The sequence below is a fragment of the Apium graveolens genome, chromosome 8 (genome assembly GCF_009905375.1).
Source record: "Apium graveolens cultivar Ventura chromosome 8, ASM990537v1, whole genome shotgun sequence".
In the NCBI taxonomy this organism is placed as follows: domain Eukaryota; kingdom Viridiplantae; phylum Streptophyta; class Magnoliopsida; order Apiales; family Apiaceae; genus Apium; species Apium graveolens.
Window position 1 is genome coordinate 2,920,186 of NC_133654.1, and position 70,424 is coordinate 2,990,609.

General features: G+C 34.6%; 9 protein-coding genes and 1 pseudogene across 13 annotated transcripts in view; 4 read left to right on the plus strand and 6 right to left on the minus strand.

Moving 5' to 3' along the window:
* The window catches only part of LOC141678586 (uncharacterized), a 5,536-nt gene extending 3,105 nt beyond the window's left edge, over positions 1-2,431 (plus strand). Inside the window, exons 10-14 of one of the 3 annotated variants that reach the window (XR_012557803.1) lie at positions 453-583; positions 672-757; positions 1,272-1,489; positions 1,846-2,061; positions 2,144-2,431. Coding sequence is in view for 1 of the 3 variants with exons in the window: in XM_074484929.1 (XP_074341030.1) it covers positions 453-583; positions 672-757; positions 1,272-1,487 (433 nt within the window). In the remaining 2 variants the exon portion in view is untranslated. Of the gene's footprint in view, positions 1-452; positions 584-671; positions 758-1,271; positions 1,490-1,845 lie in introns of all 3 variants that reach the window. The other 2 variants (XR_012557805.1, XM_074484929.1) reach the window with 2 other exon arrangements.
* Positions 2,432-3,312: 881 nt separating this feature from the next.
* Positions 3,313-8,132, plus strand: LOC141678849 (OVARIAN TUMOR DOMAIN-containing deubiquitinating enzyme 3). 2 transcript variants are annotated; one of them, XM_074485257.1, is made up of 8 exons: positions 3,313-3,466; positions 3,592-3,742; positions 4,113-4,203; positions 4,632-4,695; positions 4,984-5,089; positions 5,223-5,277; positions 6,781-6,834; positions 7,776-8,132. In XM_074485257.1, the coding sequence occupies exons 1-8, from the start codon at positions 3,445-3,447 to the stop codon at positions 7,917-7,919; spliced, it is 687 nt and encodes a 228-aa protein (XP_074341358.1). In that variant the 5' UTR covers positions 3,313-3,444; the 3' UTR covers positions 7,920-8,132. The 2 variants fall into 2 exon arrangements, with proteins under 2 accessions (XP_074341358.1, XP_074341359.1); XM_074485258.1 differs by lacking the exon at positions 5,223-5,277.
* A 1,028-nt stretch (positions 8,133-9,160) lies between these two features.
* Positions 9,161-13,294, plus strand: LOC141677482 (ataxin-3 homolog). The gene is made up of 2 exons (XM_074483434.1): positions 9,161-9,507; positions 12,491-13,294. Exons 1-2 carry the CDS (start codon positions 9,268-9,270, stop codon positions 13,085-13,087), a joined length of 837 nt encoding a protein of 278 aa, XP_074339535.1. The 5' UTR covers positions 9,161-9,267; the 3' UTR covers positions 13,088-13,294.
* Positions 13,295-13,605: 311 nt separating this feature from the next.
* On the plus strand, positions 13,606-15,645 carry LOC141677483 (reticulon-like protein B12). 2 transcript variants are annotated; one of them, XM_074483437.1, is made up of 5 exons: positions 13,606-13,688; positions 13,778-13,911; positions 14,215-14,395; positions 14,715-14,926; positions 15,133-15,645. In XM_074483437.1, exons 2-5 carry the CDS (start codon positions 13,845-13,847, stop codon positions 15,300-15,302), a joined length of 630 nt encoding a protein of 209 aa, XP_074339538.1. In that variant the 5' UTR covers positions 13,606-13,688; positions 13,778-13,844; the 3' UTR covers positions 15,303-15,645. The 2 variants fall into 2 exon arrangements, with proteins under 2 accessions (XP_074339538.1, XP_074339536.1); XM_074483435.1 differs by lacking the exon at positions 13,606-13,688 and having other exon boundaries at positions 13,697-13,911.
* An 843-nt stretch (positions 15,646-16,488) lies between these two features.
* On the minus strand, positions 16,489-18,773 carry LOC141678427 (uncharacterized). Its single transcript, XM_074484745.1, has 3 exons — positions 17,844-18,773; positions 17,062-17,646; positions 16,489-16,839 (listed from the first exon to the last, which is right to left on the minus strand). The coding sequence occupies exons 1-3, from the start codon at positions 18,468-18,470 to the stop codon at positions 16,768-16,770; spliced, it is 1,284 nt and encodes a 427-aa protein (XP_074340846.1). The 5' UTR covers positions 18,471-18,773; the 3' UTR covers positions 16,489-16,767.
* Positions 18,774-25,224: 6,451 nt separating this feature from the next.
* LOC141677701 (uncharacterized) lies at positions 25,225-25,752 on the minus strand. The gene has a single exon (XM_074483740.1). It carries the CDS (start codon positions 25,750-25,752, stop codon positions 25,225-25,227), a length of 528 nt encoding a protein of 175 aa, XP_074339841.1.
* A 1,348-nt stretch (positions 25,753-27,100) lies between these two features.
* On the minus strand, positions 27,101-30,079 carry LOC141677703 (cysteine-rich receptor-like protein kinase 2; annotated as a pseudogene).
* Positions 30,080-31,131: 1,052 nt separating this feature from the next.
* On the minus strand, positions 31,132-34,041 carry LOC141677705 (cysteine-rich receptor-like protein kinase 2). The gene is made up of 8 exons (XM_074483742.1): positions 33,677-34,041; positions 33,116-33,522; positions 32,746-32,865; positions 32,497-32,624; positions 32,213-32,423; positions 31,882-32,116; positions 31,651-31,801; positions 31,132-31,569 (listed from the first exon to the last, which is right to left on the minus strand). The coding sequence occupies exons 1-8, from the start codon at positions 34,036-34,038 to the stop codon at positions 31,366-31,368; spliced, it is 1,818 nt and encodes a 605-aa protein (XP_074339843.1). The 5' UTR covers positions 34,039-34,041; the 3' UTR covers positions 31,132-31,365.
* A 1,043-nt stretch (positions 34,042-35,084) lies between these two features.
* Positions 35,085-36,717, minus strand: LOC141676774 (uncharacterized). The gene is made up of 2 exons (XM_074482487.1): positions 35,394-36,717; positions 35,085-35,323 (listed from the first exon to the last, which is right to left on the minus strand). The coding sequence occupies exons 1-2, from the start codon at positions 35,949-35,951 to the stop codon at positions 35,249-35,251; spliced, it is 633 nt and encodes a 210-aa protein (XP_074338588.1). The 5' UTR covers positions 35,952-36,717; the 3' UTR covers positions 35,085-35,248.
* LOC141677706 (uncharacterized) lies at positions 36,098-36,881 on the minus strand. Its single transcript, XM_074483743.1, has 2 exons — positions 36,267-36,881; positions 36,098-36,163 (listed from the first exon to the last, which is right to left on the minus strand). The coding sequence occupies exons 1-2, from the start codon at positions 36,879-36,881 to the stop codon at positions 36,098-36,100; spliced, it is 681 nt and encodes a 226-aa protein (XP_074339844.1).
* Between the last annotated feature and the right edge of the window lie 33,543 nt (positions 36,882-70,424).

The window sequence follows — 70,424 nt, forward strand, 5'->3', positions numbered from 1 at the left end:
TTGTAGAAGGAAGAGAAGAAGAATTAGAGAAGAAGAAGATTTCTTACCCGTTAAAGAAGTAACTGGTGTTGGAATAGAGAGAGGAGGTTGTGGCTGGTGGGTAATAGGGTTTTATTAGACCCGTTTCTTTTTTTATTAAAGATTGACCTGGTTTTGACCGGGTTTGGACCATTTTTAGTTCGGGTTTGGACCGGGTTATAAACCAGTCGGTGATCCGAACGACTTAGCAGCCTGACTAGTCGACCGCTTAGTCGACTAGGCGACCAAAATATCAACATTCACCGAGTCGAGATGTTGAGTCGATAACTATTCACCGTTTGGTCGACTAGTCGACGACTAGTCGACCGACATCACAACAATGCTTCCGAGAACAACCGATTATCCACTCTAAATTAGTTGGTCATTCCTTCCATATGATGGTTTGTGAGAACTAAAATATTGGCTTTCATCAGGTACATGGGAAGGACAAAGGTGTTTGAGGAGCTTAATAAGATATTGGAATTTAATGCTTTGTTAATCGCACTGAAGGAACATCGTGATACCAGAAGCTTTGCAGGAGATCTTCAAACAGTTTCCTCTTTAGGTTTGAATGTTGACGTATTGTTGTTATACCTATCTAGTTAAATTGTTCATGGAACTTTGATAAATTAATTTTAAATTTTGATCAAAAGGTAACATAAAGAAGGACGACTTAAAGCTTTTGTACACAAGATATGTAACAGATTCCTTGTCACTTGGCCGAATGGAAGAAGATAAGGTTACAAAGTCGATATCCCCCACTTTAATGATTTGTTTTTCATTTATTGTATTAATTTTTGCCTGATATTATTTTATGATCATATTTTTATCTTCGTTTCCTTAATTCGTTCTTCTTGATATCTTTCTATGCTTGAATTTCCTCCCTTTACTATAAATTTGGTCTACTAATCTAAGGAAATGCATCACAAGACTTGCTAATCACAAACCAATGTCTATATTATTCTGGATTTTATATTATCTTCTTTGGTAGTAATGATTAGTAAATTCTTTTGTCTTATGCTCATTATCTTATATTTGCAAGATGAGAAATAAACTTTGTAACCTATCAACGATCAAGTGACTTTAAGATGACCAGATAACCTAATCTGCATTGTGAGAGTCCAGTGTTAGGGATTGGGGTTCAGTTATGTTGATAAAAGATTAACCAACAATAGATTTATATTAAATGTGCAATGAGGTTTAACATTTGTACTATCTGTCTAAGTTTACGTTTTCTGTTTCATCAATTGCAGCTGGCTGCTTTGGAACAGCTGAAAATCATATTTTGTTTAAGTGAAGAAGAGGTAGATTCCATCAGGCCGACCATCACCTCTTACGTATATCATGAACTATTTGCTCGGCATATATCTGCTGATCGTTTAAATGCTGCTCAAAGCGAAAAAGTCTTCCTTGAAAACCTCTCCCAAGGATTGTACTTTGATGCTCAGAAGGATGTTAAAAATCCATAAAGGTATTTATGTTCAAAAATAAGCGTCAGGGCTAGAAATTCTAAGTGTGTTGCTTCTTATTTTTCTAAGATACAATGCTCTTAATATTTTTGCCAGTAGGTTTTTTAGGGCCTCTGTCTATCTTAAACAAAACAAGAAAAAATTCATGACCAGAAAAATTAGTTAAGTGGCAAATTAGTTGATGCAAACTATCAAAGGTTGAGGCACTGAGCTGAGCGACATGTATGAGACAAACATTTGGAAGAAAAAAAACCAAAATATTTTATAACTTGATATCTTTTTAGAACGTTTTCATGATTATTCCCTGTTTCCTATTAAGATCTAGACGAGTCTGACATTGTCGCTTCAATATTTTTAGAAATGTACCAACAAAAAAACTAGAGCAGACTACATGTAATGGAAAGCGGTCAGACAAGGATGCCGAGTCATTGAAGAAATCTCATATTATGCTATGTATTCCTGAACAAACGGTGAAGTTAAGGTTTTCCGGAGAAGTATTTCAAGATGGCAGAAGAAGGTTCCATAAAATAATTAAGGCAAACTCAAGGAGGTATGGAAAAATATATTCAAGAAGGTAGAGGAAGATTTCAAAAAATAATTAAGTTCATTGGAAGTATTGTTCATCTTCATGAGTTGATCTAACATGGCATATTCAGGAACCTTGTATCAAGCAAATAAACTACATTATATCAGGCAGAGGTTTTGAAGAAATTTTAAGCGTAAATGTAGGTGTTGAGTACAAATTCAGCTGACAAGTGATTGAAAGGAGGTGCGTAATGACCGGAGACGAAACAAGAAAAATAAATTGGGGTGAAATTTTGAACAAAATTTTTTTAAAACAGGAATGAATTTGGCATTCAAGAGTTTCAAGAACAATATCATGAATTGATTTGTATAAAATAACAAAAATCAAGTGATTTATGAATATGTTTAGGGCACCATCAATAATTACTACTCCTCCGTCCCATTATACATTTTCTATTTTGACTTTTGACACTATTTATGATAAACGATTGACTATTAATTTACGTTTAATCTATAAGATCAAATATAGTCATGAGTGATTTTGTTGAATTCAGCTTATTAGCTTATAAGTTGTAAATTTAACTTATAAGTTGGGTCGACAAACAGTCTCAATAAGCTGTTACGAACTTATAAGTCATAAGCCGAAGCTGACTCGTCAGCCAAACAGACCCTACATTTGCATTAGTATAATTGTTACATAACTGGAACAAGAAAAATGCTAGAATTTACAAACTTGTTCTCAAATAACACTTTGACAAATTCTCAACGGAGAACTGAATCAGATCGATAATACTATCTTGCTTATTGTGTAATCAAAAACTTATCTCATCCATGTATCACCGTTATAAAAATCAGACGATTTTTAAAAAATTATCGATAAATTGTTCAAAATGGATAAAAATATTTGTCCGATTTAATCGATTTCCAATAACTCTCTGATAAATTATCCGACTTTTTAAAAATAAATCGCAAATCAGTATATCAACCGAATAATTTTGATTTTCGAAATATGTAACCATGACCACAACTAAGAAGGCATCTTCTTTTTTCTCATTATCGATAATAGATTATCGACAAGATTTCTTGTTTTTGCAAAAATATTTTTAGTTTTGAGTATTTTTCAAAAAATCCCTAAAAATACGTGGTTTGTACCCACAAGATTTGTACTAAAAATTTAATATGTAAAAATAAACCTTTAACTATAAGGCAACAATATTTATGTTACTACTACAACAGTGCAACTTTAAAAACAAGAAAAAAAAAATCAGACCTCTTTTACATGCAAACGTTTGACGACGTCGTTTGCTGCACTATTATTGCTTATCCATTTGCAAATTTTCAATTTCAAGAACACTCTGTTTCACATAAAGCTTGAAACTTTACATGAAAAACAACACTTTTAAGTCATAAATTATACCAAACCATTATATCCATGGAGGGAAATTCATCTAAAGGTAACTTTAAAACACCATCTTATTTAAATTTCAATTTATTTATCTGTACATTTATGTATTGTGTATGTAAAATATTCAATTTGAGCTCTATATTTTTGTTTAATTCATGTATGTTTATGTTACAGAGAGTGTATTAGAGCAGCTGAGAAATGGGTTTGCTAAGTTTGAGCTGGTTTCTTCTCCTGTTCCTTCAATTTCAAGCTATAGCCCTAGGCCTAATAGAACAATCAGTAGTTACAGTAATTATAGGAACAATTTGTTTTTTGCAAGAATTGGGTAAGGCCCTTTTGATCCCTAGCCGTGAATGTTCCGTTTTTTCGGGTTTTCGTATATGATTGATAGGTTTCTTGAATTTTCTTGAATTTTAGGGTTGATGAATGTGTGATTTGAATTTGATTAAAGTTTGAATCTTTTTAGGATGGTGTGAGTTAATTTTAATTTTTCTTTGTTTGTTCGATGACGGGTTTGATTTTTTTAAAAGTGGTGAATTTTTCATATATGATTTCTCGATTTCTTGAATTTTCTTGAATATTATGGTTTATGAATGTATGATTTGAATTTGGTGAAAGTTTGAATCTTTTTTGGATGGTGTGAGCTTATTTTTTTTTTCCGGTTTGTTTGTTGATGGGTTTGATTGTTTTGATAGTGGTGATGGAGTTTCACCAGCAATGAAGAAAGTTGAACGTTATTCGGTTAAGAAAGTTACTGGTGATGGGCGGTGTTTGTTTCGTGCTCTGGTACATTTTCTTTCTGTTTCTTTGTTGTTACATTATTTAGACTATGAACCACCATGGTACATTGTTTACAATGAAATGTAGGGCGGTAGGATTAACATTCAGAGTATTAATCACCATGGTGGTAATAGTAGTTGAGTTGTTTTTGTGATTCTTCAACCAAAGAAAAAGTTGTCTTGGATATAGCTTTAACCAATTATACTAAATAAGTCACATCAGTAGATACTAAATACTATGATCTTTTTGGAGATACTTAAGATTCTATAATTTTCTTGCCAACTATGCGGTGTATATGTGTGTTACAGTAGTTTGGTCCGCAGCTTCACTGTTCTATTCTATTATGTGGCATCCAACTTGGTAGCCAATTTTTAATGTACTATTAAGTTACCACACTGCTCTCAGATCATGATGTATATTGAAACTGAAACTAGGTTAAAGGCATGGCAATCCACAAGGGTGTCCCGCTTAATTCACGTGAAGAGACTGAGAATGCAGGTACATACATATTAGTTCTTTCACGGTGATAGTATTTGCTCCTTAATTTTGTTTATAACATGTTACCTCGTATAATATATCTGCTGCAAATTTCAATTTTTGTTGAGATACTATGCCAATTTTTGGGATTTTTAGGTTACGTTTTACGTAAATCTTTATTTGGACTTTGACTTTTTCACCTCTTTATTGAACCCCTCTTACTCAGTAGCCTGTATTCAGCAGTGAATATTTTTAAACTATTCTTCTTCTCTCTTCGATGATCTCTCATCAAGCATAGATACAATGCAGATGAATTGCGCACAGCTGTGAAGGAGGTAATATGTGTTAAGGATAACGAACGCACCGAGTATGCAGAGGCGTTGATGGCCATTACTGTTGACGAGTCATTAAAACGGTTAGCCCTTTACTTCAAGTCAATTTCTTTATGTATTTTATTGTGCTAGTTTAGTTTTCTGTTTTATAGTTGTTCATGGTATTGGAAATTGGAATGCATTTTTTATTACTAAAAGCCTTTCATCTTATTGTAGCTATTGTCAACGCATTGGAAGATCAGATTTTTGGGGTGGAGAGTCAGAGCTACTGGTTAGTGCGGACTCTAATGATACATACTTGTTTATTTTCTCCCAGAGAACTCTAATTTGTGATTACTAATTACTATAACTCTGTTTGGTTGGGAGTAAAGGAATAGGGTAGGAATGGAATGTATTGAAAATTTGTATGCTAAGTTAAAGGTGGACTAAAGAAAGGAGAGAAAAAGTGTGCAAATAAAATGGAAGAGTGTAAATTCTCTATGGTGAAGATTGTGAAGAAAGTGAGTAAGAAAAAGAATATAGCATTTTTTGTTTACAAAATGGTGGCCTTGAGCTCTAGTTTAAGTTGGTAACTGGAACAGAGGAATGAATAAAAACTAGATAATTCTCCACAATATAGAATAAATTTCCATCCCATTCCATCCAATATTATTCGTTCTAACTAAACGGAGCACTAGGCACTTCAAGGTCTCTTTCTTATGTTACGGTCGCAATATATGTATGCTTCTGTAAGTGACAGGCCAACAATAATGATGTAGAAAAATCACAGAACTTAAGTACATTGGTAATGATCTGTTATATAATGTTCATTAGGATGGTTTATTGTAACACCTTGGTGCCACATCATAACATGTGGGATGCCAATCATGATCTGGGCCTGCATTTCTGGGCCGGCTATAGTGGTAGGAGAAGGTGGACAAACAATGATTACTGCCATATCCATTTCACATTTTACAAACAGTCTGGTGGATTTGGTTGGGTGTTGGTGGTGGTGGGGGGGGGGGGGGAGGGAGTGTGGCCCTTTAATCTCACAGTGTTAGATTATATAGGGGAGACTAGTCATTACACTTTGGTTTTTTCTTATATAATGAACTAGCCTGTTTTATTGATGACTATAAGACTCATTCTGTCCCCTTATATCGGTTACACAAGAAAAAAGGTACAGTTAATTTAATGTTCAATTTCAAATTGGAAGTGAGAGATATGTATCCTTTGATGCTTGTAACCATTATATAAGATGATAAAGTGAATAGATAAAATCAGGTAGAAGAAAATAGAAGTGCTTTTATGCCCATAATCTATAGGAATTGCTATATAGCTGCACTCTTGGTTGCACATTGAGGAGCGCGGAGCGCGACAGTGAGAAGATAATTAGAATGATCGTGTCACACTGTCTGTAAATTCTAGAGTACTCTAAGAAATTAGGGGACAATAGGCTTTGTCCATGAGGTGTTTTCAAAGTTCCAATAGCTAACCGACCAGTAATACTTCTTACTTACAGCTGCTGGCACAGCTGTGGCCTAGACAGCTTTGGAAATTTGTAAATAAGGAGAAAAAAATTAGCTAAGTAAACCAAAAATGCAAACTGCTTTTGGTACAATGTTAATTGACTAGAGGCTGTTAGGCGTGAAATATTCATTCTTTGAAGTGAGTGGTCATTTTAGTGTTTGCCACAATGACTGTATTACCAAATTTATTAGAGATTCATAGGCATATATTATAATTTTTAATTAAATTTCATGTGCTGATTCTAGATTGTATATTCTTCACACAGGTGCTGTCAAAGTTGTGTCACCAGCCGATCGTTGTGTACATACCTGAACGTGAGGTATGTCTCAACAACAAACTGATGTCAAATGGAACCTACAAAAACAACCAATATGAAAGTTGATTTTGTTGCGCTTCAGTATTAAAACAATGGTTTTGCTTGATAATTTTGTCTGTTAATCAGTTTGATGATGTATAAACCCCTCCTTTCTTTACGTTCTTACTTTACCACTAAACCAAGGGCCGTGGGCTAATATTTCCAGTTCATTCGCTTTGTGATTTGCCGTCTATGCTTGAACAGTGCCTCAAAAAGTAACTAAGCTACATATGAAGTCATCGAACTTAAATAAAAATAAATAAATAATATGCGAAGAATAACATTCAGATAAAACTTGATCTCTCTTAGCCATGTACTAAATGCATGGTGGCCCTAAAGTCTAGTAATTTAGCACTTGGATTTTGATTCACCTTTTTCATTTCTTTCATTTTATAGAAACTAGGAAGCCTTTGGTGTAATGAACTGCAAGCCCGTTAAAGCAACGTTATTGCTGGAGTGGTATATATTTCAATACGCCGTTCACTCAGCTTCACAGCCTTTACTTGTCTCTTTGGGACTTCAATTATGAAAAACTTAGACTTTTCATTTTTCAGTAATCAAGTGCACTTTTATCTATTGGACGAAAAGATCACAATTCACTCTTTCTCTGAGAGAGATAATTGAGCAATTCTAGGATTAGAATTCCATAGGATAAAGTTGATGAGCATATTAAATGTAAAACCTTGATTCAACTGACTGATAAGTCAACTGGGCTATCAAGCAGTTGACACTGCAATTTCTGAAACATTCATAACTTCGTGCACCTTTCTTGGTTTCTGTTTAATTCATATATGCAGGTTGTCTGTTCAGTTGACAGTCCTGATAATTAATCATCAGCGTTTCTGAATCTGCATCATTACATTGTCATAATCATATGCATGTTTGTAAATTGTGATAAACTGCAGCACGCGAAGGGAGGTCAAGGATCGGGTTTCATTCCAATTGCAGAGTATGGAGCTGACTACGGCAAGACTTCATGGACAGGCAAAACTAAGAAGGCTGTGAGGCTTCTGTACAGTGGCAAAAACCATTATGATCTTCTTGTGTAAAATTTGTTGCCAGTCAATTTTGTTCTTACAATGCCGAGGCCACAATTTCAATTGTTTAAAATTCGGAACCATTTCATATATTGTAGGACGAATATAGTAATTTTTCGAGTGTAAACATAAAATTTGTTTTCTTGTAGTACTTCTGTATGATGTGCAATAAATAATGTATAAACATTCATTCATGTTAGTTTTACAACCTTTACTATCCTATTACTGATTCTCCAACCTCTTCTATTAAAGTTCTCTCTTTATTCATAGTGCTCCTTTCTTGGGCCTTCAGCTTGGGCCTCCTTTCTCTAATTGGGCCTGGGTCAGGTCCATCTTCACTTTAGACTTCGGCCCAACAGTTCATTTTTCTTTTCTTGCAATTTATATATTCACAGGTTAATTCAATTCAGTAATAACTATTAACCCCTCCCTTTTTCAAACCTGTCATAAGAAGTTTCAGTTCACACATAACAGCCATTGCAAATTGTTTTGATCTCGATAAATAAATAAACTTATCTGTTATAATCTCAACAAGCATGTTTGGGATAAAAATAACAAAAGTAACTCTATTTTTTTTAAAAAAAACAACAAAAATTATCATTGTGAAAAATTGATCAATTTTAGCTTATGTCCAATTTATATAACATACTTTATTGATAATTGATGAAGGATCCTTAACTAAATAATCTAATTGGTGGAGAACTTTTAACTAAATAATGCAAGTGTGTAGGTGACACTTTTAGAAAATATGTAAAAAAAATGTGTCCTTGTCAAAAAATATAGATAATTATTTTTGTTGGCCATATTTGTGTAATCAATAAACCCTCAGCTATAATTTACAAAATTATAATTATAGATAATATCATTGAATTATATATCAAATCTCTTAAATAAAGTTTTACATAATAATGATATCCAACCATTAAAACTAATCATTTAACATTTTATCATTTGAGATGTTCTTAATTATTTATTTCATATATATCGTTGATTATCTCATATACAGTTTAATCACCCCTTAAAAAAGTAAAAATATTTTAAAAAATCAATCCTCGTACTACATAATTTAAAAAAATCTTTATAATTTTCTTTCTGATCTAGTTTTTTTCAAAAAAAAATGTAAAAATTCATATTATGTTGCACCATGTTCAAAAATATTCCAAAAAAATGCAAAAAACTTAATTTAACTAATTTAATATATAATAATATCACAAAATATTTTTCTATCTAAAACAGAAAACATAACAGAACTCAACGTCCAAGCCCCCTTATAACAACCAACATATACACACACCTATACACACACATATTCTAGGGTTTTGCAATTAAAAATCCCCAAATTGCAATTCAAATTGAGCAAATGGACGGTCCAATAAACGGCGGCATGTTGTATCATGAAGTGCAAGAATCGAAGCTTTGTGCTGTACATTGTGTGAACACAGTTTTACAAGGCCCGTTCTTCTCTGAATTCGATTTGGCGGCTCTCGCTTCCGATCTCGATCGTACGGAGCGGCAGGTGATGCTTGGTGGAGCTCAGAGTGAGGCGTTTGTGTCGGAGGAGTCGCATAATGTGTCGCTTGATGGGGATTTTAGTATTCAGGTTAGAAAGATTTGATTTTGTTGAGTTTTGTGATTAAGTTGTGTGGTTTAGTTGTTTTGGTGATTGATGTTTTCGAAAGTTTTAATTTTTATCGAAAGTTTAGTTGTTTGTTGAATTTTGTGTGTTTTTTATTGAGTTGTGTGGTGTAAGTGTTTATGTGTTCGGAAGAGTTGCATAATGTGTCACTTGATGGTGATTTTAGTATTCAGGTTAGAAAGATTTGGTTTTTATGAATTTTGTGATTTAGTTGTGTGGTTTTAGTTGTTTTGATGATTGATTTTCTAGAAAGATTTAATTTTTATTGAATTTTGTGATTAAGTGTGGTTTTAGTTGTTTTGGTGATTGATTTTCTCGAAAGATTTGTTTTTTATTTAATTTTGTGTGTTTTTGTTTAATTTGTGTGGTTTTGGTGATTGGGCTTTTCGTAAGTTTTGATTTTTATTGGAAGTTTTAGTTGCGGTTAGGTCGGATAAGTTAGTTAATTTAGTATTCAGGTGAGAAAGATTGGTGTTTTATTGTATTTAATGTGTTTGTGATTGAGTTGTGGTTTTAGTGGTTTTGGTGATTGATTTTTATGAAAGGTTTGATCTTTATTGGAAGGTTTTTAGTTGAGGTTAGTTGTGTGATATGTTTTGAAGGTGAGAAAGATTGGAATATTATGTGTTTGTGGTGCTTTTGGTGATTGATGTTTTCGAAAGTTTTGATTTTTATCGGGAGTTTGTTAGTTGCAGTTAGTTGTGTGATAAGTTTTGACTTTATTGTTCAGGTGAGAAGGACTGGATTTTTGTTGAATTTTGTGTGTTTGTAATTTGTATGGTTTGACTGGTTTTGGGATTGATTTTATGAAAGGTTTGATTTTTATCGGAAGTTAGGTTGCAGCGGTTAGGTTGGAAAGTTAATGATTTTAGTAGTGTAATGATGCAAATGTATTGCTTAAAGTTAGTTTTGTTGATTAGGTTGTCAAAAGTTTTGATTTTGATCCGAAGTTTTTTAATTTGCGGTTAGGTTGGATAGTTGGATGTGAAGTTAATGATTTTAGTGGTGTAATGATGCTAATGAGTTGCATAAAGTTAGTTTGGTGATTGAGTTGTTGAAAGTTTTGGATTTTATTGAAAGTTTGTTAATTGGTGTTAGGTTGGATATTTGGATATGAAGTTAACGATTTTAGTAGTGTGAGTATATAAATGTATTGATTGAAGTTAATAATAAGCAGCGAAATTAGGCTGATTGGATGCTTAAAGGTTTGATGTTCCGATAAAATGTTTTTTTGTTGTTCGAGAATGATGAAAGTTATCATTTTGAAGGATTTTTGTTTTTTCATTTATTAGACTTTTTGTTTTGTTTTTGTAAGGATCGGTAAGCAGTTGATTGTAGTTTGTCTGAATATGAAAAGCACAGAAGCCCTATGTCCGTATTGTTTTTCTTTGCTGACATGTCTTAATAACTGTCTAGTGATAGCTGTTATTGTGACGAGATAATTTAGTCAAAACCCGTTAGGAAAGATAATAATGGGCAAGATATGAGCACTCTCTCAATCATAAATGCCTCAATATTGAAACAGCCGGATACAGCAGAGGCCCCTATACTTGTGCAGTTCCCTTGGTCCAATTTAATTTCAAAATGCGTGTATTGGCCTTCCAGGAGAATATTACTCCCTATGCTCCTGTTTAAAAATATTTGATGTTTTGTTGGATTATGGTGTTCATGATTTTTTTTTAATTTTAGTGTTGAGTAGTTCGAGGCTATAAGCCTACTTCATCAATTCCTACCTTTTAAGTCCTTTGTTCTATATGATATAATGTCGTCGGTGCATCATGGATAGAAATGATAAAAACCTTTTATGTCCAAATGTCTATGCAAAATTGATAGTTGTCTTCTTTCCTGCTATTGCATACCGAAGCGAATGCATAAATTATGATGCACATTTTCAAGTAATATTAAATGTCAACTGCTTTGTTATCATAAAGTTGTGTTGTTATTGGTGTCTCAGTCTATAATCATATTATCAAATGTGATCAGTTAACCGGAGACAAGAGGTACATACAAACCATTTGACAATTCAGTAGTTCTTGCTTTAAAATAACTAAAATTGTTCAGAAGAAGGATTTGGGATGTTCTTAAAAAAAGAGAACTATAACTTGTTTATCATTAATTATGCTGTCAAATTTTGACTGGTTTGTTTGAGCATTGTTATCTTTCTTGGATGCTTCTTGTAAATTTGTGTATGCTTAATTTACGTTTCTTCGAAGTTTAGGTAGTTGAGTTGGTTTAAAGCTCTGTTTTTTATGAAGTGGCCTCGCTCAAACTATGCTGCTAAGAATCAGCAAATCAATGTTTTTGGATTACTCTGAAATAATAGGCTACCTCCTCCAACTGTAGCAAAGAGATTTTTTCTAAACATCCGAGAAAAGACAGGAAATCTACTACTCTCCATCACTTTTTTTAGTCCACGTAGAATTCCACATTTTATTTAATTAAATTTAATAAATTGATGGTTACCGAAGAAATGTATTGCTTTTCAAGTAAATTAAAATAATAAAATAGAAATATGACCAATATAAATGGGACGGAGGGATTAGTAGTCATACATATAATTTTGTTATCTTTGAATTCAAGTATTTAAGTTATGTTTATAGATGTTGTGGATGTACAAGAAAAGAACCCTTGCTGCTGGATGCTCTCTCTTTTTCCCCACTGACCTGAGGATATGCTTTAGGCAGTAATGCCAATAAACCAAAATAAATTTAGATGCTTTAACCAAAATGTGATCAAGTCAGTTGAGTCGTTTGTTTGTTGTTAGTTAAGAAGACATTATACATTGATACCTGGGTGCTTTTGAATCGCTATTTTGACTGTACTGAGCTGAACAAAAGTTTTTAGACGCATTGAATACATTAGACACTCTATTCATTCTATAGTTATCTTGTGGCATCATATTAATAACGAGGTCACTGAATTACTGGATTTTATATTTCTTTTGCAGGTTTTGCAAAAGGCTTTGGAAGTGTGGGATCTGCAAGTTATTCCTCTCAACAGCCCTGTGGCCGAACCTGCTCAGATTGATCCAGAGCTTGAAAAGGCTTTTATTTGTCATCTACAAGACCATTGGTTTTGTATCAGGAAAGTGAATGGGGAGTGGTACAATTTTGATAGTCTCTATGCAGCACCAGAGCACCTGTCCAAGTTTTATCTTTCAGCCTATCTTGATTCTTTAAAAGGCTTTGGCTGGAGTATATTTATAGTGAGGGGAAATTTCCCAAAGGAGTGTCCCATCTCATCCTCAGAGGCTTCTAATGTTTTTGGGCAATGGCTATTACCTGAAGATGCAGAAAGAATAATAAAATCCTGCAACACTGTACAAAAAACACCTGACAGAACCACTCAAGCCCAACAGCAGCAGGATCCGTTTTGTCAATTTCGTGGAGAACAATCACTCTCAGATGCAGAGGATGAAGATCTAAAAGCTGCAATAGCTGCCAGCTTGATGGACTCCTTACCTGCAACAGTTGCTCCAAAAGCCGAAACTAGTACCTCGGAAAAGGAAGATAAGGACACAGTGGAGAAAAAGCATGATGTCTAAGTTATAAATCGAAGTTCGATTATAGATACAGAGGTTTAATCAAGGAATTGTCACTAGTCATTAATTCATCATCTATTAAATTTGGTTTGATCCCTTGATTTCGTCTTGTGAAATCTTTCACTTGGTTTTGACATTTGCTGAAAACTGCTAGTATTGTAAACTTGAATGCATGAATATCAAAGTTTTGATATTTCCTTTCGGTTACAAGTTGGCCAGATTCATAAATTTACAGTGCTTTTAAGAAACTGTAGTATGGAGACTTTAGTTTACCAATTAGTTCTATGAAGTTTAAATCTTAAACCCTACAAACAAGACTTATAGTACACAACTTTGTGATATTCCAGGTTTATCAATTGTTAAAAATAAGTAAATAAATATTCAAATGATGCACTAAAAGAAAGAAAAAAATAGTAAAAGCAGCCAGTTGTCCCCAGTGTCCCACATGATGACTAATGGAGTGGCAGTCAGCATCCATGGGTGGCAATGTCTTTATCCTACTTTTTTAGAATACATTACATACTGTGTGTGGGTGTGTGTGTTTGTGATACAATACACTTACAATTGACAATTGTATAGTATTTTTGATGAGCCTAGACAAAAGGTGGGCATATAAGTTTACTGGAAAGAATTGTTCTTTACTTATGATTCAAATGACATAAAAACTAAAGAAGATTCTACTTTTATCTGCAAATCATAACAATTATAGTCATTAAATCTACAGCTACATTGAAGTTTATGGGCTTTGGATATTGCAGATATGAGTTCATCGGATCGATTGTTTAACAGGGAAAGAGATGTTCATGAGATTTTTGGAGGAGGATTAGGTAAATTATTTGACATACAGTCGTTTAAATATTTGTATACCTGTGTGTGTTTGTATCATGGATTGGTCTGCATATATGATGAAAATTTTAAGTCACATTTGGCTGTTATGGAGTCTGAATAAATAGGAACTGAATTCATTTTAACTTTGTATCCGTAATCTTGATCTGAACTCTGTCAGAAAATCGTTAAATTTTGAAACCAGGATGATCATATTTATAAGCCTGCACTTTTATTGATCTAGTATAAATGATGTGCAATTTCGAGAAGGAACAGACTAGTAATATGATTGTCTTCTGTAACAGTTGCTGATTTGATGCTATGGAAGCATAAAAATCTGAATCAGGGAATACTAATAGTTGCTTTTGCTGCTTGGGTGGTATTTGAGAGATCTGGATATACACTAGTAACATTTGTTTCTGCTGTTCTTTTGCTCTTGTTTTCCATTCTTTTTCTTTGGGCCAAATCTGCTGCAATTGTAAACCGGTAAGTGGACATGTTTGTGTGCTTCTTGGCCTAAGTTGAGAGTTTATTTTCCGAGAAAATGATCAGCTATATTTGCATATCTAGTGTATGCAACAAAAAAGTGTCTTGCATAATGTAAATTACAGTCTGCAGATTTGGCAACATTCTGCAGTTTCATCGTTTCCCTTTTGATTCAAATACTTAACAGCGATATGTTGTGAAATATATATGCATAATGAAAATGTTTGATGTTATTAGACGGTATAGTTACATGATTATATGCTGTCACAAATGATTTGAGCTGCAATCTTATTATCCTCCTGTAAATGGTTATGAACAGACCTGCTCCACCTTTGCCAGATTTTTACCTATCTGAAGAAACAGTGAGTAAAGCAGCATCCTTTATCCGAAAGCACATTAATGCATTGCTCTCTATATCCCAGGATATTGCGTTGGGTAAAGACACACAGATGTTTATGAGAGTTGCCACATACCTGCTCCTAATATCCGTGATTGGCTGCTTGATGGACTTCGTTACATTGGGTTACATTAGTAAGTTCTATCGGTTCCTTAAATTCATGTTGCATATACTCTCTCGTGGAATTCTTGAAAACTTTTCCTTCATATGATTGCCTTTATACCAAGTCTTGAGCTTGATGTTAAAAGCACATTAGTTTCATTGCTGAGCAGTTCACAATTCTTTTTGTATCGATAACCATAAGTGTACATGTAACTAATACAAATGGAAACTCTGGCAGGCCTTGTCATTGTTCTTACAGTTCCAGCACTTTACGAGAGGTATGAAGATCAAATCGACAAATATGTGTTGTTAGCGTCCAGGAAAATGATGCAGTTGTATGTGATCCTCAACCAAGAGTATATATGTAAAGTTAAACACTGGATTATGGAAAAGCAAAAAATTAGTTGATTGCACACGCAGCACATCTTACCCTCCACAGATCCTACTACGAGGAGCCGGACAAACGGGGTACTTACAGAAAATCACAGACTACTCAGAGGGTGGTGTCAAGGTGTGACTGTGGTCTGATCTTCTCTCTTCTGTTACATTTTGGCTGTGCTGATTTTTTTTTTTTTAATTAAGGCTTTAATGATATTTTTTACTGCGGCTTGGCATATGTAAAGCATGGTAGTAATCTTAGCTGAAGTCCGAGGAGGCTTTTTTTTCTTTGCTAAATGTCTGAGGAGGCTTTATTAATTTGTACATCAGAGATGTTTTTAAGTTGTGGTACTATTGTCACATTGGTATTTAAGACACGAGAGTACTAACTAACGACGGTTATAATCATTTGTCCGCTATAATTTTTGGCAAAAATTTAATACCGAATTTTTTTTGTGAATCCGGGAGCCTATCCGTTTGTCCTCGTTTAATTGACACTTACAAATTTTACGATATTTTATCACAATTGATTGACATGACCGACTCGTTAAAAACTATTTCAATATGTTCTTTAAAAAACTTTTATTACAGTTAAAATTTATGGTACTACGAACCAAAATGAACTTTTTTTTCGCATTACTGAAACCGTTTCTTCGTAAAACCAAAACTTCTTTCAAACAAAATTATAATCTTATTATAAGTTGCCAGCTAGATGGTTTCGATCTTATAAACAAATTCAAAGCTAGATGTAACAAGTGTGGTCAGATATATACAGACTGGTGAACATGGGACTAGTGTTTTACAATCTGTTGATACAAATTTCAACGATCATGTAACTGAGGAAGAATGGAGTTAGATAGCAAACCGCATGCGCGGTTTGGTTTGTGGTTTGAGGAAAAAACCGCACCGCCCGCACCGCGCTCACCCCCAGAAGCCCTGCTATGTTCACAAAGTTGGCTGTATCCATCTGAAGGTAAACGAATAGATATCTGCATACCTGCAATGTTCTCTTTCTTTCATTTTGAATCACATTTAGGATATATGTAAATAATTCCTTTTTTTATTGTAGCTACTAGACGTGAAGAACAGGATGATCATTTGGTAACAGACCTTGAGTCATTAGTTGTTAGGGCAAATACTACTGCTCAAAATCATAGTTCAACTTAACTTCTTCATTTGATCCAATAATTATGTCAACCTTTCACAAATGCTTGAATGTATGCACTGAGTGCCAATTTTTTATCAAAGCGTTGGTGATGAAAGCGGGGAAATATGAAATTCATTTCCTGATAACAATAATGTCTAGTTTGTATATGAGATTACACATATTCTGGAGATATAGCAGATATAAGAGAAGTTTGTAGCTGTAATCAGCAGTTCTTCTGGATAATATTTCACACTTTTGAGCTTAAAACGACTGTCATCTAAAAAAGGCGGAGTAGAGATGACAGCTGAGTAGAGATGACAGCTTGCAGGAGAAAACCTTCTGCTGGTTTCATGATATATTGTAGTAAAAATAGGTAAAAACTGACGTCGAGTACACACAAGCTTTCAGAATTCTTAATGCCTGCAAAATAACAGTCAGATGTAGTAGTTTTAGTAGTAGAATTAGTAGTAGTAGTAGTAGTAGTAGTAGTAGTAGTAGTAGTAGTAGTAGTAGTAGTAGTAGTAGTTTTAGTAGTAGAATTAGTAGTAGTAGTAGTAGTAGCAGTAGCAGTAGTAGTAGTAGTAGCAGCAGCAGTAGGAGTAGTAGTTGATGATATGTTTTCAAAAATTGCAAATAACTCACCTCCATGGGGCCAATGGACACCATCATATGCTCAACATCACTTACTGGAACTTTCAGCAAGTCGAGTGCAGAAATGCTCGAGGTAGAAGAATATGGGGTCACAACCAAATCATCTGTTACCATAAACTTTGCAGGTTTTGAAACAAATCCACCTCTTGCTATTGGTGGATGTTCTAGAGCCTTGCAAATAGATTCTGGAGCGACTATAGGATAGAGTAACTTATATTTGAGATCCAGAGACTTAACCAGCTTATCTACATTCAGAACATCAATGCCCTGATATAATTTATCTAGACTCCCAGGATTAGAGTTATAACCAGAAAGTAGTAACACACTTCCTAATGGGATGGCTAGTATGCTGAAGAGAAAATCGACAAAATCTTCTTCTACTAGGGCAAATAGTACCTTCTTAATGGAACTTTGTATCATTAGTTTAATAGTCATTACCTTGCATGTGCTTAAGCCAGAGTATGACAGAGAGATACCGCATCCAGAATTCTTCATGTCAGAAAGTCCGATGGTATCCATTACAAGATCAGTCATCGGAGTCTTGGATATCAAAGATAATTTCAGCAAATATGTGATCTGGACAAGAAATGCCGAGGAAAATTTTAGTGAAGTGCCAAAATGTTGAAAAAAGACAGAACATAGAGATAGAGACTGTTTTTAGCTGTATTCTACTCTCAAGTACCAAGTAACCAAGTAAGTCATTATGCTTATAAGACCTAAATCTGACAGAATTTTGATGTTGTGGAGAATAAATTATGTTCTAAAATTCTTACCTCCTTCAAACCAAAAGATACCCATAAGGATTTAATATTTTTCATGTCTTTGATACCAAGATTATTGATGATAGAAAGACTTTCTGCCACAGAATTTTCGTTAATTTTCAAATCATCAGTGATAATGAAAGATGCTGATTCAGAGACAAAAATGCCTTCATATCCTCCTGCTGCAATGCTTGAATCTTCCATTGCTCTAATCTTCCATTCCATCAACTTCCCGCAACTGCATCTAGTATTCTCTTTAGTACTCAAACCACTGCAACAGTTTCGACATAAAAAGTACCTGACTGGCTCTGAGTCCTCTACATTAATCTTTAGTCTCTTGCACAAATCCTCGCGTAGATTCTTTGGGGTAATCAACATATCCTTGCATTGATCACTAGACAAATACTTTGCCTCAATGTTCACAACACTTTGATACAACGTCTGCAAGCACCCGACCTTCACCTTATCAGGAGGGCCGTCTGGACATGCATTAGCTAGCCTGATGATTGTTGCCATAGGCAAAGTTAAGAAGCTTAAGAGAATGTCAACAAAATCACCACCTGCTTCAACAAAAACTAATTTGTTTTTCTCCTTGTCAACCAGAGCTCTCACACTCACCTTTTGTTGTGTTTGCTCCATAGTGATAGTAGAATAAATAATGAAGCACAAAATCAGATCACAATACAAAATTTATATAGGAGACTCATGAGAATTCGAAGAGGATGTTCTGCAGAGTTCCAAAAAAATTATAAAGCCTTCGTTTAGATGCATTGAACTTATAAACGCGGAACACTTCATAAGTATTGTCAAAATAGGCAAATATTATTTATTTCTCAAACCCTTACATAATACATAGCTTAGAACCCCGTTGGGGTTACTACTCACTATTCATTACTAGTACTCTCTGGAATTAAGAAAGAGTTTTCGTTGTAAGAATACAAGATACCCATTCCTAAAACTTAACTCCCCTTTTATAGAGTAAGGAAGAGATTCTATTACAAGACTAGTCGTCTTCTAATAATTCATAAAGTAGATGCTATCTGCTTTCCATAAAGTAGATGTCTTCTGCTTTTCATAAAGTAGATGCCTTCTGTTTTTCATAAAGTAGATGCCTTCTGCTTTTCATAAAGTAGATTCCTTACCTTTTCAAAAAGATAAGATGCTTCATTAAAAACGTTGTCCTGGTTTTTCTTTGAGCAGTATTCCTGTTTTAGGCAAAAGTCCTTTGTCTTTTTCTGAAGTGGAGGGGTCGTCAGTAGTGGGAGGTCCACTGTTGTATGCGACAACCTTATCTTTTGCTTTGGTAGTTGTCTTTTTCTCCTCAGAGCTTTGACAGAAAGAGCAGAGTAGTTCAGCACTAAATTCTGCTTTCTTTATTATTCGGTTTATGTCCCTACACAAAGGTGGATAGTGGGCACCGAACATTTCTCTTCCATTCATCATTTTCTTCTGAATTTTTGAAAGAGCATCTTTTTCATCAGCGGTCATCTTTTGATGAGACTGTGAAGTAATCAAGCAATTATCGGTTGCATAATTGATCTTGATCTTTTCCTCTTTGCTAAGACTGAGGACTTTTTCCAGTATGCTAGCATATTTGTGAAATGCTAACTTTTGCAGGTCTTCTTTCTTCAGGGAAACCAACATGGATTTACTAGGGTTGTAAAACTTCTCTTTTACTATCCCGATTTGAATATAGTGAAAAGGTTTCACTAATCCATAGTCCTCATCGCAGAATGGAACTGTAGACTGAATCTTGACAAATATCTCTTTGTCTGAATTCTTCAAGCACTTAGTCCTGAACTTCTTGATAGCTTCTCTAATTCCTTTTGGGAATTCAGATAGTTCTAACAGATTTTTTGATGGATAGATGGTGCTAACCAATCCATTTACAAAAGCTTCATAAATCATTTCCTTATTTGCATTTGGATAATAATTAAAATAGCTAATGTTATTTTTGTCACTTATGAAAAACCTGTGTTCCACGAAGTATTCTTCAGTTGCAGTTCTTCCTAATTCATAGAAATACTGAAAGCTGTCGTAAATGGTGTCACCGTTATCTTCTTCAAGGTTGAAGATAGAACTGTCAGTTGACTTCATACCTAGAACTGTCATTGGTTTGTCAGTTCTTTTTAAAGCTTGTTGATAAGTGGGCTTTAATCCTTCAGCCGTGTTGATTAGCTGAATTGGTGGTTTCATCATTTCTGTAGTGTAAAGATTTGCTGAAACCCTCGCTTCTTGAAAGTTTTTGAACTTCTTGTGAGAGACACCTGAAATTCCTGAAACTGCCTTTGAAGCAATGCTCCATTCTTTGTAAATACCGGGATTTGGACCGTTATAAACAACATAGAAATTTTTAGAACCTAAAGCTCTAATATCCTCTTGCGAGGTAGCTAAAGATTGCTCTTTAGTCTTTGCAGGGATTTGAATTCCCCCGTTAGGTCTTAGATTTAAATCTAAGGGTTGGACTAACGTTGATGAGGTCTGTACCTCTGTTTGAATTTTTGGTAAATTCACAACCTTGAACGGGTTTGGTACGTCTTTACCAGCAACCGTTTGTACTGGACTAGAATCATCTTTGTTCAATTCTGAAGATGGTGATGAAATAATCATTTGTTGTGAGGTAATTTTCTCAGTTTGAATTTTTACCAAATTCACAGGCGTCAACGGATTTGTTGAGCCTTTACCGGTAGCCGTTTGCTCCGGGCTAGTTTGTTCTTCACTCGGAGTTGAGGAAGGTGAACAAATAACCTTTTGTTCTTGAGGAGTATTGAATTTCCTTTCGAACTCTATCTTGGCTCTCACCAAGTGTAGTCTTTCCTGGATAATTGACCATTCTTTTAAAAGAATTGTTTCTTCCAGAAGCAACTTTTCCTTAGCTACTAGCTTATGGGATCTTCAAAGAAAGAAGATTGTTTTTATACCTGCAATGGTATTTGTTTCTTTTGAGAGAAACTTGTGAAGAAGGAAGGTGTTTGTAAATGTTGTGTGATTTGTTTTTCAGTTCCTTCTGTATTTATAGCCAAAAAGCGACCTTGGGTTCCTGTATGAACAGTATTAGCTTTTCATACCTGTTCTTTCTGGAATTCTCTTGTTAAAAAATCTGCTAAGCAGTTTTTAACTCCTTCGATGTGTTCTACATCGAAACTGTAGCGAGATAGCCATTGCTGCCATCTTACTAATCTTCCTTGCTTATTATCTCCCTGTAACTTAATACGAAGAAAATAAGTGAAGTTTCTATTATCAGTCCTAACCAAAAATTTGACCGGAGTTAGATAAATAGAAAATTTGTTAATGATTCTAATGACTGCCAGATATTCTTTTTTATTTGAATGATAGTTTTTCTCGGCATCTTTAAAGCTTCCTGAAGCATATCTACATATTAATTCTTTATCAGAATTAACTGCTTTGAGAACTCCTCCCCAGTATTCACCTGAAGCGTCTGTCTCATTGATAAGCTTGTCATCCGGCTCTGGATGATAGAGTTTTGGGAAACCCTTGAGATTCTTTTTTACCTTACAAATGTAATCAGTATCTGAATCTTTCCATTCCCATGGAATGTCTTTCTTGAGCTTAACCTGCAAAGGTGCACGAATGGCTGCAAGTTTTGGAATATAATCAGATGCATAAGTTAATATACCTAAAAACCTTTGCAACTGTTTTTTGTCTTCAAGTTTGTTCGGAAATTTATTAGTATGTTCCAGAATATAAGCTTGAGGACAGTGCGTTCCTTGATCAATTTCTAACCCTAAGAAATTAATCTTTGTTTTAAAAAGTTGTGCTTTCTTCTTGGATAAAATTATGCCAAGATGTTGACATCTTTTTAGAACTGTTGCTAAATGCCTTAAATGATCATGTTCATTATCACTAAAGATTAGGATATCATCAACATAAACGCAACAAAATGATTCAAATGACCTGAATGCATCCTGCATGTGTCTTTGAAAAATGGAAGGGGCCTGTTTAAGTCTGAATGGCACCACGATCCATTGATAATGTCCTTGGGGACATGTAAATGCTGTCAGTAACTGTGATTCTTCGTCTAGCATCACCTGCCAAAAACCAGATTTACAGTCTAATGAGCTGAACATTTTCTTACCTCGGATAAGGGTGAGAAGTTCATCCTTATTTGGTAGGTTATGGCTGTCTCCTATTGTAGCCTCATTGATTGCTTTATAGTTGACTACCATTCTTTTCTTCCCTCTTCTCTTCTCAGCTTCGTTTTCTACAAGAAATGCTGGAGACATATGAGGTGATTTACTGGGTATGATGATCTTCATATCCAAAAGCTCTTGAATTTGTATGCCAAATTCTTTACGATCTTGTGGGTTGTACTTTATAGGTCGAACCTTGATTACAGTTTTAGGATCTCTGAGCTTGATTGCTGCTTTCATCCATTTCTTAGTCTTTGTAGGATCCAGTGGATTTTCTGAGCAGACAGAGTCTAATAATCCTTCGATTATAGCCTTCTTTTCTATATCAAGAATCAAATTTTTACAAACTTTTAATTCTTTGAATCTTTTAGTAACATCCTTCCCCCTCTGTAAAAGAAGAATTTTATTAGTGCTGATATTAATAGCATCAGGTTTTTTGGTTTTAGAATTCTTTTTCATTGATTCTAGAAAACCTGGAACTCCAACTTTACGAGCTGTTGTTATTTTTCTGATATATACCTCTTGACCTGAAAGGGTTAGTATAATCATTTTTGTATACTGAGTGAACGGTTCATATAATTGGCAAAAATTATTACCAATTAAAAAATCTATTCCAGCTTCCAACAGTAGGAATATGAAATATTTCACCTGCTATCAGTATATTAAGGTCTTTACATACCTTGCTGATTGTAATGGTGCTCCCATTAGCAATTTTAGCTTGTATAGGTCTTTCTGCGTTAATCCAATGTTCTGGTGGAATAACATGCTTACTTGTTATGCAAAGGCTGGAGCCTGTATCAACATAACAATGTAATTCAATCAGTTTATATCCTGTAAATTTTAATTTACCTGAGATATAAATAGAGTTTGGATTAGTGATGTTGGTCATCACTTCTTCTTCTTCAGTCGGATTCTGTGGAAGTTGATTCATTAGAATCTGACTCTATTGGTCCAGGGTCCAATTCTTCAATTGAATATACTTCTTGAGTATCTTCATAAGGGTCTTCAATAGGAATATATCCTAAAGAATAGACTTGTTCTAGCATTTGGACCTTGCCATCATGCTTCTTCCTATTAGGGCATTCATTTGCATAATGTCCTTCTTCGTTACAGATCCAACACCTGCAATTTTTCTTTCCTTTTGGGCAAAACTTTTTCTTATCATTAGAAAATTTCTTGGACGATTTTTTCTTGAAATACTTACCTGGTTTATAAGGCTTTTTCTTCTTGATAAACTTGTAAGTAGTCTTATGTTTATAAGACTTTTTCCTGTAGGGCTTCTTGTAAGAAGATTTCCTACATCCATACTCAAATGGTTTTTCAATAATCTTTTCACAACACTGTTTGCTAAAAGATTTCAACTGCTTTTGTTTCTTTGCTAAATCGCAAATTTTTGAGATTTCCTCTTTAACAATTCTTTGAGCATAGGCTAAACTATACTCTGCTGGACCAGTAGCTTCTAGATTAAATCTTTCTAAAGCTTTTAATCCTACCAGTGAAATTTTGAGGAGATAGTATTTTACATACTTCACATATTCCGCTTGGTCATCTAATTGGTATAGATATTTTTCATAATCACAGAAAAATTGATCTAGGAAACATATATCGCAAAGCTGCATATTAGTGATCCTAGTTCTTGCCTTTTCTTTTATTCTTAATAACTCCTGCAGTTTATCAAAAGCTTGATTAATTCCTAAGAACATAGTATAGATGCCATCTAATACATTTTCAAAGGCTGTAACGGGACTCATGACTGGTTCCCAAGTGGTGTTTTTAATAAAATTATTAATGACACCTAGAGTCTTATGTTCGATCAATAATAAAACTGTGTTCTGATCATCATAAGCGTCTTTGTTAGTCTGAATAATAAGACTAATTTCTTTTGCCCAAGTGTCTATGAGCTCTTTTATGTTTGGCTTTCCGTCAATATTTAAGATATTATTACCAAAAATATTAGAATTTCCTTTAGCCTCAGAATTATTAAAAGGATAGAAATTACCTTTCTTTTTTCTGCTTCCTTCAGGTCTCTTTGTACCTGATGTTTCTCCTGATTCTCTTTTTGGTGAAGAGGATGCTGAAGGAGGTACTGAAGTTTGATGAGTGTTCATCCTGAGGTTTTCTATTTCCTCATCTTCAGAACTATCAACTTCTGTTTCTTGAAGGTCTTCCTGTTCTTCAGAACTGAAACTTTCAATTGTGTTAAGAATGTTGTAATCATTAAAACCAAATAAAGATTTTAATTCACTACTGTCTTCTATTTCTTGGTTGGCTTTAGATTCATCATCTAACTCCATTAACCTGATTGCTTGTTCGAGGACTTTATAGTTGTCATCGTTAACCTGCAATTCTTCTTCTTCTATGTTATCCCAGAAGAATTTTTCTACTATTTTTATGTAATTCATGTTGATTTCTTATCAACATCGAATGACCACGTCATACTGCCAGGATTTTTTCCAGTTCCTAGCTCTTCGTTACCGACACTATAGTTGGGATAACTATATTTCCAGATCCTTGATTTGTGCTCTGGATCTTCATCTGTTGTGATAATTTATTTTCCTTTATGCTGCCTTTCTTTGAGAGCTTCAAGGATTTCATGATTGCAAGGACATTCTTGAATTGTTGCTTTCAATTCAGTAATGATCTTTGCTGCTGCTGCCTCAATGTTATCTGTAACATGGTTAGCATGCTGATTTTTAAGCAACCTAAGGATTTCTCCTATTTGTGGCTTAATATTTTTATCGAAATCTTCTAGTAATTCCTTAATGCTCATCCTAAGATTTTCTTAAGGTCTTCTATGATTTCATTGAACTTGCAGTCAATAACTTCATTATCACACTTAGTGTTTCTAAGTTGTGACAGTTGAACTTCTAATTTTTCAATATTAGTGTTCTGTTTTACTAAGAGCTTTTTTATGTCTCTCAGAATTTCTATTTCCACATTACTCCCCCCTCTCAAAGAAGTAGAAAATCTGTTGAAGATACTAGGTGATTTTGAAAATTTTTCACTGGGATCTTTACTTAGTCCGAAGTAGGACAATAAGTTGTAGATTCCTAGTAAACATCTTCCTGTAATCTGGTTAAGATTATTTGTTGAAGAAACAATAGTGTTAAGGCTATTACTTCCTACAACACCACTGAAGACGTACTTCCTTGGTTCAAGGTCTATTCCTTCATTTAATTTCTTAAACTCTAGAATTTTTCCTTTTTTATAAATATGCGGGTGCATATTAGTATTTAGAACGACTACAGATGATCCAGTTTCTGACATAAATCATCAACTCTTCTGGACATACTATGAAGTAATTCTTTATTAGAGGTATTAGAAGATTCACCAACCTCTAAGGTTCTTCCTCTAAAACTCATTCTAGGTTTTTGTCCTAGAATTGGTTTATTCTTTGCAATATCAATTGCCCAAGAATTATCTAAAGGACTGATATCTGAAAATTGCTTTTCTTCTACAGATCCTATTTCTGAGAATACATCGTCCAATTCGATATATTCATATTTCTTATAGTCAATGCTATGATGACTATTGGTTAAAGCATAAGCAACAACATAAGTTAAGCTAAATACTTTATCTCCTGCATTCATCAGATTATGTCTTTCAAAGTCATGTACGAAAGATAATATCTGATCAAGATTTTTAGTTTCTAAACTAAAACCAAATTTAGGATAGACAGTAAACATGAATTTTTTGTATGCTAAATTACCTCTAGCAGCACCTAAAATACAATCTCTTCGATCATTGATTCTATTGTCTATTAAAGCCATTTTAATAGGAGAATCTATTCCTTCTTGAAATTCTGCTTTAAGCAAAAATTTTATAGCACCTAAGTGAACTACACTGATAGTAGATCTTATCTTAGAGTCTATTTTCAACAAATTTTTGGTTATCTCATCCTTAGTGATTAAAGACAGATAAACTAAACCTGTAGTATCTTTTATATCTACATGCATTTCTTTGGTAGAGATATAATAAAAGATATTGTTTTTCCTTTTAAAACAATTTAACATTGGAATGTTAAATATTTTTTCTTTTCTTAAATCAAGTTTGCTTCTTTTGATTTTAGAAAGAATTTCTTGCTTTACCAAAAAGCTTGCTTGAAAACCTTTTTCATTTTCAGAAAACTCGATTTCCAAATCGTTTTCGTCTTGAGTTTCCTCATGATGTTTTTCTGTTAACAAACTCATTTACGGCCTCTTAATAGGATCATAATTGAGAATTCTTTTAAGAGAAGATATCTCTGTTTCTATTTGCATAGAATATCTTTTATAGAATAGAACTTGTTCAGTTTTAAATTCTTCTAGATCCCAGATAAGAGATCTAATGTTTCTATTGTCTTTTTCACTGACAATCTTTTTAGAAACCTGTAAAAGGTGTTCTAAGTATTGATAGTTATTCATGGAAATCATGGCACTACCAGATATATTTACTAACCATGGATGATTATTGCTACTCATAGAATGATAAGATTTAAAAAGATTTGACACTTATTAAAAATACAGAGTTCTAAACATTTGTATTTGCAGTAAGGTTCAATAATATAATACCTAATTTTGACATACCTGAGTCTTTGTAAGATATGATCCGAGAATTTATTCAATTCTGTAGTTATCCTGATGTTGATTACTCCAAGGATGCACCTGTTTCCCTCAACAGCCACCTGCCTAAACGTTACTTCGCTATGACTTACTCCCTCCAAGATATAATCAAACCTTGATACTGAGGAATTAAATAAACAACAAGGCTCTGATACCAAAATGTGGAACACTTCATAAGTATTGTCAAAATAGGCAAATATTATTTATTTCTCAAACCCTTATATAATACATAGCTTAGAACCCCGTTGGGGTTACTACTCACTATTCATTACTAGTACTCTCTGAAATTAAGAAAGAGTTTTCGTTGTAAGAATACAAGATCTTTGTCATGCATGAATGTAATGCAGAAATATTCATTATGGCTATACAGATTCTTTCAGGCATTAGCTACATCTAACTATCTAAATTTCTCATGCATTTATGCATATGCATCCTTCTGATTTTTTTTAAAGAAATTAACAAGTCAATTAAATGTCCTGAACATTTACATTTATGTTTTGATTTCGGTATCATGAATATATCTGTAAAATTTATAAATTACTTCTCTTGATACAAATATGAGACTCGGTTCATTAATATGGTTATTTGTTTTAATTTGACAAGTATATGTGTTAAAGGGGTGATGTCTATTCCACTTTTTCTAGTAGTGGTTGTCTGTGAGAGGCGAGAATGGCAAATGGAGTTCGTAAAAGTATGTTTAGAGGTCGCGTTCTGTATAGGGATGTGGTTGCTTTCACGTCCACACCATTGTGTAAACTGAGCTGAGCTCAGGGTGATGCTACATCTCGTTTCTTGCGTTTATGGTTTTAATTTGCTTACCTCTCTAAGGTTATTTTGGAAATGACATTACTCGAGTAAGCAAAAATTGAACTATTAAATAGCTTTGTAATCTCCTCAATCTCAGGTAGTTCAAAGGGTATCTATCAAGCCAAACATTGATTCTTAGTACTAAATTCGACCAAAAGGTGGCATGATCGATGGTCTTTGCTCCAACAGAAGTTCATTAGTAAGCAAAACAACAACTTCAGACATTGCTGGCCTTCGAGAAGCTGGCAACTGAGTGCACATTAAGGTAAGATATATAATCTTTCTAACATAGTCACTATCATATTCATTTGGATCCAGTTTCCTGTCAACCAGATCGAGATGCCTGTCATCTTCGTACAACTGCCAGACCTGTGAAATTGTGACATGTAAAGCAGATATAAGAAATACCGAAATAAAACTTGCACATCTCATAAACTGAGTTTGCTTACATGTTCCAGTAGTGAACCGTTGACAGGCTTAATCTTCACATCAGTGCAGTGAAGGCCACTTATAATTTCAAGAACAACAATTCCGAAGCTGTAGGTATCAACTTTCTTAGTCAATTGTCCATGAATTGCATATTCTGGTGCTGTGTAACCTCTGATAGTTGAAATACTTTTAGTACACAATCGAAATTATTATTGAAATGACATAGAAAATAAGAAATTTCAAGTGATTGTTGGTTAACTTACAATGTGCCAGCAAATCTAGTGCTAGTTACATGACTTTGATCCTCACATATGAGTCTTGCCAACCCAAAATCTGCAATTTTGGGTTGAAAACAATCATCAAGTAATATGTTGCTAGATTTGATATCCCTATGTATGATACAGAAATGAAATTCTTCGTGAAGATAAGCAAGCCCCCTCGCTATGCCTAGAATTATGTCAACGCGTTGTTTCCAGGTAAGCGTTCCCTGTTTTTCACCTGCAAAATAGGAACACAGACAAAAGCACTAAAAGGATTGAACATATTTATCAAGGATGTTCACGAGAAGCATCTCGTTTATATGTTTAGGTCAACTTACCGAATAAGAATTTATCAAGGCTTCCGTTTTCCATGTACTCGAAGACAAGAAGTAGCTCTGATCCTTTGCCACTGCATCCAAGTAAACGGATGACATTCCGGTGATGAATTGTACTTATGAGCCTAACTTCACTCTCAAAATCTGTTTTTGCTTTGTTTGAAGTTGGAACATGTTTCTTTACTGCAATTACTTCTCCCTTATTTGTTATGCCCTGTTCATTGACATAACTCAATGACCACATTACATAAACCGGAGTATATCAAATTTCGTTGATTGTAAGTGAGAGATTACCTTGTATACATCTCCAAAACCTCCTTCTCCTATTTTGTAATCTTGGCTAAAACTCTTTGTTGCAGATTTCAAATCTTTGTAACTGTAAATAACTGTACCCTGCAGCTTGGTTATATCACCTAGTATAGTGAAAAAATCCATTATGAGGAAAGAAAGTAAAACATAGACTCATCTATCTTATGTAATCAAAGGTTGATGTTAGCTTGATCGCGATTAGTCACCTCTTTCAGCTTGCTTCGGCTTCCTGACTAACTGATACCATAAAAGCAAAGTGATTATGAGAAAAAGAAAGCATAAACCACCAACAATCGCAATGGCAGAGACTTTTGTGCTGGAACTTCCTGGAATATATCATAATTTTAATGAAATGTGGATTCGTAATAAATTAGTCTTCCAATAAACTGACAGTATCTCAGGGTAGATCACCATTACCTCCTTTTGTGTACGGTGCAATATTAGTTATGTTGTTATCCGCGAAAAAAGAGCTGTCAGAGTATCTGAGAAAGCAACCTGCTTCTACAGAACTTCCACCTGGTTGAGGAAGACATGTTTGCAAGCTAGTATATACCCTTGTCAAGCAATCTCTGCAATCATTTGGGCTTATAGTCTCCACACATTGCGCTGCAGCATACACTGTCGTTGTTGTACCATTACTGAACACTTGTTTTTTTGCTGCTGCAGAGTAATTTGTAATCTTTGGTGTGGCAGCAGCAATATCCGTTAACAATTCTTGTGCTATTGATTTAAAAACAGTCGATGCAGCTGCACTATTATTATAGCTACAAACCAGAATAGGGCTTTCAAATGTTATCTCTGTGTAGAAGTTGTAAATCCCATACCTATATTTATCAACAAGCAAAAACTGTAATGCTTATTTCCCACACCTCTCATCTCAACATAGAAATTTTTTAAAAAAAAACGGGCTGAAAAAAAAAATGTAGAATGCTGATGATCATAAGTTATCTTATGATCAAACTATAAGAAAAAAAAACAGATGAAAGACCTGAGGAAGCATCCTTGGTATATAAAGTGCGCTCCATCCATTGTAGGATCACACTCACGTCTAATTTCAGTTACGCCAGCATCAAAGCAAGCCAAACAATCCACAGTTGAGAGATAGTTCCTGCATTGAGCCATCCCGAACACATCTGTTTCATAAGCTGTCGCAAAGTGTGCATTAGACAGCTGCTTTCTCATGTTCCCTAAGGTCTTGTTAACACTGCTTAAGAAAGTTGACAGGTCCACGGATACTTTAAATGTAGTGCACCGTTCCAGTAGCTCTTCCCCTTGAGAGTCTGCTGCAATTCCTTTCATGATCATCGATACAATCACAAAAGTATAGCCAAACATGATTTTACTCTTCATTGTCATTGCAAGTCCAAACTAGATCCTAATTTGAACCCAAACCAGCCTGGATACTAATGAATTTGTTAATTTCATTAGTTCTTTTTTATAGAGGACTGCGCGATAGCCTAGTTGCAGACGTATGCTGCCCTGTTTAAGAACTGTGCTTGCCTTACAATTACATCATTGTAATGGCTCATCATATTGAAGTCAACTAGTTTTGGCTCATCATTGCAGTTTTGCGATGTCAAAGGTATTTTCTACAGCAAATATTACAAATTAAAGTAATTTTTAATTGCAAAATTTGCAAGATGCAATATTTTAGCCCACAACACAATCTTGTCAACAAATTCTGTATCTGGCGGCGCCAGACAATTTGTCTGATTCAACAAAATTACGAAAGAGACTGTGTTTACTAATGGCCTCTGCAACCCAATATACATATTCTGAAAGTGATGGAAAAGGAAAGAAGAGGTGTTTTAAGAGTGATGAAAAAAGAATAACTGGATTGTAAAATTTATCTGAAGTTTCCACAGTCTGCAACTGAAACTCATTCAAATTCTTGTTTTTCACACTTAATGTTTTTCTAAAGGGTTCTTGATTGCATCCTAAGTACTATAGTTTTAGTTCTATGTCTTCATCGCGTTCTGCCTTTGGTATAGTCGCTTAGTTGACTATACATGTAACGAATGAGGTTAGAGCAGGGAAACTGAGAGTACAAACTAAAAGAAAGAGATGTGTATATCTGGCTTGTTCTTTTGATGTTTCACCTTTAGTAACCTCGAGTATCAAGTTCTTGTACCACTGATTTCAAGAAGAGTCGTGAACGAGGAACAGGACATGCTTGATCTGTCTAAAGACAAAGTCAGGAGGGATCACTGTAATGTACTAAAAACCTTCTCATGATACCAGTACTCCTTTCTAAAAAAAGAGTATCCGACTTTAAATCTGTATTTTCTCGGAGTATGGAAGATTTAATCACTTACTAATGTGAAGATGCAAGAACAGAACAGTATCTCGTGTGAAGTGGCTATTGAAATGAATAAAATTTAAGAAATATTGGGACTGCAACGCCTTGATATCTTCATTTTTCATCATCTTGGATCAACGGATCCTCGATATAAGTTGGAGTTCAGTTTTTGACAGGTTGATCCAACAAACTACGGTGAGAAGCTAATATATGATCCTTTTAACAGATTCTCTATCAAATTCATTTGTATAACAAATTTAGTCAATCTCAGGTAAAAACACTGTCTCTAACAAGCTAACACACTACACCTATTGATATGTAATACCAAGTTTGGCATTCATGCTCAGTGGGATCTTTTCTCCAAGAGAAGTTCACTAGTAAGTAAAACAACAACTTCAGACATTGCTGGCCTCCGAGAAGCTGGCAACTGCGTGCACATTAAGGCAATATATATGATCCTTTTAACAGATTCTCTATCAAATTCATTTGGATCCAGTTTCTGATCCACCAAATCGAGATGTTTGTCATCTTCATACAACTTCCAGGCCTGTGAAATTATGACAAGTGAATCAGACTTGGCTAATATCAAAACTAAAATTTGCATTCAACATAAAAAGAGTTTGCTCACATGTTGAAGTAGTGAACCACTGACAGGACTAATCTTCACATCAGAGCAGTGAAGGCCACTTATAATTTCAAGGACAACAATTCCGAAGCTGAAGGTATCAACTTTCTCAGTCAAGTGTCCATGAACTGCATATTCTGGTGCTGTGTAACCCCTGAAATGTTGAACTACTATTTATTTAAATGACAAATGCATATATTTAAGAATCAGTTAAGTGATCACTGGTTAACTTACAATGTGCCAGCAAATTTACTACTAATTTGATGACTTTGATTCTCACTTGTAAGTCTTGCTAAACCAAAATCTGCAATTTTCGGTTGAAAACCATCATCGAGTAAAATGTTGCTAGATTTGATATCCCTATGTATGATACACAAATGAAATTCTTCATGAAGATAAGCAAGGCCTCTAGCTATGCCAAGAATTATGTCAACGCGTTTTTTCCAGGTAAGAGTCCCTTGTTTCTCACCTGCCAAATTGATCAATATAGTAGAACTAAAGGAAAGAACATATTATCAAGGATGTTTACAAGAACTGTCTCAAGTATATGTTAAGGTGAACTCACCATACAAGAATTTATCAAGACTTCCATTCTCCATGTATTCGAAGACAAGAAGTAGCTCTGATCCTTTGCCACCGCATCCCAATAATCGGATGACATTCCGGTGATGTATACTACTTATGAGCACAACTTCACTCTCAAATTCTTCTTTTGCTTTGCTTGAAGTTAGAGTGTGTTTCTTTACTGCAACTACATCTCCATTGTTCATTATGCCCTGTTCATCGAAATGTCTAAATAACATTCATAGAACATCTATCAAAATTCGATAAATGTAAGTGAGAGATCACCTTGTACACATCTGCAAAACCTCCTTCTCCTATTTTGTAATCTTGGCTAAAACTCTTTGTTGCTAACTTTAAATCTTTAAAACTGTAAATAATCGTACCCTGCAGCTCGGTTACCTGTAATACATTACCTAATTAACAGAAAACAATATGTTAAGAGAATGGTAAGTAAAACATAGACATATTTCTCTTCTGTCAGATGATCTACATATCCATGCAATTAAAGGTTTATGTTGGATTAATCAAGCTCACCATTTTCAGCTACTTTCAGCTTGCAGACTAATTGATACCATAAAAGCAAAGCAATTACAAGGAAAAGAAAGCATAAGCCACCAACAATCCCAATGACAGATTTTTTTGTGCTTGAACTTCCTGGAATATACAAATTCTGTTAGAATAAATTGTATGATCCTGGCAAGGCAAACCCTATCACGGTTTTGCAGACAAAACAACTGTGAACTAGTAATAAAATTAGGCTTCCAATAAACTGACAATTTCGATGAAATGACACAATGGTTTTGAACTGAGATCATCTCTACTAATGTGCATTCCAAAAATAATTTATCGAGATTACAATAAATTAAGCATATACAAGAATAACTCAAGGTAGATCATGTATTACCTCCTTTTATGTATGGTGTAATACTCGTTATGTTGCTATCAGCGAAAAAAGAGCTGTCAGAGTATCTGAGAAAACAACCCGGTTCTACAGAACTTCCCCCTGGTTGAGGAAGACATGTTTGCAAGCTAGTATATACCCTTGTCAAGCAATCTCTGCAATCACTTGGGCTTATAGTCTCCACACATTGCGCTGCAGCATACACTGTCGAGGTTGTGCCACTATTGATCACTTGCCTTTTTGCTGCTGCAGAGTAATCCTTAATCTTTGGTGTGGCAGCAGCAATATCCATTAACAATTCTTGTGCTATTGATTTAAAAACAGTCGATTCAGCTGCACTATTATTGTAGCTACAAACCAGAATAGGGCTTTCAAATGTTATCTCTGTGTAGAAGTTGTAAATCCCATACCTATATTTATAAACAAGCAAAAACTGTAATCCTTATTTCCCACACCTCTCATCTCAACATAGGAATTTCAAAAAAATCGGGCTGAAAAAAAATGCAGAATGCTGATGATCATAAGTTATATGATCAAACTAAAAGAAAAAAACAGATGAAAGACCTGAGGAAGCATCCTTGGTATATAAAGTGCGCTCCATCCATTGTAGGATCACACTTACGTCTAATTTCAGTTACGCCAGCATCAAAGCAAGCCAAACAATCCACAGTTGAGAGGTAGTTCCTGCACTGAGCCATCCCGAACACATTTGTTTCATATGCTGTTGCAAAGTGTACACTAGAAAGCTGTTTTCTCATGTCTCCGAAGGTCTTGTTAACACTGCTTAAGAAAGTTGACAGGTCCACGGATACTTTAAATGTAGTGCACCGTTCCAGTAGCTCTTCCTCTTGAGTGTCTGCTGCAATTCCTTTCATGATCATCGATATGATCAAAAAAGTATGGCCAAGCATGATAGTACTCTTCATTCTCATCCTTCTTAATTGTGCTTTGAAGAAAAAGCAATGAGCCCAGAATCTTGATCAATTTATCAGTTTGCTAGATCAATGATCATTTATATCAATTATCGAAATATCATTATAAGTCCAAACCATCCTGGATACTTAAATAATAGTTAATGTCATTAGTCATTTTTAAGGAACTGTGCTTGCTCAACAGATACATCATTGCAATCATCATATTTAAGTCAACTGGTTTTGCATTTCAAATGTCATAGATATCTGCTACAACAAATTAAACAGATTTTAAGAAATTTATTATTGCAATTTGCAACAATTTTATAATTCCAAGTCAAAGCCAACATGTTTCTCGTTGATGAAGTATTTAGTATAATAAAACCAATTACAGCTTGATATTTTCATTTGACATCATCCTGGATCCTCGATATGTTGGAGTTTGTTTTTAGGAAGATCGATCTAACAAAACTATAGTGAGAGCTTAATATAAGTCCATGATAAGATTGCTGAACTTAATAAGGAATACAGTCACTTGAGCTTATCCTTGCACATCAGTCCATCTTCTCGATCCTTTAGTTGTGGAGTTGAGGAAGACATTGAAGACATGGATGTTGGCAATGTATATTTGAATTTTTATATAAGTTTTTGTGTGTTCTGTCAGTGTTTACGGTGCATGTAACACATACTTCCAATTTCTGCGTATTACCCTACTTGATCAGCTAATGAAATTGTCGACATAAATCCCTGCAAGGATATAAATGTGCTTAATGGTAATTTAAGATATTTGCAGATTTTACGGACACCTGGACAAAGTAATCATCTTCATATATTGACACTCAAAGGTTATGATTATGATTATTTTCTCGTTAACTCTTTCTACATGAGGGCTGGACTAAGTTGCATTACTTGAGGAGTAGATAAAGCTGGAACTTATTTTCTACAGAAGTATCGAATCTCTGGTTTTGTGGCTCGAATGGAGTTCACCTTCAGAGAGGAATGTATAGTGTAAATCAAACTGAGCAAAAAAATAGAGAGAAAAATATCCAATGAGCTATGCTATGAATGTGTAAATAGATGTCTTATATTTATGCTTATATTCATAGGAAGAAATCAATCCTTTACAAAGTGAAATATTTCTCTGCAATCAAAGTTTCCTTCCAATGAATGAAATATCCTATAATGTAGACTTCATATAGATTTGGGCATCCTATTATTTGGTGCTTTAAAAATCTGTTTCTTTGAGGATTTCGGTTAAAGTTGATGCAGAGTTGATAGAAGCTTTCAGAATGCATAACGCCTGCACAAAGAACACCTTGTCATATTTACTACAGTTGTTGATATGTTTTCAAGATTAGCAAATGACTCACCTCCTCCACATTTATGTACTTTAATGTCTCCTGAACTCCAGTAATTGGAACTTGCAATGGCTTGAGGGCGGAAATGCTACATGTAGAAGTTAATGGTGTCACAACCAGATCATCTGTTACCATAAACCTTCCAGGTTTTGAAGCAAAGCCACCTCTTGCTATTGCTGGATGTTCAAGAGCCTTGCAAAAGAAATCTGGAGCAACTATAGGATAGAGTAACTTATACTTGAGATCCCAAGATTTAGCCAGCTTCTCTACATTCAGGTCCTCAATGCTCTTGTACAAATTATCTAGACTCCCTAAATCAGAGTTATCACCTAGAAGTGATAGCACGCTCCCTAGCGGGATGGTTAGTATGCTGAAGAGAAAATCAACAAAATCTTCTTCCACAATAGCAAATAATACCTTTCTATATAGCTTTTCTACAATTAATTCCAATTTCATTGCCTTGTAACTAAAACTTTTCTTAATGCCTGACTTCGACAGAATTACCTCACAACCGGCATGTCTTCTAACAGAAGGGAGATGTTTTCTTGCAGAATTTCCGTTGCTACTCATTACAAGATCAGTCAGAGGAGTCTTGGAAACGATAGATAGTTTCAGCAGATATGTACTCTGGACAAAAGAAACAGATCATATATGATGGTAAGTGCATTATATTGAAAGAGACAGATCATGTGTGTGCGTTTGTCTTCATTTTACTACTAAGTAGTTGCACTCAGCAAACAAGGCTTAACATGGTAAAGTTCCCAATATATGCAAGGTGAAATCTGCAGGGTATTTTACTACAATATATGCAAACAAATATCTAAATTTAGACTGAAATCTGCAGGGATTGTTAATAAAGGGTGAAGTATGTTCTAATAACCTTACCTCTTTTAAACCAAAAGACCTGGACAAAGAATCAATCTTTTTTATGTCTTTGATGCCAAGTTTGCTGAGAATATCAACACTTGCTCTTACAGAATTTTCCCTTATGCACAAATCATCAGTTACAAGAAACGATGCTGATGCAGTAACAAAAACGCCTTCATACTCTCCTGCGGTAATATCTGAATCTTCCTTTACTTCAATCTTCTTATTCATCAGATCTCCACAACTGCACATAGTGTCCTTTTTAGTACTCAAACCACTGCAACAGCCTCGACATAGGAAATAACTGAGTTGCTCTGCATTGTCTATATTAATCTTCAGTTTCTTGCACATAACTTCCGATTGATTCCTCGGGGTAATCAACATATCTTTACACTGATCACCAGATAAATGTACTGGATCAATGTTCAATAAGCTTTGATACAAATTGCACAAGCTTCCAAGCTTTCCCAGAGGAGGTCCATCATGACAGGTATTAATTAGCCTTATAATCTTTGCCATGGGCAATGTCAAGAAGCTTAAAAGAATGTCAACAAAATCTCCACCTGCTTCAACAAAAACTACTTTGTTTTTTACCTTGTCAAGCAGAACTCTCACATTCACCTTTTGTTCCATAATACTAGTATATGAATATCAAATAAGAATTGGGAGTAAAAAATAAGCTGATAATGCAAATTTATATCACAGACACAGACAAAATGTGAATATATATACATTGAACTTATCTGGAATAGAGAAATGTATTGAAAACTTTGTCATGCAATCATGTATTTACATTTAAATTGTTGTTGTGATATACATCCCATCCACCCATCCAACTTCATCATGCATGCATGTATAAACATCTCTGTACCTTCTTTTTTAAAAATTGTGTTGTCAAATGTGTGAAATTACTCAGACTTTTGGATTTTGCTTATTACTTTTTTTCTTCAAAAATTTCATGAAATTTTAAGATAAATAAGATGTTATTGTTATCTTTCCAAAAAAAAGTGAGTTATTCTTGAAATTTCTCCCTTGTAGGACTAGAGCTGGCAATTTAGCATATAACGAGAAAACACAACACAAATAATTAGTGTTTGAGTGTGAAATTCAGTGAACACAAATGTATTGAGTGTGAGATTTGTCTTTCCGATGTAGGTACACAGACGTGGAATAAAAGTACATGAAATAAAAGCATGTGGCTTAGCCACACTACTATTATCGGTACAAACCCAAACACAAGTTTCCAACGTTATCTCTTTGTAGAAGTTGTGAACATATCAAAGCAAGCCAAACAATCGACGGTTGAGAGATAGTTCCTGCACCGAACCACCGCGACTGTTTCATATGATGGCTCAGGTCTACAAAGGTCTTGTTTACACTGCTTAAGAAAGTTGACAGGTCCACGGATACTTTTAAAGTAGTGCAACGTTCTAGTAACTCTTCCGCTTGAGAGTATGATGTAATTCCTTTCATGATCATTGAAACAAGCCCAAAAGTATAGCTCTTTGCTGCCGAATTTTAAAAATGAAGGAACGCAAGTGAGAGGTAAGTAAAGTAGTTTTAGTTTCACTCATAGTTATATTCCCGAGTTTTAGAAAGGAAGGAAAACAAGTGGTGGAGGTGAGGTGAAGCAAGCAAGCGGTGATGTACTTTCACTCCAAATTGGATGAGAATAATTAATCTCCTAATAAGTAATCACTTCTTTTAAAAATTCGGGAGCAAAGCCTGTTTATACTCTATATACCTGACCCAATGAGAATGTAAAAGCCCGCTAAATTTTTGGAGGCCCAGCTGCATTTTCATATATCGAGGAGTTTGTCTTCACTTAATAAAAGTGGCGTATTCAATTGGAATTTTGAAAGATTTTTATACATTTTAGAAATTATGGGTTTTCAATTTGGATTTGAAATAACCCTTTAAAATCTGAAAGTATTCAACAAAAATTGGAAAAAGTATTTTAAAATCTGAGTGTATTCAATTTAAATTTAATAAAATCAATCAAAATTTGGTGGTATTCAATTTGGATTTTAAAAAATCCATCAAAATCTGATGGTATTCAAAAGTCCATGTATTTTCTTTTATTTAAAAAAGTTGTGGATTTTGATGGATTTGCTAGTACATTTTTAATATCTTGAAATCTCTTCAAAATATATGAGATTTTGATAAATTTCTAAAAAACTCCACAAAATCTACAAGATTTTGGATCAACTACATCAAAATCCACGAAAAATTAAAATCAACGAAATTTTTTTAAAATCCATAGATTATTAACAATCCTTTAAAATCTGAAATGAATACACCCCTTAGAATTTGTATTCTACCTGTTCACAAACTCTGCTTAAACAGATCAGTCTTAAATCGACCACTTGTTTCGTCGGTTTTATCGTTTAAACCGACTATCTTGGCTTAAAACTGTCCAATTTCTTCAGTCGGTTTTGTCGTGTTTTCTTGCAGTGACGCTCATGCAAACCCCAATGGCAACCAGGAAAAAATATACTCTCAAGTTGCTGGACAAGAAATTTGGCAGAAATATATTGGCAATGGTGTTGCTTACAGTGTTTTTGTACATTTTTGTACTATTAGCGTATGTTTACGACACCACGTGGGGCCAAACAGTTTTATTCGACTCTCAGGTTGTCCAGAACATCACGAGCTCTGGTTTGTTTACAGGCTTAATCATAATGTAAATTATACAGGAAGTGAAAAAGAGAGGCGTTTCGAGATTTTTAAAGATAATCTTTACTATATTATTGAATATAACAGTAACAGTACATTTAAGCTTGGTTTGAACAGGTTTGCAGGTTTAAGTAATGAAGAGTATAGGTCCATGTTGTTTGGTGGTGGGGTGGTGAGAGAGAGACCAAGTTGAAGTTTTTAAGAGTGATGAGAGGTATAAGTATGAGAGTGGTGATGAGTTGCCTGAGTTTGTTGATTGGAGAGATACAGGGGCTGTTGCTTCTGTTAAAGATCAGGGGCATAATTTCAGCGGTGGTGAGTTTACTAAGACTCAGGCCTCTCTCTCTCTCTCTCTCCCACACACATCTCTCTCAGCCTCTCTCTCTCTCCCACACACATCTCTCTCAGCCTCTCTCTCTCTCTCCCATATCTCACACCCCCTCTCTCTCCATCTCTCCCTCTCTGTACCCATCTCTCTCACCTTCTCTCTCTCTCTCTCACACATACATTACACACACTAAAAGAAAGAGTATTCCACTTTTCATATAGATATGTGTTTCAATTGAAGCTGGAAGCAGGCATTTCCAACTTCATAAATCAGGCGTTTTTTATGGGATACGTGGGACAGAGTTAGACCATGGTTTTGTGGCTATTGGATATGGTACAAAGGATGGTAGAGATTATTGGATAGTAAGGAACTCATGGAGTACTGGCTGGGGCGAGAATGGGTACATGAGATCAGAGCGTAATGTGGCTAGTACTAATAATACAGGGAAGTGTGGAATAGCAATGCGGCCCTCATATCCACTATTGCTATAAGTTGAGAATGCTATTACCAGAAGATGCAGAAAGAATACTAAAATTAATGCATCACTTCACAAAGAACACCCGACAGAACCACTCAAGCTCAACTTACACAATACAACTGTGGCAGTCAGATACAGTGCCTGTGTCCAGTTGGAACTAATTAACAGCAATATATCATACTTGGGCAACTTCAACATTAACTCTACTTCAGAATGGGATATGTCTACAAAGTCTTTTATAACAACAATCAAAATCAAAACAACATATCTCTTTACATCAAAACCTTAAAAGCAACCCAAATATCCTATATTCTTTGCAGTATTAAAATATCAATACAATTTGCTTGTAAAACTTTACATTCAAACATCCTCAACATTAGCATTCTCAACAGGATCAAGTTTTAAAGCTCCGTACCCATGTGCCTGGCAGAATAGGTCCAATCAGCAGCAGTAAAACTAAAAAATGCAGACAAAATGAAAAAGAAAAATGCTTACAAGTATCGCATGCAGACCCAGTGCAATGGCAGAACTCCACGCATATGCATATCCAGCATTGTGATCATCCCGTGCAAAAGAAACAGCACTTTGTCCAGCAATCACCAAAGAGAAGGTCCTAATCATTCTTTGAGCATCCGTCGTGCGTGCGTACAGGATAAGAAAGGACATTTTTGTAACAGTGTATGTGTAACAACCCGCACTTCCGGACTATTAAATCTAAATACAAAACTAAATTCTAATACAATTATTAATCCAAAATCCTATTACAAAAGTGACTATTACAAAAGCGCAGCTAACGGAAACGGTCCAAAAGTCAATCTACTCCAAAACTAAGGTCCTCGAACTCCAATGCTATACAACTCGAATCTCGGACGAAACCTGAAATTGTAAGAATGAGCTATACAGCCCAGCAAGAAAATAATCGATCCAACTAGTAGGCCAAGTAACACATACACATATTAAAAAAATACGATAATTAATATGATACGATATAAGAAACAAACACTTTTGATACATATTCTTATTCTTATTCGATACACATAGCACATAAACAACAATAATTCAAAATCCATAACCCATGCCACGACCACTACAACCCGGTGATAACGGTCCTAAATTTTCATAAAACTGTCACTACAATCCGGTGACTGCGGTCCTAAATTCTTATTCGATATTTTCACAAACCATGGCACAAATCAGAGATCCAAAATTATCGTCTAGACATCACACATATACACAATAATACATATACCGTAACACATCATACTTTCAAATATATAATCACTTAGCCCAAATTTTGATAATCAAATATAAACACGTAACATATAATTTTGAAAACACTAGTAAGACCGATCGAAAACTTACCTAAAAACCTGACCAGATCTGAAACTACTCGATTTTGACCCTCTAAATGACAATTTCTTGGAAAACACGAAACATCAAAGTTGTAGAGAACGAAAAGACCTTTCCGAAAAGTCCAGAATCACTGAATTCTGACTTACGATGAATTTTCTACGAATTTTACAAAACAGCTGATTTTTGCTGAGAAAGTCCTACGAATTTTAATGATGAAAACAAGGAATACGAATATGGTGTATTTATAACGATACAAAACCCTATTTCTTAACCTACAAGTTATCCATATTAGAATCTGATCCAAATTTTAGGCCCATTAGTCTAATTAAATTTTAAATCCTAATCTTAATCAAATTTTAATACTATTTTCTATTATTCTATTATTAATCGAATTCTAAAAAATTACGGAATATTACATACTACCCTCCTTAAAAAGAATTTGGTCCCCAAATTCATAACAAACCTATACGTCTACTCTCGCTAATCTCCTATAGGACAAACTTAAACTATGGTCCACAAGATCGAATCCTAGGGAATGTACTAGTCCCATAACTAACACACACCGAAGAACAGCCTGCTCTTGATACCAACTATAACGACCCGCACTTCCTGACCATTAATTCTAAACCAAAACTAAAATAAAATACAATTTACTAATACGAAATCACTATTACAAAGGTGTCTATTACAAAAGCGCAGCTAACGGAAACGGTCCAAAAGTCAATCTACTCCAAAACTAAGGTCCTCGAACTCCAATGCTATACAACTCGAATCTCGGACGAAACCTGAAATTGTAAGAATGAGCTATACAGCCCAGCAAGAAAATAATCGATCCAACTAGTAGGCCAAGTAACACATACACATATTAAAAAAATACGATAATTAATATGATACGATATAAGAAACAAACACTTTTGATACATATTCTTATTCTTATTCGATACACATAGCACATAAACAACAATAATTCAAAATCCATAACCCATGCCACGACCACTACAACCCGGTGATAACGGTCCTAAATTTTCATAAAACTGTCACTACAATCCGGTGACTGCGGTCCTAAATTCTTATTCGATATTTTCACAAACCATGGCACAAATCAGAGATCCAAAATTATCGTCTAGACATCACACATATACACAATAATACATATACCGTAACACATCATACTTTCAAATATATAATCACTTAGCCCAAATTTTGATAATCAAATATAAACACGTAACATATAATTTTGAAAACACTAGTAAGACCGATCGAAAACTTACCTAAAAACCTGACCAGATCTGAAACTACTCGATTTTGACCCTCTAAATGACAATTTCTTGGAAAACACGAAACATCAAAGTTGTAGAGAACGAAAAGACCTTTCCGAAAAGTCCAGAATCACTGAATTCTGACTTACGATGAATTTTCTACGAATTTTACAAAACAGCTGATTTTTGCTGAAAAAGTCCTACGAATTTTAATGATGAAAACAAGGAATACGAATATGGTGTATTTATAACGATACAAAACCCTATTTCTTAACCTACAAGTTATCCATATTAGAATCTGATCCAAATTTTAGGCCCATTAGTCTAATTAAATTTTAAATCCTAATCTTAATCAAATTTTAATACTATTTTCTATTATTCTATTATTAATCGAATTCTAAAAAATTACGGAATATTACAGTATGCAACAAAACCAGTTGGTCCAGTGGACCAGGGTCCATGCACCAATGAAGCCTCAAGATAAACCGAACCAATCACAAAGACAAAATTAAAGATGTTAAAGCTCTGGTTAATAGCAGTGAGGAAATCTGCAACCTTTTGGGGTGGAACATTGTTAAGAAAGCTCATAGCTCCCATGCTCAGGCCATACACGATAATCCCAGTCCCGACAGAAGTCATCACATTGAATTCCGGGTACCCAAATTTGGCAGCAACCAGAGCAGTGGTTGTGACGGAGCAGATGGCGCCAGAGATGTACATACAAAACGAACAGAGAAATACCCAAGTTCTAAGACCAAAAACCTACATTAAACACATGTTATGACTAATATTTAACTTTAAAAAAATCATGACAGACTCAATTCAAAGTTTTAAGTGAAAGGCATACCCCCGCCGGCCGCGCCATCAAGCACTAGTTTCCAATATAAAAAGACTTTCAGAAGGTAACACCCTGTCAAATGACAACATAATTTCAAGAAACAGGCTGAATAAATAAGACTTAATTGCAGGAAGATGGATTGAGTTATAATTTTTTTTGCACAAAAATGACTGACCTATGATAACAAGCGCCCGCATGACTCAACTTCAATTTTTTAAGCAGTCGATTGTGTTCCGTTACTTAACTCAAACAGACGTTATCTTTTTAGGGTAAAGTTGGAAAATATTGAAACCTCAGTTTCATTTATCATGCAGGGAATCAGTCAAGAGATATTAATGAACTATTATGTTTTGCTCCTCAACTATTACCGGGAGTTCAGGAACATTCACTAAATTGAGGGTGTGAAGTACAAGTATCTTCGATTTTAGCTATTCAAGTGACATATTTCACAGGTCAGGGGATTTGTATTGGTTTCACTAATTCCCATGCCGTTGCAGATGAAAGCATTTTTTTAATTTCATCCAAGCATGGGGTTTGATTGCTAAGAGTTTCCCCCTGAATCTCAGTGATGATGCATTGTTGTATAATTGTTTAAAATTGTTCAAACTTCCATTTTATGATAGGAGTGTAATCAAAGACTAGGACGGTAATTTAGATAATATTTGTATTAATTAAAGAGATAAATATTACTCCCGTGTTCCTCTCATTCTAGTTCCCGCTTCAGCTAAGATGGATAGAGCGGCGTTTGTGCTGGCTCAAACCAACCTTGAAGCACTCAAGAAGCTGATCTCAACAAAACTACCAAGATTACCACATCTATCCTCATTAAGAGTGCCAGGTGGGTACAATTTAAAAGGCATTAAATCATGGTGTTATGACAATTTAAAAGGCACTCGATTTTGCAGATAATTTGAGGAGCAGCTAGCTTGCATCAGGGCATCGTGACTAGGTCCAATTTAAATATCTATCTTCAAGACTCTTACATCAATTAAAAAGCAATGCTCCGGAAAATTCACTCCCACAGGTGGCTCTCTTGGAGCGTACGTATCAGAGACTGTTTAATTATCAAAGATAACCAAGTGGTTCAGCCACAACCATCGAGTTGCCTTCATCACAAAGTTGATTTGTATGATTAGGGGTGCCAGTTTGGTTCTTAAATGTTAGAGTTCATTTATAAATGTTGTAATATATACATACAGCTGAGATTATATCATATTAGCCGGTAGAATAACTGTATTCCAACTTTACCCCTTCAAAACTAACGTCCGTTTGGGGTAACTAACGGAATGCAATCAAGTGCTTAAAAAATTAAACTTCAGTCCTGCGGGCGCTTATTATTATAGGTCGGCCATTTTTATGCAAAAAAATTATAACTGGGTACATATTCCTGCAATTAAGTCTATAACACCTAATTTATTTAATCACACACACAGACACACTAAGTTAAACAAAATACATCTAATTCAAACACATATGAACAACACTAAACTTCAACACAAACTATGGATGTCAGACAATGCATACACGGATACAGGGGAAAAGAGAAAATCATTGCATTGGGGTAACAGTTGTTACGCATTTCTACTCAAATGCACTTTGACACATAAAAATGTAAACAAAACACATAAATCCATACACGAACACAGTAAAGTCACCTAAAAACTGACTCCACATTATAATGTTTGTCGAATTGCTTATGATGTTTTGCTTTATTTAAAAGAAATCGTTTACTTCTTTCTTCATATTACTTCTTTCTTATCATAATGTAATCACTAATCATACACCTGATGTACCAGCAGTTGCAGCAGAATATGTTGTTATAATACAATAAATATAAACTGATGAAGATTATTCTTCAAAGAAAACACGAAAGCATTGTCAATCAAGAGAGAGTACAGCAAGAAATTCTACAGATTGAAAGAGATAACTAACAGTAGTAGAGAAAGAGATTCCACAGTAAAACGAAGCTTATGCAAGCAATTAACAAAGAAGATGATCTAGAAATAAGTACATTTATATACAAAGTCACACACAAACTCATACATATACTTCAAATAAAAACTCAAATGCCTAACAAACCTAAAACAACACACAATATATCCACACGACAGAGAGGGAGGGAGGGAGGGAGGGAGGGAGGGAGAGAGAGAGAGAGAGAGAGAGAGAGAGAGAGAGAGATTACACACCAAGGAAGTCTACAGATAGAGAGAGATACCAAACACTTCGTAGAGAAAAAGATTGCACAGTCAAATGGATCATAAACAACTTTCAACTAAAGATAATATCGACCAAGATTATACATCTTGATGAGAAATACGATAAGCAATACAAATCAATATAAAATCACATGTATACAATTTGTTCAATTAAAACTCCACACAAGAGAGAGAGGGAGAGAGAACGTACTCACACAGAACTGACAGAGCAGGAACGGGAATGATCGAGAGCTGGAACGATCGAGAAGCACGGAAATCTGTAACAATAAAAGAGGCCAAATTATCAGCAAATGAAATGGCACACAATACTGTTTGTAAATTTGTATGAACAAACCTTGAAAGAGAGAGAGAGAGAGAGTGTGAGAGAGAGAGTGAGGGGGAGAGAGTGAGAGTGAGGGAGAGAGAGTCCGTACTCGCTGAGATGTTACAGAGGGGGAATGAACAAATGAGCGGGAAAATGTGTAACAAACAGGAGAGAGATTGTGAGAGATTGTGAAGGGATTCTCGAAGGGTTTGTCTACCGCATTTAACCGCTTAACCGCTCGCAACCGAGTCGCATTTGCCGATAATCGCGAAACGCGGGTTGGTTGTGGATTTAAATTTTAAAAACCGCTCATTCGCGGTTTGGATGCGGTTTTAAATTTTTGAAAATCGCAAAATCGCAACCGCAACCGCAACTCGCAACATATATTTATAATAAAATATATTTTCAAAAATGTAGTTAATATCATATAAATTAATAAGTATACACATTTATCAACTAATCTTAGGTTAATGTTAAGATTTCATTCATAAAATTCACAATCATTATAAGATATATAACCAAACAAATGAAAAATATAATCAACATATAATTTTTTTTATCCTTTTCTTTTTTCTTTTCTGTCGCCTCCACATTTTTGTATGTTTTTAATATCCTTACTCCACACGGAGCATTAGTTTATATTTTATTTTTGAATGTAATTTATCACGTAACTTAAACTTCAATTTATTAATATTCCGAATTTATTTTTTTGCAAATTATTAATTATTTTAAAATAAGTGGTTGAACCGCAAACCGATCCACAATAACCGCAAATTCGCAACCGCAAATGACGCGGTTAACCGCAACCGCAAATGCGGTTGCAGATGACAATTTTCTAAAACCGCTCTTCGCGGTTTGGTTCGACTTTTACCACAAAACCGATCCGATCCGAACCGCGTACACCCCTAGACTGCCCATCATGAGGCAGCCCCTGGCATAATATCACCGATTTTTTTATTTGTATAAATTTGAAGTGTTTATATCGATAGAATTGATATAAATGTAATTTATGATTGAATCACAAATCAAAATTAGACACATAATTTTTTATTATTTACTATGAGCGCATCATACAAAATTCGTTCTTTAAATATTTTAAAAGTTTTTGTAAAATTTCCATATGTTGAAATATATTTAAAAATAGTACTTACAATTTGTCAACCACATTTGCAATTAAAATAAACCAAATCAATTACAATTACAACTTAAAAAATTAGTAATTAAAATAACATTTTGGTTGCAGGATGCGTTACTTATAATAAATTGCACTAATTAAATTAAATTAGGGATTTTTGCCCGTACTACGCACGTTTATTATCCAACATTTTATCAACGTAAAGAAATGATCACCCTTTTAATTATTTATCGGACAAAACTTGAACATAAATGCAAAGATTCTCAACTCAAATGTTCCGAACAAAACGTGGACTTAATTTTTAAATGGTAAGATATAAATATATGATCATAAGAAAGTCCTTAGAAATAACTGCAAAATTTTGTTACATAGCAAAAATATATATGTCATCACGTATCTTACTAAACACGTAGAGGTGTTCGCATATCTTGCATCTAACTCATTCAATATAAAAAATAGACAATTATGTATGAAAAGAGGCAGAACATTTTTATATAATGTCTTTGATATGTAGAGTTTCAGAGATGACCATATTTCAAATGTTTAGCAATTCCCATTATGTCAAATGTTGCAGAAGAGTGTATTAGAAAAGTGTGTTGATGATCAAGTAGAGGACCAACAACTGGCTAATATAGTTTAGTTCAGTAAAATAATGAGGAGGTACAGTGTGAACAATTTTTATCGTGGAGTAGTGCCTAGTTGAGCATATTTGAAGTATAAAATGTTTGACGTTAGCTCAAACTTTGTTCTTTACTGTGCTGCCTAAAGAATGACATGGAATGCTACAAGGATTGGATAAAAGATAGTTTATTTGAAAAAATACTTGCCTATAAACCCAAATCATGTCATTGACATCAGGGAGATTAATCCTTTACTTAATCACCGGTCAACAAATTGTACATTGTAATTAAATAGGTAGTTATTTTCTTGTATGTTTTTGGGACGCTTGAACTTTTTAATTTACCATGACACTTGGTTTTTCAAGTAGATAACAGTTTTCAGGTGATGACAGGGGATGATTTAATTTGGCGATGCATCGACTATTGGAAAATATTACCATTGTTGTTGTTAATGAAAATGATCTTGCCAATGCAGTCGAGTAATGACTCTGGAAAATTGAAGGTGCAATGAGAAAAATATTGCATTGTTTAGCTACTTTAATCTAGTAGGCTACCTATGTCATATTAGGCCACAATTGTGTTCGTAAGACAGAGTAAACTGTTATTGAGATTTAAAAATTGGGGAATGTTAGCTCAATCGAATCCGCCATATTGTGAAAACTCTGATAATTGTTTGTTAATACTAATTTTAATAGTTGATTCAAAATATGATCAAATAATGGTAATTGAAGTAATAGAACTAATAGGACAGAGCCATTTCAACGCAATAGATTTGAGATTCTTATAAAAATCAACATGTACAATAAAATAAATAACAATATTTGAAATATTATAGTAGCCTCTTGTTAGGGCTGTCAAACAGATAATTCGGATACGGATCTGCCTATATCCGTATCTGGGTCTGAATCTGAAAATCCATAGCCGTATCCGAATCCGGAAATATTTAAAGAATAATATCTGAATCCGGATCCGACGGACACTATCCGGATACGGATAATATCCGGATCTGAATCCGATTTTCAGTAAGATTTTTTATTTTATAGTAAAAAATTGAAAACAATTTGAAAAAATATAGTAAAAATTAAAAATTCATTTTTAAAAATTAAAATAAGAGATAAAGTGATTTAATCATATTTTAATTTTTCAAAAATTAATTTTTTATCTTTTCAATATAATCGTTATCTTTAAATTGTTGAATTCAAATGATTTTTGTATATGTCTATAAAATTTTATAAACACAATATTTTATATATATGTACACACACATAAACCCACTATAAATTTAATATAAAAAATTTAAAATTATTTAAATATATAAATATAAAATATATTTATTCGGATTCGGATATTATCGGTTACGAATATGCCTATATCTGTATTGTATCCGCAATTTTCGGATTCAGATACTGATTATATCCGCTTTGTTTCGGATACGGATAATATCCGATTTATTTCAGATACAAATGCAGATTTTCGGATGAATATCGGATTTTTCAAAAAAATTTGACAGCCCTACCTCTTATTAGTGTGTGTGCCCTAGAGACAACACTGTTATGTTTATGTTATGAGATATTTGGAATATTAATTATGATTCTATGAATTATTTTTTAGTAATTTATTATTGTTAATGTATGTGCCCTGGAGACAACACTATTATGTTTATGTTATGAGACATTTGGATTATTAATTATGATTTTATGGATTATTTTTTTTGTAATTTATTATGTCTTTATTTTTCGCGATAAAATGTTAGATTAATAAATGTGACGCCCTCAATCTCGGGGTTAGGAAATGAGGACTCACACACCATTAATCTAATAATAACAACAGATACAATAAACCCCGATTAAACACTAACAAGATCTAAACAGGATTAATTATGAGACAAGATTACAACTACCAACCAGAATAAATATATTACAACCCAAAATAATAATTAATCCAAATTTATTCAATTCCGACATGGAACCGATAGTTAACCCACTGTATCTGATCCAACTTATACATTCCTTCCAACTAATACGCTTGCTCACACACACTACTACCTGCTCTGGCATCGGGAAACCTACGACACAGTAGAGACCCCCAGAGACGCTCTTGCGAGCGGTGTGCCTAAGTCTGACCATCTTCTTTCTTAACTGCCATGGTTAGATCAAAACAAATATATGAGCAAAGAAGCTCAGCAGGTAACTATATAAACAGTACTATATCACAATATCAATATCAAAACCTGAGGCATTCTACTTTATATCTCTGGGCGGCATATCTCTATCTTTGACTATGTAAAGGTTATGAAGAAAGGTTTGGGCTTTCAAGAATCAAGGATCAGGATAGGGTGAAAGTCGGCATTTATCACAAATCATTAGCAGGACTTTAAAGTGTTTCTCAACAGAAGGAAACAATCAATCAGACTTTGAAACTTATCATTAGCGTAAAGTGGCCCAAACCCTAGGTAAAAAATAGCAGAGATCAATTGACGACACATAGCTAGAGAGAAATCGAAATGTTGAGGCAGATGATTGGGTCGTGAACAGGATCACAGGATCTGTGAATGAGTATAAGCCATCTTTTCTCGCAGATCAATGATGATAGCGGAGAAGGTTTATGTGAGTGAGTGGTTTGATATATTGGTCGTAGGGTTCACAACTTTACATTCAAAACGAATACTCGAGTTGTTCCATTTCATTTTACTTTATTTTTAAGAAAAAGGAGCAAACTGCTCAAAGAATGTAAATATTTTTATTTTTATAGATTATAAAGGAACCCCTTGATTGGAATATCTATCTTTTAAGTATAATATGGGTGATCAGCCCGTACCGACCTCCATCTGGTCGTTATGGTACCTATGGCATTATAGCCTTATATTGGACTAGCCCCGTTAGCCTCTTATACGACTGGACTAGTTCCACTAGCCTCTCACGTCTCTATCCAATCCATCAGAAATTCGTTTGGAAAATCTTTGTGTTGGAAGAAGGAAAAGAGTTGACTAAATTCATTTTAACATTACCAAGAATGTGAAATCAGTTGGACGCATTCAAGTCGAAAATCATTCTTAAGTTCAATTCAAGATTTCAAGGAAAGTGAACAAATCGAAAGTAAAAAGGGATCAATACTAAAGATCTTGATCAAATCATAAACAGGGTATATTAGTTCTGGATCAGAATAGTTCCAAAGATCAATACAAAACAAGGTATACTTTAACTTGTTGCGATCCGTGGTTGTAGAAAGAAGGGTCAATGCATATAATATTATATTTACCGGTTTATATATTGTGCGTGTGTGTGTTGTGAACCCCAAACTTCTGACCCGGGTTTGGAGGGCGTCATATTGGATGTGAGTAGTTGTTGTGAGATTTGAGCAATGCCTCCAAGTTGATCAACTCTAAGATCTTCAATTGTAGAAGGTTGATTTTCAGTGTCTTGGAGCCATTGGGAGATGAGGTGTGATTGAGATGTGGAAGGTTGTGAATTAGAACCACCTGTGACTGAAGTCACAGTTTTACTCACAAATTGCTCTGTGGTTTTGACAAGTTTTTGTTCCTCACATAAATTGGGAACCTCCAATTGAATTGGAGGGGATTTGACTGGGTTCATGTGCACCAGTCTCAAACCCTTGTGCTTCTTGCAAAGCACGGTCACTTGAATGTGATAGACTTGCGTCTCCCATAGCAGGATCATTGGCAATTTTACTCCCAGCTTCAATTGTCAAAGCAATTTTAGCTAGGGTTTTGAGGGGAGTTGTCCCTACATGAGGAACCTCCAATTGAATTGGAGAGGATTTAGATAGTTCCCCCCTCAGGAGTACTACCCTCAAATTTAACATCCTATGAAGGCTGATTTGCACATGAAGGTGCATTTGTGACATCCATGGGGTCTTCAGTAAAAACTAATGAATCCCCCATAGTTTTGATGGTGTCATTAAGGTCTATCCCAGATATTATTCTCTCACCATCTGAATGTAGTGCCTGGGTGGTGAGCAAGGTTGCTTGAACCAAGTCACTTGAGTTAACTTGCACTTGAGAATTAGATTTAAGTGTTGTAGGTAGAGAAGAAATTTGTGAGATTAGAAGTTGTTACTGAAGGGTTTTTAGCACATAAACACAACGAAAACGTAAATTTAAATCTTAAAAAAAACGAAACCCTCCGCAGGATCCATGCGAAAAATAATATTTAATTCGTAGTTCAGTATGTTTACCCTAAGAAGCTTTACGTTAATGGAAAGATGGAGGTCTTTAATAGCGATCCAAGAACCACGAGCGGAGATCCTTAGCAGCTGCTCCTCAAGTGTGAAGCACTCCACCGGTATCAACCAAGAAAATGATGTAATGGACAAGGAGGAGGTGGAGAGAATTAGGGTTTTGTAAAAATTTTAGGTTGAGGCAAAAATAGGGTTTATAATAGTATATTTATAGGCAAAATTTTCGGCTAAAAATTTTCCATAAAATATTATTATTATTAACCCTTTTATTATTCTCATTAATAATTAAAACACCTTTTAATTATTAATCCTTTTTCTAAATACTTTAGAAATAATTCTCTCTCTTAATTTAATTTCCAAAAATTAAATTCTTAATTAATAATATTAAGAACCTTTTCCTAATTAATTTATAATCAATTAAATCTCATTTAATCAATTATTAAATTTGCCAATTAATTATTTATTTCATAAATAAATAATTATCAGCCATTATTAATTAATTCCTCCACCATTAAATCATTCTCTTTTATGGTATGACCCTGTAGGTTCAATATTAAGCCGGTAGTAGAAATAAATAATAATAAAACTATTTTATCATTATTTATATAAATTCTCTAATTCATTAAATATGATTAATTAATTAATCATATTTATTCTACATCGTGAGAGATACTTCTCAGCATATCGCGACTATCCGGATAATACGAATTCACTGCTTAGAATACCAAGAACTTATTCAGTGATTAGTTACCGTACAATTAATTCCTTCTACCCTGCAATGTCACGATTAAATATAAGGCATGGAACTTGTGTCAAACCTATCTTATTTAATCACTTGCTTTCCCATTCACTATGCATAGTTCTATTTAATGTAAATTAGAAACCCCTTTCTAATTTTATTCACTCTGGCCAGAGATTCCTGAACTAACATAAGTGAATCAGCATTGAACATTCTCTTCCTTCACTGGAAGGGGTAGATCCTTTATTGATCATACACTATCTTCGTGTACAAATTCCTATACCCAGTAGAGCCCTTATAATTATCTCTGGAGACTAAGAACTAAACCAAAACATAGTTCAGTGTACACAAGATGACTATGATGACCTCAAGTCTAAGGATACTTGTACAACTATCACTATGTGAACAACTGTTGACACGTGAGTGAACTCCATCAGTTGTTCAGTTGTGTGAGTCATGTTCAGTGAACTTATTCTATAATAAGCACCTACATACTAGCTATAGTGTCACCACACAAATATCTATGAGAACATACATCCTTCATAATGAAGCAAGCATAGTATGTACCGATCTTTGCAGATTACTAATTACCAGTTAGTAATCCTATGACCAGGAACTATTTAAGTTTAGAGTTATCATCTTTTAGGTCTCATTATTATGATCTCATCATAATCCATAAAAAGCTTTACTCTAAATTGTGGTATATTTTATTTAAACATTTAAATAGATAGAGCCCGCAATAAAAAACAAAACAAGTCTTTTATTAATATCAATGAAATCAAAACAGATTACATAAAAGTTATTCCTAAATCATCATACATGATTGGACTTAGGACATATCTCTTTCAATCTACCACTCGTACTAAAGCCAATCACTCTGGTATCTAATACCCATCTTGTCTTTATGACGATCAAAGTGACTTTGAGAAAGTGGCTTTGTGGCTGGGTCTGCTACATTGTTATGTGTGTCAACTCTCTTGACGTCTCCTCTTTCAATACAATATAAGAAATGTTACCGCGCTCCCACTAACCCTTTTGTAGACACATGGTTCATCTATGTTTTTGATAAAACCAAACTCTTTGATTGTCTCATCAAAACGGATGTTCCATCTACGAGAAGCTTGCCTTAAACCATATATGGTTCGCAGCAGCTTACACACTAGGTGTTCATTTCCCTTAGAAAGAAAATCCTCTGGCTGTGTCATATACACTTCCTCCTCAAGTTCCCCATTGAGGAAGGCCGTTTTCACGTCCATTTGCCAGATCTCATAGTCGTAGTAAGCAGCAATCGCAAGCAAAATCCGAATTGATTTTAACAGGGCTACAGGCGAAAAAGTTTTATCAAAGTCATTCCCTTGCCTTTGTTTGAATCCTTTTTCCACGAGCCTGGCCTTATAGGTCTCCACCTGGCCATCTGCTCCAATCTTTCTTTTATATACCCACTTGCACCCAATAGGCTTAACACCTTCAGGCGCCTCAACCAGAGTCCATACTTGGTTGGTATACATAGAATCCATTTCGGATTTCATGGCACTATGCCATTTTTCTGAGTTAACACTACTCATAGCCTCATTATAGGTCACAGGGTCGTCATCATCAATGATTGACAACTCATTGTCATTCTCAATGACAAGGCCATAATACCTCTTAGGTTGGCGAGACACTCTCCCTGTCCTACGAATGGGCTGTTCCACAGAAGGTTGTTCAGTCTGAACAGGTGTTTCCACTTGATCCGTAGTAGTTTGTGCTTCTTGAACTTCATCAAGTTCAATTTTGCTCCCACTGTTTCCTTCAAGGATAAACTCCTTTTCCAAGAAGGTAGCATGTCTGGAGACAAACACCCGATGATCGGTGTAAAAGTAATACCCCAAAGTCTCATTAGGATATCCCACAAAATTACATTTTACGGATCGAGATTCCAGCTTATCTGGGTCAACTTTCTTGACATAAGTTGGACATCCCCAAATCTTAACGTGTTTAAGACTCGGTTTCCTTTCTTTCCATATCTCATATGGTGTTTGAGGAACAGATTTGGAAGGCACCTTATTCAGTAAATATGTTGAGGTTTCCAATGCATAACCCCATAGGAATACTGGAAGATTCGCATAGCTCATCATGGACCGAACCATGTCTAACAAAGTTCGGTTTCTCCTTTCAGATACCCCATTTAACTGTGGAGTATATGGAGGAGTCCACTGGGAGACTATACCATTTTCTTTGAGATAATCTAGAAACTCTCCATTCAAGTATTCACCACCTCGATCTGATCGAAGAGTTATAATACTGTGTTTGGTTTGTTTCTCCACTTCATGTTTATATTCTTTGAGCTTTTCAAAGGCTTCATACTTGTGTTTCATCAAATACACATATCCGAATCTAGATCTATCATCTATGAAAGTAATGAAGTACGAAAATCCACCCATGGCTTGCGTAGACATTGGTCCACATACATCTGTGTGTACCAATCCTAGCAAATCTGCAGCCCTCTCTCCATGTCCACTAAATGGAGATTTGGTCATTTTACCCAATAGACAAGACTCGCATGTAGGATATGATTCAAAATCAAAGGGGTCAAGTAACCCTTCCTTATGCAATGTCCGCAGTCTATTTTCACTAATATGACCTAGCCTACAGTGCCATAAATAGATCAGATTTTCATCATCTCGTTTTCTTTTATTAGTTTGTTCAATCTGAAGTAAATCATGATCTACGTCACATACATACAGACCATTATTTAAAATGCCACGTCCAAAAATAACATTATCTCTAAGGATAGAACATTCATTATTCTTAATAATAAATGAAAAACCATCCACATCCAACATAGGAATAGAAACAATATTCCTCACAATAGAGGGAACGTAATAACAATTATTCAAAATAATAGTCTTGCCCATAAGCATATGTAAACTAAATGATCCTACAGATATGGCCGCAACCCTTGCTCCATTGCCCCATACGTAGAATCACCTCATCTTTTTTAAGAGTCCTACTTCCATTTATTCCTTGCAACGAATTACAAATATGAGAACCACAGGCGGTATCTAATATCCAAGTAGAAATTTATCTTAGTGACATATTAACTTCGATCATGAACATACCTGAATCAGAAGCAGTAGTCTCACTATCCTTCTTCTTCTTCAATTCTACAAGGTAAACCTTGCAGTTCCTCTTCCAGTGCCCCACCTTATTACAGTGAAAGCAAACAGCTTTGCTCTTGGGGTCTTCAGCTTTTGGTGGAACCGGCTTTTTCTCACCTACTTTCTTCTTCTTGGAAGGGTTCTTCTTCCTTTTCTTAGGATTGGAACCTTCACCAATTAGAATAACATAACTCTTCTTAGGGGGAAAATTCGATTCCGCAGTCTTTAACATGTTGTGGAGTTCAGGCAGGCTGACATCCAGCTTATTCATGTGAAAGTTCACAACAAACTACGAGAACGAACTCGGAAGTGATTGCAAGACCAAGTCTTGGCTCAGCTCCCCATCCATGGCAAAACCAAGTTGTCCAAGATGTTCAATCAAATTGATCATCTTAAATACATGGTCATTCACAGATGATCCCTCAGACATCCTACAACCGAACAGCTGCTTCGATATCTCATATCGAGCTGTCCTCTCTGCGACATCATACAACTCTTGTAGATGCATAAGGATAGTGTGAGCATCCATATGCTCATGTTGCTTCTGTAGCTCAATGTTCATGGAAGCTAGCATGATGCATTGAGCAACATTTGCATCATCTATCCACTTACGATACATAACATGTTCATCATTATGTGCATCGCTAGCAAGTTCAGTAGGCTTAGGTGAGTCAAGCACATATTTCAGCTTCTCAACCCTGAGACCAATTCTCAAGTTTCGAAGCCATTCAGCAAAATTAGGACCAGTCAACTTGTGAGCATCTAGTATACTCCGGAGTGATAGTGCAGAAGACATGACGAATATAGTAAATCTGTAAATGATAAACACATAACAACACTTAGCAAATATTCAATTTTATTTCAAAACACTATATGAATCAGGTCTTTATTCATAAGTGTCTCCCACTAGTTTATCTAATTTTTTCAACCCCCTAAGTAAAAATTATGCATTCATAATGCTAGTGGGAATAGGGATCCTACATTCCATCACACAACCTCGGTTGTGGCACGAAACGTCATGTGATGTTCAATAGGCAGACAACTCTTGTCAATTACATCTTATGTTATTCCCTAATATAAGTTTAGCCTCTTGAATAATTGAGTCACGGCTGTGGCACGACAAACTCAATATTCTAAGTCAAGTCTAACCCAAATTTCATACAATTGAATCAGTCTCCAACGGCCCACGGCTTTAGCACGTACCGACCTTTAGATTCTAATTCAATGTACACATCTCTATGTAATAGACAAGTATTTATTATTTTGAAATCAAAGCCCTCGGCTGTAGCACGAAACGACAATGATTTAAAAATAAGAACCACTTTCTACCATGTTGGAAGGCTATGACCGACACAAGCCCGTTGTGTCATTGGCCAATTACTACTTGATATTATTTAATTTTAGAGGGATTATATTACGTTACAATCATAATCATATTATAAAGAGATTCTTCCTTTTAAATTAAATATTTTAAATCAATAATCGATAATCAGATGATTCCCAGATCGGGGGGAGCATTGTCAAGAGGCGTCACTTAATACCCCTTTCTTACAGATAGAAATCTGTTTTTGACAGAATCATCCTTTCTCTCAATATTGAAAATTCAAATTTAATTACGTGTTTCATAAACACAAGAATCTCATGATTGTATTCATAATATTATTGTTAAGGCAAGAAACGATTCCTATTCTAGATTTTCTAGAGCACGTCTTATATTGATTTAAGTTCACCTAAATATATCATCGCATGGTAAATATAGGCATATATCTCATATATAAATTAAATAAACAAGTAAATATAAAGTGCAATAAAGTAAATGTGTTTGGTTATGGCCCCATCCTATGTGATCTTTATCAAGCTCATGATAAAGATCAAGGTCAATCTAATATGGTGATGGAAATAAATACAACTACTTATTACATAAGTCTTCTTCTTTGTTTAGACTTCTTGTATGCCTCGTCTTCTTCTTTGTATCACCTCCATTGGATAGCCTTCTTGAGTCTTCAATTACTTAAAAGTAAAACTAATCTAATGAACTTACAAGAATAACTCGAGTTACATTCGAGATTTATGATTACAAAGATTGACGACATGCAAGTCGTATTTAAAACCAAAACCATTACGCTAAGGTCGAAAGGCCATAACCATCCACCATGCTCATACAACACATAAAAGCATGTTAAAACACATAATCTGATCTTAACATATCATATTATCCATGATCTAATCATAAAAAAATATGATAAAAATCAGAATCAAATCAGAAAAACAAGAATCACTGTTTACGGGAAGTAAACGACGTCAAACGCCTTACGGACGAGTCGTTGATAGCTTTACCTATCAGTTTTGTTCAGACGCTCGTTTACCTATGGAATAGGGTATTTGTTTGCGTAAATCGGACACCAAACCCAGATTTCAGCAAATCTGCAGCAGCCAATTCAGAATCCATATCTAATATGATTCTCATAATTAGAACAAACATAAATCATGTATATATCAGTATATATACAGATTACATAATCATCTTATGATTATACAACTCACATGAATATCATATATTCAAACCCATACAAATATAAGCATATTATATCAACATTAAATCATGGCAAATCACGTACATGCTCATATATCGAAAACAGTTTAACACATAAACGAATTAAAAACTTTTCGCAAGTAGCTCTGATGCCATTGAAGGGTTTTTTGCACATAAACGCAACGAAAACGTAAATTTAAATCTTAAAAAAAACGAAACCCTCCGCAGGATCCATGCGAAAAATAATATTTAATTCGTAGTTCAGTATGTTTACCTTAAGAAACTTTACGTTAATGGAAAGATGGAGGTCTTTAATAGCGATCCAAGAACCACGAGCGGAGATCCTTAGCAGCTGCTCCTCAAGTGTGAAGCACTCCACCGGTATCCACCAAGAAAATGATGTAATGGAAAAGGAGGAGGTGAAGAGAATTAGTGTTTTGTAAAAATTTTAGGTTGAGGCAAAAATAGGGTTTATAATAGTATATTTATAGGCAAAATTTTCAGCTGAAAATTTTCCATAAAATATTATTATTATTAACCCTTTAATTGATTATTCTTATTAACCAATTAACTAATAATTAAAACACCTTTTAATCATTAATCCCTTTTCTAAACACTTTAGAAAAATAATTCTCTCACTTGATTTAATTTCCAAAAATTAAATTCTTAATTAATAATATTAAGAACATTTTCTTAATTAATTTATAATCAATTAAAAATTTGCCAATTAATTATTTATTTCATAAATAAATAATTATCAGCCATTATTAATTAATTCCTCCACCATTAAATCATTCTCTTTTATGGTGTGACCCTGTAGGTTCAATATTAAGCCGGTAGTAGAAATAAATAATAATAAAACTATTTTATCATTATTTATATAAATTCTATAATTCATTAAATATGATTAATTAATTAATCATATTTATTCTACATCGTGAGAGATACTTCTCAGCATATCGCGACTATCCGGATAATACGAATTCACTGCTTAGAATACCAAGAACCTATTCAGTGAGTAGTTACCGTACAATTAATTCCTTCTACCCTGCAATGTCACGATTAAATATAAGGCATGGAACTTGTGTCAAGCCTATCTTATTTAATCACTTGCTTTCCCATTCACTATGCTTAGTTCTATTTAATGTAAATTAGAAACCCCTTTCTAATTTTATTCACTCTGGCCAGAGATTCCTGAACTAACATAAGTGGATCAGCATTGAACATTCTCTTCCTTCACTGGAAGGGGTAGATACTTTATTGATCATACACTATCTTCGTGTACAAATTCCTATACCCAGTAGAGCCCTTATAATTATCTCTGGAGACTAAGAACTAAACCAAAACATAGTTCAGTGTACACAAGATGACTATGATGACCTCAAGTCTAAGGATACTTGTACAACTATCACTATGTGAACAACTGCTGACACGTGAGTGAACTCCATCAGTTGTTCAGTTGTGTGATTCATGTTCAGTGAACTTATTCTATAATAAGCACCTACATACTAGCTATAGTGTCACCACACAAATATCTATGAGAACATACATCCTTCATAATGAAGCAAGCATAGTATGTACCGATCTTTGCAGATTACTAATTACCAGTTAGTAATCCTATGACCAGGAACTATTTAAGTTTAGAGTTATCATCTTTTAGGTCTCATTATTATGATCTCATCATAATCCATAAAAAGCTTTACTCTAAACTGTGGTATATTTTATTTAAAATTTAAATAGATAGAGCCCGCAATAAAAAATAAAACAAGTCTTTTATTAATATCAATGAAATCAAAACAAATTACATAAAAGTTATTCCTAAATCATCATACATGATTGGACTTAGGACATATCTCTTTCAGTTACTCAGTAGTGAGTGTTGGCAGCTCCCCTGAATAGATGAGGGAGTTTCAAATGATGTTCTCTCACTGTGTGTGCCATCCTTATTTCTTCTACCATACACTTGGATTTGATCAAGTACAGGCTGTGCTTATTCTATACAGGATGCATTTGGGTGAATGCTCATGCACAATGGTTGCAGCTTGATTCTCATGCACAACTTTCCTTGTTGTTGTTGTGTTCCAAAAATCCCCTAACACATCCAAATACAACACGGGATTAGCAGTAAGAGCTCCTACAAAGTAGGTCTCATATAGGAACTTGACAAAGTATTGGAAACCTTCAGGTGCTTGGTTTACATCCAGAAATGCAAGAAAGTTGGTCTCCCTGGGGATGAAGGGTACAATATTGTTGGCAGCCATTGATATTAGTATGAAGTTTAGTGGGTAAAAGAAATTTATGAGAAAGGAATGAAAACGGGAGAGAAATCAGTTTTGGATTGAAAAGCTAGGTCACTTGAGTTCTCGAAAGTTGTAAGTATGTATATGTATCGAGAAGTCTGAGTATTTATAGTAAAAGCTAATGACTTGCTGAGAAGTCAAAAATAGACGTTTGAAATATACTTATCGAGAAGTCATTTTAAAATGAGAGACCTCGATAAGTTATTTTATTTATTTTTGTAGAGAATAAATAATATATTGACTTATTGAGATGTTAAACAAATACCCAGTTTGTCCAAAATGGACTAAATTGTTTCTATTTTTTATTTGAATAAATTTAAAATAAAATTAGAATAAATCTGCCAAGAGTATTTTACCAAAATAATTTATTAGATTAAATTATTTCATTTTTGAGTTATTGATAAGTCTAAAATAATACTTGTAGAGAACTCTGTAAGTTAACACTTGTAGAGAACTCTACAATGACTTATCGATAAGTCATAATAAAGCTTATCGAGAAGTCACTCGAGAAGTCAGTAAATTAACTTATCGAGAACTCATTCGAGAAGTCTTAAAATGACTAATCGATAAGTCAATTAGATTTATCGAGAACTCAGTTCTCTATATACTCCTGATCAATTTAATTATGTCTTGTGTTAATTTTACATATTAAAGATGTAAATTAATATTTGACAATTTCTTATAATTGAAAATTTTCAAGCTGAATTTTTTATTTTTGAAGAATAAATATGCAGAGATTTCTGAAATATTTATAATTCATATTTCAGTTAATTTCTAATAAAATCAAATTAATTTTGATTTACTAAAAATTAATCCGCTGCAACATTTTAGCTGAGTTCTTGCCTTAGGATGAAGAATTTAGCATTCCAATTTCACCTGTAAGTCTAGTGAAAGTAGCTTCATCCTAAGGTTTAGTAAAAATATCAGCTAATTGTTTTTCTGTTAGAACAAAAATAAGCTCAATGGTACCATTTGTAGCATGTTCTCTAATAAATGGTACCTTACATCAATGTGCTTTGTCCTAGAATGATTGACTGGATTAGCCACAATAGATGTAGCACTAGTATTTCATGCATAATTGGAATTTTGTGTAACACTAGGTCATAGTCCATTAGTTGATTTCTAATCCAAAGCACTTGAGCATAGCAACTTCCAGCAGTTATGTATTCTGCTTCAGCTGTGCAAGTTGACACAGATTGTTGTTTCTTGCTATGCCAGGATACAAGTCTTTGTCCAAGAAACTGGCAGCTCCCACTTGTGCTCTTTCTGTCCACCCTGCATCCAGCAAAATCTGCATCTGTGTATCCATCAGCTTCAAAACTAGTTCCCTTAGGAGACCATAATCCCAAGTAAGGAGTCCCTTTCAAATATCTGAAAATTCTTTTAACAACCATCAAATGTGAATTTTTTGGATTGGTTTGAAATCTTGCACCAAGACAAGTTGCAAACATAATGTATGGTCTACTTGCAGTCAAGTAAAGCAATGATCCAATCATTCCTCTATAGCTTGAAATATCTACACTTTTATCTTTTATGTCTTCATCTAACTTTGTTGCTGTAGACATAGGTGTAGAAGCAGGTGAACACTTAACCATACCAAACTTCTTTAATAAATCCTTGACATACTTAGTTTGGCTGATGAAGATTCCATCATTTCTATGACTAACTTGAAGTCCAAGAAAGTAAATTAATTCTCCCATCATGCTTATTTCATATTCACTCTGCATAAGCTTAAAAAATCTTTGGCAAAGCTTTTCATTTCTAGAGCCAAAGATAATGTCATCCACATAGATCTGGACTAGAATCATGCCATCACCATGGTTTTTATAGAAGAGAGTCTTGTCTATGGTACCTCTAGTAAAATCACGTTTAAGCAAGAATTCTGACAATATATCATACCAAGATCTAGGTGTTTGCTTTAATCCATATAGAGCCTTGAGTAACTTGTAAAAAAATTGGAAATTCTGGATCTTCAAATCCAGGTGGTTGTTGCACATACACTTCTTCTTCTAACTCACCATTTAGGAAGGCACTCTTAACATCCATTTGATACACTTTGAAATTTGAGTGTGCAGTAAATGCTAGAAAAATTCTTATTGCTTCAAGTCTTGCAACTGGAGCAAAAGTTTTATCATAATCAATTCCTTCTTCATGTGAGTAGCCTTTTGCAACCAACCTTGCTTTATTTCTGGTAACCACACCATTTTCATTCATCTTGTTTCTGAACACCCACTTTGTTCCAATTATACTTCTATTCTTTGGTGCAGGAACCAACTTCCAAAATTTGTTTCTTTCAAACTGATTAAGCTCCTTTTGCATAACAGATATCCAATCAGGGTTTATTAGAGCTTCTTCAGTTTTCTTGGGCTCAATTTGAGATAGAAAGCATGCATGTAGGCACTCATTAGCAGTTGCACTTCTAGTCCTTACACCAGCATTTGGATCACCAATTATTGCATTTGGGTTGTGACTTCTATCCCATTTTCTGGTGTGAGTTTGTTGATTGGAGCCTTCATCATTTTCTCTATTATTGGTATGATTTGTAGATTCTTCTTCTCTTTTTCCCCTGAGTTTGTGCTATCAAAATCAGGTATTTTAGATGAGCTTCCATTTTCATGATTCTCATATCATGTAGATTCTTAATTCATTTGTTGTTCATTGTCTTCACTTTCTTCATCAGAATCACTGTAGATGTTTAGATTTTCAAATACAAGGGCTTTAGCTTCATTCTCATCAAGGCATTCCAAGCCTGGACATTTGTCATCATCAAAAGTCACATATGTGATTTCCATGATTTTTTTTGATCAACCACATAAACCTTGTAGGCAGTTCTCTCCAATGAATATCCCAGAAAAATTATTTCAAAAACCATTGAGTCAAATTTGCCCACATATTCAGAGTTCTCTTTTAGAATGTAACACTTGCTTCCAAATACATGAAGATACTTTACTGTAGGCTTTATTTTATACATGATTGAGTAGAATGATTTGCCATCCATTTTGTTGATGAGATATCTGTTTTGAGTGTAGCATGCAGTGTTAACAGCTTTTTCCCAAAAACTAGTTGCCAAGTTGGCATCTTGTAGCATTGTCCTTGCAGCTGCTACTAATGTCCTATTCTTTCTTTCAACTACACCATTTTGTTGAGGTGTTCTAGCTGCAGAAATTTTTTGAACTATGCCATTGCCTTTGCATAATTCACTCAATGTTGCATTCCTGAATTATGTACCATTATCACTTCTCAATCTTTTCACACAGTTATGATCTTCAGCCTGTTTTCTATCTTCTTTATGTGCTCAATTATGATGTGTGGAGTTCCTGTTAGTGTTTGTGCCCTAGAGACAACACTATGATATTTTAGTTTAAGACATTAGGATTATTAATGTTTATGTTCTATCGATTATTCCCCTTATAGTTTATTAATTCTTAATTTACTGCGATATAAATGTTAGACTAATAAATGTCCTTGGAATATGATATGCAATTCTATATCTCTAAGTACGTGACTTAGAAATAAGATTATGAGAATAGTATCAGTATTCTTAAAGGTCCTTAGTCGAGTATTATTATTAAGGGACAATAATAATGCATTAAGACTGACGTATTTGTTGACTGATGATCACATCTCATTGATCATAGGTATAGTGATACTAAAGTCAAAAATACATGCAGATGTATATGTACATGTGAAAGGCATATGTTAAGCCTATTTGTTTATTCGAGGATTTAACTCAACTCAAATAAGAATGTAATAAGTAAATAGTGGATCTATCGTCGGAGAGATCTCACAAAGTAACATTTGTCAAAGGGTTAAGAAACATTGTTCATCTACAGACTTGAAGATTCACTGGAAGAAGCTCAAGTAATTGATCAAGCCTCAGTGATATAAATCAAGATTGTAGATTTAACCAAGTGATAGAGATCTCGTCAGGGTATCAATTAATTACAGGAATTTAATCTGAAGAAAATCAAGACTTAGAGAAATATCACAGAAGTTAGTCATTCATGAACCAGACAGTACATCGAGTGTCAACATTCAAGTGGTGAAATGGATTCAGTTATTTTCAGAAGATTGTCAGAAGAGTGGTTGTTGTTCAAGAGTAGTATTAATTCTCTATTAATTAATTAAGTCATTTAAATTAATTAAGAAAATAAATTAAATCTGCAAAGATTAATTTATTAATTAATTGAATTAATTGGTTAATTAATTCTGAATTAATATTATGCATTTTTCAGAAATGATTTTGAATTTATATTCAAAAAGAAAATCAGCAAAACAGATTTGAATTGGTATGACAATTGGATTGTCATACCGAAAGTCCTACCAAGTCTTTCTGGAATAGTTCTACCAAGTCATTCTATTGTCCTACCGATAGTCTTTCCAAGTCAAGTAATTGTCCTACCGAAAGTTCTACCAGTTCAAAGGATTGTCTTGCTAGTTCATTTTGGATTGTCTTGCTAGTTCATTTTGGATTGTCTTGCCGAATGTCATGCTGATTCAATTCGAGTGATCTGTTTACTTAAACAAACAGAAGCAGATCATTTTGACAATACAATTGAATACACAGCCAACCACTGAAGAACACAAAACAAACAGAAGCAGAGAAATTATTGTAAAATTCTCAGAGCATTTATTTCTAACAGTTATTGTTAAATCCAATCCACTAGAAATTCTTTTGTTGTTCTTGTGTAACTATCTAGCGGATCAAAATCCCTAGAACTTAATCTCAAATCGCTTTTAGCATTTGATTCTAATTATTGTAAAAATAGAAAAAGTTCATGTCGAATTTATTCTAAATTTGTGATAATTAATTTGAGATTAATTCCTTGTAACAGATACCGTTGTTGTAACACATTTCAAGTTTAAAAAAAGTTTTATTTAACTTGAATTTTGTTTCAATTTTTATTCCGCATTTTATTCGATTAAACGGTATAGTTTGTATTCAACTCCCCTTCTACAAACATATTGGGACCTAACAATTGGTATCAGAGCCTTCTGATTAACGAACAAATCAAGATCCTAGACTTTTGTGTTTCTTTCACTCCTTGAATTTTTATTTATTCAAAAATTCATAATGACTTCACAAAAAGTTGGAACCGTTAAAATTCCACTATTTGATAAAGAAAATTATATCATGTGGAAGAAGAAGATGCTATTGTTTTTACAAGTTGCTAATCCCAAATATCTAGAAGTGTTAAAGAAGGGTCCAAAAATTCCAATGGTTATTGAACCAGAGATAATAGAAAATGATGTGGTGATCACCAAAGCTAGAACTTATGTAAAGAATCCTGAGGATTTTTCTCCTGATGAAAAAGAAGAAGCCTCCCTGGATGCTAGCCTTCAATTAATTTTAGTAGATTCCCTTGATCCCTTGATGAATAGACATGTGATGAATTGTAAAGATTCCAAACATATCTGGGAAACTATTGAGATTATTAATGAAGGCACAGAGGAAGTTAGGGAGAACAAGTTAGAAATCCTAACCTCTGAGTATGAATACTTTAAATCCAATCCGGGAGAAGGAATCACTGAAGTGTTTGAGAGGTACAATGCATTGATCAACAACCTGAATATTAATGGTAAATACTATTCCATCAGGGAGGCCAACAAAAAGTTCCTTTTAACACTGCCAACTCATCTCGAACATAGAATTACTGCCATAAGAGAAGCAAGAGATCTGAGTGAGATTTCTTTGGAAAGGCTTTATGGTGTGTTAAAGACTTATGAGTTGGAGCAGATTCAGCAGAAGGAAGTTTACGGGAAAGGAAGAGTGGTCAGCACGTCTACTGCTCTAGTAGCTGAAGATCAACAACATCAACAATCTCAACAGTCAGAAAGAATGGTACAGTCTTCCAAGGTTGAAGAAAATGTGATAGTAGCAGAATTTGATCCTCCTACTACAAATGAATCAGGAGATGATTTTTATTCCTTGGAAGAACTGGAGCAATTAGAGGATGAGTCAATGGCCCTGATTGTCAAGAGATTCTCAAATGTCAGATTCAAAAGGAATCCCAAGTTCAAGTACAAGTCCAACTACAACAGATTCCAGAAAGGTGGATCTTCATCCTCTAACACCAGCAGTGGTGAGTATAAAACAGGGATGGTTGATCGAAGCACCATTCGATGCTTCAACTGCAATGAGTTGGGACACTTTGCCACAGAATGCAGGAAGCCAAAACAAGTTAGGAAGAACTCTTACGATTCTAATCAGAAGAGTAAATCTAAAAGGGCTTACCTGGCAAAGGGAAGAAGCTGGGATGATACTGACAGTGAAGATGAAGAAGTTGAGAATCTTGCTCTCATGGCTAGTGATGCAAACACCTCATCGTCAAGAAAAGAGGTAAAATTTACTGATGCTGAATTAGTTTATCATCTAGGAGGTTCCTTAGATTGTGCTCGTCGTGATAATGAATTGTTAAATCAACAAATCAAAGACCTTGAGAAAGAGGTCAATGAATTAAGACTTGTGCACATTAATCAAGATAAATTAAAAGAACAATTATCTTTTCTAGAGAATAGAGTTGACTGTTATAGACAACTTGAAACTATTCTCAAAGACAAGATCACCGGTCTTGAGGCTAAGGTTAAATCTTACTTTAATTCTTGTTCGAAGTCCAAAGAGTTTTACAATAAGCAAGCTGTTAATCAAACATCTGGAATAGGTTATGATTACAATGCTGCTATTGGAAAATTAGGCATAAACTCCCCTCCTCATGTTTGTGCTAAAGGCAGGGAAGTACCACATGTGTTTAAGGGTGTTGATGAACCCCTCTATAAATAATCAGTTGCTGAACCATTTGATGAGACCTCATTTATTATTCAAGAAGAAATCCGTGCTGAAGATAATGCTAATGAGAAAGCTGTCTCCAAGTCAAGTGTGTCAAAAGTTCCAGTCAAGGTTGTGAAAGCAACTGAGACTAACTCAGACACACATGAGTTGGATAACATAAATGCCATGTCTACCATGCATAAGTTGCCTATTGTTAATCCCTTTCATAAAGCATGTGGTGTTCCTGATTGTATGTCTTGTGCTTTTAATCTGATGTATGCTTATTTTAATGGTAAGCATGTTTCTAATGATAAGACTACTCCTCGTCAGCATGTGAATAATAGAAAGCATGATAGGTCTAAGACTACTAGTCCTCCTAAAGCTAGAAAGGATATATTTGTGCCTAAGCCTAAACAGAAATTTGTCAAGGCTGTTCACAAGGTCAAATGTTCAGTCATTGAGAACGTTGAGAATATTAAAATTAAGAATGTTGTTTTGCCTGATAAAGGCCAATTTTACAAGTATGCCGGACCCAGCCAAGCATGGGTTCCGAAGAAGGTCTAATCCATTTGTATTGCAGGGCATTAAACAGGTACAACCGGTAGTGTGGATTCTTGACAGCGGATCGTCAAGACATATGACCGGAGATAGAGCACTGCTATCAAATGTGGTTGATAAAGCTGGCCCAGTGGTTACCTTTGGAGATAACAGCAAAGGTTTAACGGAGGGATATGGTTGTTTGCTAGCTGGAAATGTTATCATTGAAAATGTGTATGTTGTGCAAGGACTTAAACACAATCTGCTTAGCATTAGTCAGTTTTGTGACAACGGCTACAATGTTTTATTCGACAAGCTGAAGTGTCAGATTCTGCACAAGAAAAGTGAAAAACCCTCCTTGATGAGAATCCGGAAAGGAAATCTGTTTGTAGCTATGAACTCTGGAAGCAATCCTGAAGTCAATTGTTTCTATGCAAAGGCATCGTCAGATGAGAGTTGGCTATGGCACAAGAGACTTTCTCATCTCAATTTCAAAACAATGAATTCTCTTGTCAAAAGAGAATTGGTCAGAGGTCTGCCTCAGCTGGAATTCTCTCCAGTAGGACTATGTGAGGCTTGCCAGAAAGCAAGTCACAGAGGCACTGACACATCTTCCATAACTGGTGTTCTGCAATTATTGCACATGGATTTATTTGGACCAGTTAATGTCCTTTCGATGTCAAAGAAGTGTTACTGTCTTGTGATAGTTGATGATTATTCCAAGTATACGTGGGTTTTATTTCTTCACTCTAAGGATGAAACACCATAAGTTGTGATTGATCATATCAAGATGATTGAGTTAGATTCTAATGTCCCTGTTAGAGCAATAAGGTCAGATAATGGAACAGAATTCAAGAATTCACTTCTCAATGGATTCTGTACAGACAAAGGGATTACCAGACAATTTTCAGCTCCTAGAACCCCTCAGCAAAATGGAGTGGTAGAAAGGAAGAATCGTATATTGATTGAAGCTGCAAGAACGATGTTAAGTGAATCAGGTCTTCCAATGTACTTTTGGGCTGAAGCTGTCAATACTGCATGTTATACTCAGAATCGAACTCTAATCAACAAAGACTTCATGAAAACTCCTTATGAGATTTTGAATGAATAGAAACCTCCTATCAAATACTTTCATGTATTTGGTGCCAGATGCTTCGTGCTCAAGGATGGAGATGATCATCGTGGTAAATTCGAGGCAAAGGCATATGAAGGTATTTTTGTTGAATATGGAAGAAGATCATACAGAGTGTATATCATTGATCAACACAAAGTAACTGAAAGTGTCAATGTTACATTTGATGACACTAAACTCCCTAGTATCCAAACTGAAGATCCTTCTGAGAAACTGAAGTTTGATGATATGTCAGATTCAGAATCAGAACATGGTCAAGAACCTGAGGTTGTTGCTGGTGAAGAACATGTTAGTCATGATGATGCTCAAGGTAATAGTGATGGAAACTTTGGCAACAATGGAGATACCACTGCTACTGACGGAGAATCTTCAAGTCAACATGGCAACAACTCAGGGGGAGATGCTGAAGCATCATTTAGTAGGACACAACATCCCAATGAATTTCAAGGCGAATCATCAAGATCAAATCTTCCAAGACAGACTGTCTGGAATAAAGCTCATCCTTTTGAGTTGATTATTGGTGATCCAGATGTTGGAGTCAGAACTAGACGTGCTACTCAAAATGAGTGTCTGTTCTCAGGATTTCTTTCTGAGATGGAACCTAAGAAGATTGAGGAAGCACTGATTGATCCAGATTGGGTGATTGCTATGCAAGATGAACTCAATCAGTTTGAAAGTCAACAAGTCTGGAAACTGGTACCTAGACCTACACACAAGAAAGCTGTTGGTACTAGGTGGGTATTCAGGAATAAACTAGATGAAGATGGTGTGGTTATAAGAAACAAAGCAAGACTGGTAGCTAAAGGGTATTCTCAAGCTGAAGGCATTGATTATGATGAAACATATGCTCCAGTGGCTAGACTAGAGGCCATCAGGATATTTTTGGCATTCGTAGCATTCTCAAACTTTAAAGTTTATCAAATGGATGTCAAGAGTGCCTTTCTGAATGAAAAGCTGGATGAAGAGGTGTATGTAGAGCAACCTCCTGGATTTGAAGATCCAGATCATTTGGATTTTGTCTACTTTCTTTTCAAGGCAATCTATGGTCTCAAACAGTCTCCAAGAAAATGGTATGACACACTCTCTGAATTTCTTATTGAAAATAGCTTTATTAGAGGTGTCATAGACAAAACTCTCTTTTCTAAAAAACATAAGAATGATACTATATTAGTCCAAGTCTATGTGGATGATATAATATTTGGGTCTACTAATGATAATCTCTATAAGAGATTTGCTAAGTTAATGCACAGCAAGTTTGAAATGAGCATGATGGGAGAGCTGAAGTTCTTTCTTGGATTACAAGTAAATCAAAGGTTAGATGGAACATTTATTTGTCAATCCAAGTATCTCAAGGAACTCCTCAAAAAGTACAATCTAGAGGATTCTGCATCAGCAAGGACTCCATCAACTACAGCTGTCAAGCTTGGACCATGTGAAAACTCCATTAAGGTAGATGTCACAAGCTACAGAGGTATGATTGGCTCGTTACTGTATCTTACTGCAAGTAGACCAGATATTATGTATGCTATATGCTTATGTGTAAGGTTCCAAGCGGATCCTAGAGATATTCATCTCGTTGTTGTTAAACGAATCTTAAGATATCTTAAGGGAACACCAAATCT

Bases quoted from the DNA above. Each gene is read 5' to 3' on its own strand.
- LOC141678849 (XM_074485257.1), top strand. From the start codon at position 3,445: ATGGAGGGAAATTCATCTAAAG. The intron at 3,467-3,591 runs GTAACTTTAAAA...TTTATGTTACAG, and splicing joins GGAGGGAAATTCATCTAAAG to AGAGTGTATTAGAGCAGCTG. The intron at 5,278-6,780 runs GTTAGTGCGGAC...TTCTTCACACAG, and splicing joins GTGGAGAGTCAGAGCTACTG to GTGCTGTCAAAGTTGTGTCA.
- LOC141677482 (XM_074483434.1), top strand. From the start codon at position 9,268: ATGGACGGTCCAATAAACGGCGGCATGTTGTATCATGAAGTGCAAGAA. The intron at 9,508-12,490 runs GTTAGAAAGATT...TTTCTTTTGCAG, and splicing joins ATGGGGATTTTAGTATTCAG to GTTTTGCAAAAGGCTTTGGA.
- LOC141677483 (XM_074483437.1), top strand. From the start codon at position 13,845: ATGAGTTCATCGGATCGATTGTTTAACAGGGAAAGAGATGTTCATGAG. The intron at 14,396-14,714 runs GTAAGTGGACAT...GGTTATGAACAG, and splicing joins TCTGCTGCAATTGTAAACCG to ACCTGCTCCACCTTTGCCAG. The intron at 14,927-15,132 runs GTAAGTTCTATC...AAACTCTGGCAG, and splicing joins CGTTACATTGGGTTACATTA to GCCTTGTCATTGTTCTTACA.
- LOC141678427 (XM_074484745.1), bottom strand. From the start codon at position 18,470: ATGGAGCAAACACAACAAAAGGTGAGTGTGAGAGCTCTGGTTGACAAG. The intron at 17,647-17,843 runs GTAAGAATTTTA...TTTCTTGTCCAG, and splicing joins TATCTTTTGGTTTGAAGGAG to ATCACATATTTGCTGAAATT. The intron at 16,840-17,061 runs GTGAGTTATTTG...GTTATTTTGCAG, and splicing joins TGTCCATTGGCCCCATGGAG to GCATTAAGAATTCTGAAAGC.
- LOC141677701 (XM_074483740.1), bottom strand. From the start codon at position 25,752: ATGGCTTTAATAGACAATAGAATCAATGATCGAAGAGATTGTATTTTA.
- LOC141677705 (XM_074483742.1), bottom strand. From the start codon at position 34,038: ATGAAGAGTACTATCATGCTTGGCCATACTTTTTTGATCATATCGATG. The intron at 32,625-32,745 runs GTGAGCTTGATT...TCTGTTAATTAG, and splicing joins GCTGAAAGTAGCTGAAAATG to GTAATGTATTACAGGTAACC. The intron at 32,117-32,212 runs GTGAGTTCACCT...TCAATTTGGCAG, and splicing joins TCTTGATAAATTCTTGTATG to GTGAGAAACAAGGGACTCTT.
- LOC141676774 (XM_074482487.1), bottom strand. From the start codon at position 35,951: ATGAGTAGCAACGGAAATTCTGCAAGAAAACATCTCCCTTCTGTTAGA. The intron at 35,324-35,393 runs GTGAGTCATTTG...TTCTTTGTGCAG, and splicing joins AGTACATAAATGTGGAGGAG to GCGTTATGCATTCTGAAAGC.
- LOC141677706 (XM_074483743.1), bottom strand. From the start codon at position 36,881: ATGGAACAAAAGGTGAATGTGAGAGTTCTGCTTGACAAGGTAAAAAAC. The intron at 36,164-36,266 runs GTAAGGTTATTA...AATACCCTGCAG, and splicing joins GGTCTTTTGGTTTAAAAGAG to ATTTCACCTTGCATATATTG.